Source organism: Hydra vulgaris, chromosome 06, assembly GCF_038396675.1.
Source record: "Hydra vulgaris chromosome 06, alternate assembly HydraT2T_AEP".
NCBI lineage: Eukaryota > Metazoa > Cnidaria > Hydrozoa > Anthoathecata > Hydridae > Hydra > Hydra vulgaris.
Window position 1 is genome coordinate 20355922 of NC_088925.1, and position 72089 is coordinate 20428010.

Consider the following 72089-nt stretch of genomic DNA (forward strand, 5'->3'; position numbering starts at 1 on the left):
TTTGAGCTAAAGACATTTGCATTAGAAAACAAGCTGTTTCCAGGAGAACATACCGCGAAAGCATTCTTGAATCTTTAGACAAGACTATTGATAATTGGGAGCTTCCTCAGACTGTTCCAATTTATGCGTTGCGTGATAATGGCAGTAATATGAAAAGCGCCATGAATCTCTCACAATCATTTTATGATCTTTCTTGTTTTGATCACACTTTACAATTAACCATCAATGATGCCATAAGTGAAATTGATGGAATGTAGACTGTCCTTTCCAAAAGCTGTCGTATTGTGTCACATTATCACCATAGCTGCCAGGCTACACAGAGTTTGCACAGAGAGCAGAAGCGATTAGGAAAGGTAGAACGAGAACTGATAATCAATGTTGCTACTAGGTGGAACTCGGATTACTTTATGCTGAAGAGATTATGCGAAGAAAAAGATGCTATATCTGCAGAGCTAGCAATAAGTGAAAAAATTGATAACTTGACTAATGCAGACTGAAAGCTTGCTGAAGGCTATCACACAATTCTTGCTCCATTTGAACAAGCAAGTAGAGAATCATGTGGCAAGAACTACCCAACGTTGTCTATGAAAATTCCGGCTTTGCATGGCTTAAATCAGCAATTGCAGCGATTCATTAATGATCCTTCACATAAGGGTTGTGGTTTTTATTGCTCGAAAATTAAAGTTAAAACTAGACGTAGATGTTGTCCGAAAGTTTTTTCCATATTTTGTTGACAAAAAGTAAAAATTAAAATGCAAGACCGGAATTATTTTTTTTTATTAATTGAGAGACTGCCTGCCCCAACCAAACCCTCAGTCGATGTAGCAACACTCCCTTGCGGGTCAGGCTAAAAGATAGTAGATGTAGCAGCACTCCGTTGCGGGTCAGGCTATTTGTTAGTCGATGTAGCAGCGCTCCCTTGCAAGTCAGGCTATTTGTCAGTCGATGTAGCAGCACTCCCTTGCGAGTCAGGCTATAAGATAGTCGATGTAGCAACACTCCGCGCATGATTTACAGTAAAAAAAAATAAAAATAAAAACATTTTATTAAAAAAATTAAAAATAAAAACATTTTATTAAAAAAAATAAAAATAAAAACATTGTTTATATTGTTAAAAACATTCAGAATGTTTTAAAAACATTCAGAATGTTTTAAAAACATTCAGAAACATTCTGGTCAATTAAATTTGCGTTTTTGTGGTTTTTTTAAAAAACGATTAATTTGTCATTAATTAAAAGTCAAAAGTAATTAAAAGTGACGTAGGTGTTGGTGTAAGAATCACTTTTTTCCTTCCGTGCTTCCCAAACACAACAAACTATATATATATATATATATATATATATATATATATATATATATATATATATATATATATATATATATATATATATATATATATATATATATATATATGGACAATTCCATTTTTAACTTACGTTACATGCGCAACAACTTTATCAAATATTTGCCTATTTAAACTGTAAATTAAGCTTTTAGCTATTTTGTATGAAAGCTGTTAGTCTAAAGAATAAAAAATTTTGAGTGTGGCCAAAAAAGAGCGAACTTTTTACTGAAAATGCCACTTAACTTACATTACACAGAAAAGCAGTTTGTATTAGAAACTTCTACAAGATGTTAAGAATTCTATGCCAATTTAAAAAATATATAAATTTTATCAGAGGTGACCAGCTAAGGTAAATAAACTTGTTTTTTTGATACTATGAATTTAACTTATGTTACATCACTTACATCACTGAGCAATATTTATAGTGGATTTTTATTCAGAGTTAGAGTTATGTAACAAAAGAGTTGAACTCATTCATTAAAAATGATTAACAAAGGAAATTTTAAAAACTGGTGGCACTCTTCCTGAGTGATTTTTCATAACATTTATGAAAGTTATCTAATGGAAAACAGTTTTTATGCAAGACCAAGGGCAACTTTTAAAAATTATTACTTTAGTATTACAACTTTATTAATACTTATTTGAGTCATTTAAATAAGAAAAATCTTTGGTTTGTCGAAGTTTATGTGTATTGTCTTATTTTCATTAGGTTGAATTTTTTAAATGCTGCAAAGTATTAACATTTAAATCTTGAAAAATATTTTTGACGAAAAAACTGCTATCACAATTTATGAGGGAGAGGGGTTCAGGTATATGTGATCATTTGTGTCAGGAAGGAAGGGGTTAAGAATTGTCAAATATAGGATGACGTGCTTTATGGATGATCCATAATTCCATTTACAAACGATTTGTTTAACTAAAACAGAAATAAAAAAGATTCTAACTGATTTTTTTTATATTAGGAGAATAGCAAATAAATCTTTTTTTTTTAATGTCTAAATACAAAAATTTATTTTATTCTTATTCTATGTGTACTTATATGTCAAATAAAATAAGAATACATAAATAAATAAAAAGGCAATAATATAAATAATTTTAATTAACATTGAAAAAAAAAACTTTTTTTCTAAATTCTCCTAATATAAAAAGTTTCAGTTAGAATCTTGTCTTACCAACGCAAATTACTTAATGACGTAATTCATTTTGCAAACAAAAACTTAACGAAAAAGTTTCAATAAAAACGTGTTTTAACTAAGAATCGTTATTCAAAACTTTAAATGTAAAAACAGAACATTTAATATTTTTTTACATATATTATTAAAAAACTTAAGTTTTTTAACTAAATTTTAGAAAAAACAAAACTTTATCAATAGTATTAAATTTGACCAACAACAATTTGAATATGTTAGCTCCATTTTCACTATTTCTCCATTTTTCTAAATTAATTTCGATTATGCAAATAAATTCATGGTTAAAATTACATTTTACAATTTTACCTTTTTTATCATGCGACAATGGAAAAACAGTAACTTTCGGAGGCATAAAAATAACTTAAATTTATTAATTTTAGTATTAAAGGTATATTTTAAATAAATTTTCATTTGCTAAAAGTTGATGAAAAAGACAATAAAATTTGACTACTTTTTCATTTCCCACCATGGAATTGCTCATATATATATATATATATATATATATATATATATATATATATATATATATATATATATATATATATATATATATATATATATATATATACACAAATAATTTTTAATTTATTCAACAAAATAGAATGCCTAATGTCCTAAAAAGAACAGAGCAATAATAAATTAGTAAAAATTCACTTGACAAATTTTTTTCATTTTACACTGTATATATATCCAACATCTATAAAAACTCATCAGAAATGCTGATTTCATCAACCATCAAAAACTTCTGATGAAGATATATCCATGAAATACAGTTTAAAATGAAAAAATTTGATGTGAATTTTTACTAATTTATTATTGCTCTGTTTTTTTGAAAACATTCCCAGCTAACACAAAACGTTCGAGCACATTCGACAAATATTGAGAACGTTCGAGCATGTTCTGTGAACATTGTAAAATAAATGCAAGGAATAAAATCTTTATAGATCAAAATATAGTTTCAAAGATACTAGGTTGTCTTGAAGAGGACAAAAGAGACAGTTTATTTGACTTGAAAATTGCTCTGAATATAGATGAGCTATTTATTTAGTGGAAATAGTTTCCTGTTTCAACTATATAAAGCGATATTTTATGAATCATATGAGAGCATTAATTATTAATATTTTATTGTAGTTTGTATAAGCTTGTGGTGTCTATTTTAGTGGTTCATGTATAAAACTGTTTTTATATAGAATTGACGGTCTATAACAGTTTAAGTCTTTTATAAATGGTACACTTAAGTCATTCATAAATAAAACTAGTTTGTTTATCACAAAGAGCTTTTGCTTTTTAATTAAAAAAATTTAAATAACAATTTAAAATACTTCATTAAAAATAAAAATTTAAAGAATTTTTATTTTTGATGAAGTATTGTAAATCGTGCTATTCTAAAAAACACATGTGTATATTTTTTATATTTTTAGTGGTACTTTTTCAATGAAACAACACATATTTATTTTATATGTTGTTGATGTTGTTTTGTAAACAGATTTAACTTAAATTGGTGTAAACTGTTGTTATTGCCCTTTAAAGCACTAACTAATAATAATAAATGAACTTTTTCAATGCAAGAAGTATTAGCATGAATTTTTGTTAACTTTAATCAGCTAATTGTGTGCCTTATGGTTAAAATATAATAATTAAACTATGGACTCTCAAATAAACTTGATATGGTGTAATTCAGTTGTAAAACATTGAATTTGTACAAATAAATTTTTACTTTAGTACTTATTCAACAATTGTTAAATAAATAAAGACTACGTTAGTTCAAAAAAGGATTAAATTACAGAAAGGCTACATAAGTTCAAAAAAGGATTACATTACAGAAAAACTAGCACATGTAAGTTTAAACAGAAAGTCTGTTCTATACCTGTATATTTATATGCTTAATTAAAAAACTAAAAAAAAAAAAAAAAAGTTGAGTAAACTTCCGTGTTCGTTATTGCATGTTTGAGGTGAATGTTTAAGCTATCAAAATAATGTTAGCAGTAAACGTTCGCTGTTTGTTATTTGAATGCTCGTATTAAATGTTCAAGAACTGTAAATTGGAGTTCACAAAAGTTGGTTCACATAATGCTTGCAGCGAATGTTATGCAAACCTAAATGAAAGTTGTGGCAATGTTTTTTTAACATTAATTGGTAGCTGGGTTAAGCACTCTCTTTTGTAGAATACATTTAAAATTATTTTAAAGATAAATTAAATCAAGATAAAGTCAACTTAGTTGGATAAACGTATTTACAGAACAACCGTTTGCAACTTAAACAACATGGTGTTACGGTATGGAAAAATTATAGTATGATATGGAAATTTATTGCTTCTATTTTGTTTTAAACTAGCAGTCCAATATAAATTCATAATTTTTAGGACAACTGCTTTTAAAACACGTAAATAATGTGAAATTGTTAACATAACTCAATCACACTTATTTATCTCATTAAAAATATACTTTGCTAAAGTGGTTGTATAGTAATTAAAAAAAGAGAGCTTCTATTCAACATTTACAAATGTTTTTTTCTTCACATTGTATAATATAATCTTTTATTTAAAATTACTTGTGTATATATATATATATATATATATATATATATATATATATATATATATATATATATATATATATATATATATACATATATATATATATATATATATATATATATATATATATATATATATATATATATATATATATATATATATATATACATATATATATATATATATATATATACAAATGAGTGCAAGCGCCAAGAAAAGCTCTCCTAAAACAAACATAGGGGGCCATGTGAGCTGTTCCTTTAAACAGCTTCTTAGAAGAGCTTTTGGTTTTTGCACAAGCTATCTGTTCATTCATTTAAAAAATTGTTTATTAAATACAAAATTTGGTTTTACACTTGTTACAAGCAATGTTTGTAACGCTAATGTTACAAGAATATATACATAATAAGCGTCATTTATTACGCCGTAAAATATTTCTTTAGACGAGTGTTGTCTTTGGATTTTCACACTACCTATCCATTTATTTATTAACAACATTACTTGTCTAAAAAAAATTTGACAAAGAGCTATAAATGTTTTTACTGCTCATAGAAAATGTTTTATATTTTCTTATTGTAATAGAATGTAGCCATTTTAGGAATTATTACAACAATTAAAAATTCCACATTGAAAGCTAATAATATATCAAAGTAAAAAAAATAAAAATTAAATATAATAGTTATTATGCAACAACTTTTTATCAATTAAATAATTTCATACTTTATGAATATAATTTAGAGTGTAATAACTTCATATTTATCAAATAGTCCAATCTAATCAAAAACATTTGCATTCAAATCAGCGCTCTTTTTTTTTTTTTTTTTTTTTTTGCAACAACTGTGCCTTTTAAAAATCATTGCAGTTTATTATGCAGTTCATTTTTTTTTATAAAAGTGACAGTGTTTTTCATTTTAGTTAAAATGGTAATTATACTATTGAGAAAAAAAATTATACTTTTGCAAGAGACTATCTTAAATCTGCTATCTTATACTATCTTATTGCCTGCTGCCACGAAGGAATGCTGCTAAATCGATTAAGGGTTTGGCATGGGGCAGCAATCTTTTCCTTTTTTTTCTATTTTTTTTTTCTACTTTTTCTGAAAAACTCATATGCTATAAAAATAGTGATATAAAATGCTATAAAAACTAGAAACCAAATGCTTATATAAATATGCTACAGTAGACCAAAGATTGTTCATCCAATTCTATTTGTAGATCATTTTTTGAAATAAATAAAATACTTCACCTGAATCTATTTATATTTTAATTAATTCAAACTGTAAAACTGTTTAAAACCATGGTGCATAATTATAACCTCTTTATTTAAATTACATCAAAAGCTATAAAATAAATAGCAGCAAATTCTATTTTCAAATTAGATTTATTGAATCAAATACATTTTAACAAATGGCAACAGAAATAAATAAAGGCAAGATTCAAGCTTACAGTTCATTGTGATTATCAAACAGAACAATTGCTTGCAAGCTGAGACACTCACCATGTTTGATCAATAATTTCATAAATGATCCAATTAATTATTGCACAAAGCATTTAAGTGGTAGAATTCTGATACATACAGCTACCAACTGCAAAAAATTTTACATGTCGCTAGTAACCGCACAGTCTATGTGAGATAATTTGGCAATGACTTGGAATTGAAATGCTTAAGATGGATAGTAAATCATGCAATTAACAAGTCAGGCATTCTCAGATAGGCAAAAAAATGTAGAAAAATCTCTAGCAATAACTAAAGCGCAAAATTACATTCATCTTCAATAGGGCAAAGACCACATGACTTGAAAAATAAATGGCAAAAAATCTTGTGGTCCAATGAAAGAAAATTCAATCTTGATGGTCAAGATGGCTTCAATTATTACTGTTATAACATTAGAAAAAAGAAAGTATTTTTAAAAATAAGAACTATGGGAGGCGGAGGAGTAATGATTTGAGGTGCAATTAATTATTTTGGAAAAAAAGAGATTAAATGCTGAATAATATAGAAATTTGTTGGATGATCATTTAAAAGATATTTCACAAAAATTTGGAAACACCAGTTTTATTTTCCGGCAAGACAATGCACCAATTCATAGAGCAAAGTCAAATACCCCATAGTTCACCAGTAAGAAAATTCAATTATTGGAATAGTCAGCACTCTTTCTTAATTTAAATCCTATCAAAAAAAAAAGAGGTATCTTAGCAACACATATTTATGCAGAAAGAAAACAATATTCAAATGTCAATAAATTGAAAAAGGTAATTGTACATATTTGGAAGGAAATCTCTTTTTCTGATCTCAGAAAACATTCAAAAAGTATGCCAAATTAAACATTTGAGGTTACTCAGAATTGCAGCAATAAAAACAAAGCATTATAATAAATTCAAATTAAGATACACCATATCATCAAATTTTATTGAACAAAATTAAAATATAGTTATAATTTTGCAGAAGTGTTCTTCGCAACTGTCGCCTATACTTTCAAGACTATTTAACAAGTGCTTATCAGAGTCTTTTTTTTTTCAAAAATTCTGGAGAGTGATCTAACTTGCCTAACTACCATCCCATTAGTTTTTGTCCTATCATAAGCAAAGTTTTTGAGTCTTTAATTAACATTTAATCTCTCATTTTGAATCTAATAACTTACTTTCTGATCATCAATATGGATTTCGATCTTTGCGTTCTACTGCTGATTTGTTAACGGTAATAACTGATAAATTTAATCGTGCATTAGATAGATGTGAAGAGGCTAAGGCTCACATTCAACATTACTAAAGTCTTTGATAAAGTTTGGCATGCTGGTCTTCTCCATAAGCACTCTTCTAACTGTATATCAGGTAAGATCTTTAAGATTATTGAATCCTTCCTTACCAATCGTAGTATAAAAGTTGTCCTTGATGGACAGCACTCTTCTTCATTTCCTGTATCTGCAGGGGTTCCTCAAGGTACTATCCTTGACACTAAAATTTTTTTAATTTTCATTAAAGATCTCCCAAAAACCATTTATTCTTATCTTGATAAAAAGCCAACACTCTCTGATTGCTTGGAGGAGGCATTTGGGCTTGAAAAGGATCTCACTGCTGTACAGCATGGGGCTCTTAGTGGATGGTGAACTTAAACTCAGATAAAAAATTTTCAGCTCATAATTACCGCAACAATCTAGATCTTCTTATATTTACAAATAATAATGTACTCTATGAGTCATCTACCATTCATCTGCTAGTATTAACTCTTACTTATGATCTCTCTTTGAAACAATATAACAAATCCATTGCAAAATTGACATCTGCTAAAATTGCATCTCTTTATCATGCTCGCCACTTTCTTATTCTGGATTTTATTCTTTATCTCTATAAATCTCAAATCCGCCCTTGTATGGAATACTGTTGCCATATCTGGGGTAGATCTTCAAATGATGCCCTCTCTCTTTTAGACAAGGTGCAAAAACGCATTGTAAACATAGTTGAACGTGCTCTAGCAGCCAACCTCCAACCATCATCACACCGTTGTAATGTTGCTTCTCTTTCTCCTTTCCATAAATATTATAATGGATGCTGCTCTAAAGAGCTAGTGTCTCTTGTGCCATCTGCTAAAATTTATTCTTGTATTACTCGTCACTCAATTAAGTCTCATCCTTTTACAGTGACTGTTACTAAGTGTTCCAAAAATTCTTATTCATCTAGTTTTTTTCCTCAAACATCAGTTTCATTAAAACTCGCTCCCTTCAACTTGTTTTCCTGATTCATATAATGTGCAATATTTTAGATTGCCTGTTAATCATTATCTTGCTTTATAAATTTCTCATTTAGTAACATTTTATCATTCAGTAACTTGTTGAAAGTGATGTTGTTTAATAAAAAAAAAATCTATCATTTTCCCAAAATTTTTAAATCAATCAACAAAATGAAACCAGACTATATTATAAATGAAATATTAATTAAGATGCCATTGAATAATTTAGTAATGATCATTTATTTATATGCCAAATCTTGATTTTTTAGTGAGGTTAAAAAGGTTAGATATAAAAAACTACTTTTTTACAGTATTTAAAGTTTCATGCCATTTTTGGCACTCACCAGCCATATATATAATCAAGAAAAAAATGTTTTTTCTTGATTTAAATATATGTAAAATATATTTTAAATATATTGGTTTAAATATATCCAAATATTACCATGTTGGGTCTCAAATAAAGCGAAATCATATGAAAATTTAAAAAATTTTATAATTATATTATAAAAAACTTATTGAATAAAAAAATTATTGGCAAAAATGCACTTTTTTATTTTTTAATTAATAAAGTTCATTTTTTATTCTGTTAAATCTAACATATTTATTTTTAAATAATATAGTTATCATTTTAAAAACTTTCATGATTTTGCTTCATTTGAGATCCAACATAATATACTTTTGAAAAACTTTTTTTTTTGATAATATTTGGAACTCCTTATATGTTCAAGGATCTTGGGGGACCCCTAAAAATATTTTTTATTCAAATATTTTTTAAAGCCAGTGTTTTTTTATCATATAGAACATATTTAGGGGATGGCAGCATATATTTTTCAAAAAAGTTGTTTTTTGGGACACTCTAATGTGTATGTGTGTGTATATATATATATATATATATATATATATATATATATATATATATATATATATATATATATATATATATATATGCTGATATACATGTATCATACATAGTGATGCATTATGACATTTGCTATGAATATTATACTCATTTTTTATAAATCAGAAAAAAATATATTAACATACGATCATCATTTATGAGTTTTTCAAGATACTCCTTATCAGCATAAAGTTCACCAAGAAGTTGTTTAACAGTCTTTTTTGATGGAGCTGGTAATTTTACATCTTTGTTACGACTTGCAATTGGAGGCTTTATTTGGATTAAAGGTGTCTGTTTTAGCAGTCCACGTTTTTTTGTACTCTGAAAAAATAATTACTTTTTTATACTAGCTCTACTCATTATTTACACCATCACAAAGTTGATTTGACACACCATTGACAAAGTTTTTGTTTTCCTACTCACTCATTTTATAACATTTTGTATATATTATACTTTGCTTGTTTTTCTTTACTAATTTAGTAAATAATTTTTTTTTTTTTAACTGGCTTCATTTTTAATGTTGTCTTTTTTTCTTAATGTTTTCAAAATTAACATAAAATTCAAAATTAACAAATTTAAGCTCTTTTAGCTATTTATTTACAAATTAAAACTTGTAAATAAATAGCTCTTTTTGTTAATTTTGAAATTCAAACAAATATATACAAATACCTAAGCAAATAAGTACCATTCATGGTATATCTTTTATACTTTTAATAAGTACGATTAATGATATATCTGTTGAAGAAAAGTTGAAAAAAGAACTAAAGTTAAAAAAAAAAATAGGGATTTTATTAAATCTGGTGCTACTAAACCAATCGGAATTAATAATGAAAATGAATCTTAAGTTCATTTTCATTAATAATTCTGAAGAACTATTATTAAAAAAATTAGAATCAAAATCCTTAAGACAATACTTGTAATTGTATGTTTTTATTATTCTGATATTACACCAGTACAAGCCAAATTTGATTTTGGTTAATTAAATACTTAGAAACAAACTAAATGCCAATCTGACAGAAGAATCATTCTTTTGTTGTGACACACAAACACACACACAAAATAACTGAATGTCAATCATATAGAAGAACCATTATTTTGTTGTGATATCAAAAATAACATAATCAAAAACAAAACAGATAAAAAAAACGATGAAATCTTTTTTTATCTGTTTTGGTTTTGATTATATTATTTGTGATATGTAATTTAGTTGTGTTACGCAACACAACTAAATTACATATCACAAATCCTAGAGCAAACAAAATGAGGACATCTCATTCTGTATATTAGAAATGATATTTAATCAACTAAGAATCAGTTAGCTCACTCAGATAGTGAACAGATTTGGTGTGAAACTTATATGAACAATAAAAATCCTTAGTGGCTGCATATAAAGACACCCAAGTTTTCAATATATATATTATCAATTACTATATTAAGTGATAACTTTTATAAATTCAAAAAATACCAAAACCATATCATGATGGGCAATTTCACAAATGGTTTAGATGGACTAGTGATGCAGGTTTTTGTAAAGTTCATAGTAAAATTGCATGAGATTCAGTTTTAGGCTGAAAAGAATTTTTAAACTAAAGTTACTTAAGTTATTTTTAAACTTTCAAAAAAACGAGAGATCTTGTGATTATAAAAGTCATAATTCCAATATTCTATATAAACCTAATGTAGGTTGCACTAGAAAAACTAGAAACAGCATGTTTTCTAATTAAATCAGCTCTTAAAAAGTAACTTTTATTATATAAATTTAAAATTTAAAATTGAAATAGTAAACTTAAAAAAATAATCTCTTTTCAATAAACGCTTCAAAGAAAATTATTTTCCAAAATTGAGATTACATCAAATTGCTTAAACAGAGATAAAAAACAGGTATAGATGGTATCAAACAGAGATAAAAAACAGGTATCGATGACAAATATAAACTTTTACTTTAATTTTAAGAGGAAAATGAATGTATTGAATGTACAATCATCTCTTTGTGAGCGTTTTAGTTTAATCCTTACCATGTCTGTGTACCACATTAAATTTGTTTCTTTGATAAACAAAGTTGCTGCGTTTTGAAGTTAAAAGGTTGAGAAAGGGTTGTAAAAGAAAAAAAAAGTCACTACAGTTAAGAAGTACCCTCCTTGACTGTAGTGACTTGATGTTGGGAACCTGATAATAAAAAAAAAGGCAAAAATAAAAAGAGATTTTAAAAAATAATTAAGGACTTTAGGAAAGACTTATAAATATATAAAAATTAATACACTTCACAATGTTTATTCTTTAAACCTTTAGGAAACAGACTTATAAATATATAAGAGTAAATACATCTCACAATGTTTATTCATAAAATTTAAAAAGTAAACATAAAATACACAAAGTTTTTTATGTTTATAGATTTTATTTGCAAAAAATACGATTCAAATTTATTTCATTAAATATTGTAACAATAACATTATATTACTAAATCAATATAAAAAATTAAAGGGAAAGACTTTAAAACCATATTTAGTTTATATAGCTTTAACATCATATTTAATTAATTTATTTATTTATTGGAAATTATTATGCAATAATTTTTAAACTATTTTTATTCAAACAAACTCCTTGATTAAGTAATGATTTTGTTTGAACAAAATATAAAGCATTAAATTATGAAAATTTAAAATTAAAATATTAAACATTAAATAACAAAACTGAAAACAATGATTTGTTCTTAACTTAATTGAACTTATTTTTGAAAAATTTTTTGATTGGCTGAAATTATAAAAACATAATAATTTACGATTATTATACATATTTTTAAATGTTTTATTTCAAAAAAAAAAAAGAACCACATTTCTTAATAGTATCAAGTGATATGATAAAGTTTAAACCCTGGAAACTAACTGGAGTAACAACAACAACAACAAAAAGTACAAAAGTTTAAAAAATTAAAACTTACAAAGTCATCCTGTTTGGAGAAAAAAGAAAGATCACCTTTTGCTTCTAGTTTTATTTTTGCTGCTTCTAAATATGCATTTAAGAAAAAGAACTTTTATATTTAATGAAATAGTGCAAATTTAATAAGTAGTTTTTTGTTGAACATACAGGGAATTAAAAAAATAACTTACTTCCAATTGAATTTTCAATCGCTTCTTGAGCTTTTTGTATCCCTAAGCGGAACTCATCAAGTTCAGGACATAGTTTATGTCCTCTATGGTAGTATACAAGAGCATACTCAAAGTCTCCTATACAGTACAAAGCTTCTGCTTTTTGACAAAGACCCTAATAAGCAAAAAAAAAATTATAAAATTGAAAACTTTAAATTAATAAAAAATGAAAAAAATCCTAATTTATTTTCTTTTAAATTTATTTATTTATTTTTTTCTTATGGATACTTTATTTTGTTCTTAGAATTTATTTTAGTTTTTACAGGTAAAATTTAAAAAAAAGTTCTTTATTTAAGTTATTGTTATTTTACAATTAATTAAATTAATGTTTTATTTTTTAATAATATTATTTTTAACTAATAAAAAATTTTCTTTATTATTATTATTTTTTTTTTTTTTTCAATTTTATTATTTTATTTGTTTTTCATTTATTATTATTTTTATTATTATTATTAATATTACTATTATTATTGTTGTTGTTGTTGTTGTTGTTGTTGCTGTTATTATTTCATTACTTATAATTTTATGGTTAAAAAAAAATTAACTAAAAAAAAGTAAACTAAAACTCTTGAGCTCAAAAAAAGTTGACAAAAAACATAGTAATAAATTGAATAGTAAAAAAGTACCTTGATTGAATCTTTATTTTCGGAAAGAACTGTTTCTGCATCTTGTAATGCTTTTTGAGGATCTCCAAGCTTTAAATAACACTTAGATCTAGCAACTAGACAAGTTGGGTCATTTTCTTTTATTTCAAGTGCCTACAAATTAATAAAAATGTTTTAATATTTATCAAGTTTATTTTTTATATATAAAATAAAACTTTACTACAACTGAAAGATCTTACCAAACTATAGCTTTCAATAGCTTTTTTAAATTCACCTTGTTTAAATAGAATAGCACCTTCAGCTAAATATGTGCTATACGAACTTCTTGGAGCACTGTTTTCTTCATCGTCTTCATAGGTTTCGCTATTGGTCATTTATATAATAATACTTTTGAATATGACCTCCTTTGCAATGGTACTTGCAATTATTTGACCCTTTTGAATGGAATAATATGACCAGTTTATGCTGTTGCTACGGAACTTGATATAGTCCGTTACAGTCCGAATTGTTACATCGTACTTAGCGACGATATATGCTTGGCCGATTAATCTAAACTTCATTTAAGTCGGCTCGCGTCACGTTCTGGTACATAATGTTTTAATAAAATAATAATTTAAGGTATAGCTTACTTGTACCGATTATAAGCTCATTTTAAAACGAAATTAGGCTTTTCTTTATTAATTTTTCTTTATTAATATTAAAAAAGATCTAGAAACAGCTGTAATTAAAGTAAAAAAACATGGATTTACCAAAAGGAAGGTTGCAAAAATGTACAATATTCCATTAGGAACATTACCTAAAAAATTAAAGCTTGGGGATCAAGTTCTGAAATGCATGGCGGACAGACCAGACTTGATAGTAAAACCGAAAATTTGTTTGTCCAAAAAATTATTGATGTGACTAACTGGAGAGTTCCATTTGATTCGTAGGATATAAAACTTTTAGTCATATCTTATTGTGATAAAGTGAAGATAAATGACGCTTGATTCAAAAATAATATGCCTGGGGTAGAATGGACTCAGTCTTTCACGAAGAGACATTATTTAACAAATAGGTTGCTGACAATGTAAAACATAGTAGAGCTGAAGTAAATGAGGGAAACCTTAAAAAATATTTTGATAATTTGTACCAAGAGTTAAAGGATATACCTCCAGAAAATATCTACAACTATGATGAGATCAATATAACAGACAATCCAGGATCCAAATTCGCTATTGTTTGTCGAGGTCATGGAAACCGTGTTGAAAAAAAAACAAGAATATTTAAAGCAGTCGATCAGTTCAATGTTTTCTGGCAATGCTGTTGGAGAGTTTTTTCCGCCCATGGATGTTTATAAAGCAAAGAATCTTTACCAGGGTTGGACTCAACGTGGACATTAAGCTTGTAACAATAAATTTGATACAACTTTCTACTCTCCAATTCAAAAGAATACTCACGACTGCTTTAACCCTCTAAATACTGCAACATCTAGTGGTTGACAGAGATGAGTTGCATTTGAGGGCATTGTTATAAACTTGGACATCAAGTTTATAACAATACCCTCAAGCTTTGATTTGCGAATTTAGAGCAATGGGGATCTACCCTATGGACAAAATAGAGGTTATAAAACGTCTTCTAGGAAAATATAAAGATCCTGGTGGTAAAGACACCGTAATGATTCTTACTGAATCCATTTTAGATATTTTAAAAATAGAATTAATAATAAAAATTTATGATTAGGCGTAAATCCACCTGTAAAACGCAAACCACGTGGTCCAAAGGTGGAATCAGGTAAAAGAATTTATTTTTAGAAAAGTCAATGCCATTAAGTTCAACAGAGCTTAACAACAACACAGATGGTAACTGATACTGTGCTTTATGTAATGTAAAGTGGGTAGAGTTAAGTAATGATGTATGGATTCAATGCGACAGATGCAGTAAACCATATTACCTCCAGTGTTGTGGCCTCATTTATGATAAAGATTATTTTTATGAGCTCAATATTGAAAATATCAACATTGTATACAGCCTGTGTGAATCATTTGAAAAATTGAAGGATAGTAACAGTTGATGCTCTGTTTTATGCAAAATTGATTTGTAAATATTGTGATACATGTAGATATATTGAAAAAACTAGGTTTTAAACGTAGAATGTTAATTTTTTAACATGAACTGAATTAAAAAAAAGTAGTTTTATATTAAATAAACTTTCTGTTATCTGTTTGATCTTTAACAGTATTTCCCCCCATTTTATTATTGTAACGTAGCCTTAATCTAGGATATGAAAACGATATATAGAGTTCAAAATCACCCCAAATCGGCTGTTCATTTTCACCCCGTTTCAGAAATACGTATATACTCGTGTAAAACCAGAAAAATGAGGTATTTACTTTATAGTGTTGATCAGGTTTACACCTTTTTACAAAAAGCTAAAGAGTATAATGTTCTGTTAAAAAAAATGGTAGTGATTAGACATACAGTTTTCTTCCATGATACAAAAATGTTCAAAAAGCGTTTAAAGTCACCCCCATTCACGGTATCACAAACAAAACCCCGGGACATGTTTTCACCAATTATACTAATTGCACTTCTCATGCAACCAGGGCTTGTATTTATAACACATGATCCAGTGGTCTGTGGGCGAATCTTAATACTTTTCTTCCTAATTTAAACAACAAATTTCTGTATCACCTCGGGCACTCTTTTTTTTTTTTTTAATTGTAATAAATTATTTCTAATTGATTAAAGTTCTTCTTTCTCCATTTTACTTTTACCAGCAGTATTTTTTACTTCTGGTTCCTTCTTATCTATCTTTTTATCTAAAATTAAAATCAAGTTAAACCATCCTTTTATTTTATTCTTTTAAATAATAAAATTAAATATTCATAAAAACTTGAACAGCATTAATTTTTTCGTGTGTTGTCTAGAGCTAGTTGTTGATTTTCTCAGCACTTAAGTAGTATAATTCTGGGTATATCTAAACATTTAAATTCTGAAGTACTAATTGTAGTTTTACGAGCTGAAGTTCGAAATAAAGATTTTGAATTTTAAAAATCTTTACCACTAATAAAAAACTTAAATATTTTCTCATTTGTCTCAACAACAGAAACAGCATCCCTCGATGGCAAAAACAAACCGCTACGATATTTTATTTTAAAAAGAATTTTACATAGAAATGTTCGAATGATCGAATATCAGTTAATAAATAAGCACAAACATTGCAAGAAATTCATCAAATTTCTGACTATATATTTTAATATTGTTTCTTTGTTGCTAGACATTTAAAGTTCAAAAAAAAAGAAACTTCTTTAAATTCAATATTCTGATCATGAAAGTTATTAACAGAACATGACTTTTTGCTCCCATCAATAGAAAAAATAGAGTCATTAATATTTATTATTTAATTATTTGTATACATCGTTGGTAGCAATACATTTTTTGACATTATTTTGGCAACCGATTGAAAAAAACATTTATCTCGTAATATACATGTGCAGCCATAGCGAAGTGGTTAGCGCGCTTGCCTCAGAAACTAGAGATCCCTGGTTCAACGCCACCTCTGGGCAAGTTTTATAACTCGGTAAGGAAAGAGGCGTGAACTTCCTTTGAAATGCTCTTCCGCGGTGCTCTGTGATAAGACTGTAAGGACTTCTTGAGGCACCTAAAGAAAAATAAATAATAATAATATCGATTCTATGAAAACACGTTTAAATTTAAAATAAGTTTTATTTTAACGTGTTTTAATCGTTACATTAATAAAGATTAAAACACTTTTTTTTTTAAACTTATTTTAAATCGTTATTGTAAAAACTGTTTAAAACAACAATTCAAGTTTACTTTGTGAAAAAATAAATAGTTTATCTTACTAAAAAAAAAACTTCATTATATTAGCTAATTGCTGTTTTAGACCGCGATCCGTGCATGCTAATCGCATTGGTCTGTGACCTCCCTCTCAGAACCAAGTAATTTTTTCAGAAATAGTACTTTATAATATGTAATAACATTTTTGAAAAAGTTCCCAAGTTTTTCTTTCGCAATTTTCAAAAAAAAAGTGTTAGAACCCCCTATAAAAATCGATTTACACGACTATCGTTTCGTATCGTTGAAAGTTATCAATAGAAAACAGAACATATTTTTGTATAGAGTCAAAATGTTTGGTAAGTTAGCTTAATATATACTAAAAAAAATTATTAATCTGTCCAGCTGTTAAGGGTGTCAGCGTGTTGACTTTGTTTCAAATAGGTATTTTAATCATAGTATTAAAAATGTAGAACGAGTAAAAAGAATTACTCATGGAACTTTGATTATTCGTATATTAAATAAACTACAGCCTATACCTCGTCATAAAAGAAGTTCCTTTCAAATGAAAAAAATAAAGAGGAATTAATAAACTTTTTGTTTACTCATTGGAGTTAATTGAATACATTTTATTTCTCAAATAAGAGTGTTTGTTTAACCGATGAAGATAAATGTTATCAGTTTATGTTACCAGCAAATAATGTGGTAGTATCTAAAATAATCGTTCTTAAAAGTGACCATGAAGAAGCAGATACTCGATTAATGGCTCACTGTTATCATGCAGCTTCATCTCACCAAAATGTTGTTATTTGAGTCCTGACACTGATGTATTTGTCATTGCTTTACATGCTATCAAACATTTTACTGTTAATGTATTATTTGAAACCGGAAATCAAAACAACAAACGTATAATTAATGTAAGAAAAGTAGCTGATTATTGAGGTAGATCTTTTGTAAATGCTGTAGTTGGCTTTCATTCTTTTACAGGTTAATTAATTAACTTAATTTATCTACCTTTTATGACATCATTTCCCATTCTTTTTTTTTTGTAAGTTTCACTTCTGTTATACAAACATTTAAAACACTGTAAAATTGTATAATGTGTTTGCCTTTTAGGATGCAATACTGCAAGTTCATTTTATGGTAAAGGAAAAGCTTCAGTACTTAAGGTCTTACAAAAAAAAACTGAGTATGAAGTTGTGTTAGCAGTACTCGGTGAAAATCACTTGAAGGCATCAGATTTATTTACTAAAATTGAGAAATTTGTGTGTCACCTTTATGGTAATACATAGTTTCTTCAGTTAACCAGTTGAGATATGAACTCTTCAAGAGTGGCAAATATAGTGAAGAGCAATTGCCACTAACTTCAGATGTATTAGTACAACACATTCTGAGATGTAATTATCAAACTTATATCTGGAAACATGTCACTATACCTCTATTGAATATGCCAAATGTTTGGGAACATGGTTGGACGATGGATGGCGACGAATTGAAGATAAATTGCTGTCAAATGAAATTGCTCCCGATAACATATTAAATTTTGTTAATTATAGATGTGCGACTGGTTGTAATACAAAACGATGCTTATGCCGGAGTGCAGAACTGACGTGTTCTAATTTATGTCAATGCATTGAATATGGCAATAATAATTCGAAATTCGCTAAAGACAGCGATGATACTTACAATGGAATAATTTCAAGTGATTCTGATATAGATAATCAACCATTGTAAACTTTTATGTTTGTAAGATAATAAAAATAAATTTAAAAAAGTTAAATGAACAATGTTTTATCAGTTGTTAAAACGATATTTCAAATTAACTTTTAGACTTACACGATAAAAATCAATTCACTCTTATATACCTATGTAAATGAATGTATAATTGGTTATATATTAAAAATATTTCCTATATTTATTTACAATTTATTATTTATGCAGTTACAGCTGCTAAAAACAGTTTTTAGATCACTATTTTATCTTACACGATAAAAATTGATTCACTCAAACCCCACCTCTGGGCAAGTTTTGCGACGTCGGTTAGGAAGGAGGTGTGAACTTCCAATTAAATGCTTATCCGCGGTGCTCTGTGATAAGACCGTAAGGACTAATTGGGACACCTAAATAAAATTAAAAAGAAAAACTCGAATGTGTTTGGGCCTTATAAATTTTATCAAAACAGTGCTATGAATTATTAGATCTTATCTAGTTCTTATTTAGATATTATTTCCTAGGGTAAAACAGTTCCCCCATTACTTTCCATACTTTTGTATACAGGAAGTTTTAGTTTAATGTTAAAATAACTTTGTTTAAAGAATAAAGATGATCTCTTTTGCGTTCAAATATGAAGAACTTAACTTCGAACCTGTTGCATAGTTATAAAAGTTTCCATTAAACTTCTGTTAAAATGGATATGCTATCTAGCAATGAAATAAAAGTTGAAATTTTAAAATTTTTTATTGAAATCGTTGCCTTGGTTTGAAAAGATTCTAATGATCTATGAGTAGTTTTGAGTAAACCAATGTTAAAAATTGTTATGTTCCTGCCATAAATATTTATTAAAATCCATCGATAATATTTTTTACTCACGATAACATAAGCATTTACTTTAAGTATCACTATTTTCCAATATAAAATGTTTCACCCCTCATAGAAAAATAAGTACCCCTAAAATGTAATTAGAACATCGTCGTAAAAAAATAAAAATATCTTCACTATGACAAGGTTTTACATGCCGTTATAACGGCAATTAGAAACATGTTAAAAGATATAAACATTATTCTACTTTAAAGTGGTAAATCACAGAAAAGTGTTTTGACAAAGAAACTAGGCCAGAAGAAATGTGTAAAAATTTTGGAAGCTGAAAAAAGTATTTTTTATTAAATTTTGAGGAAGTTTTTCCTAACACCATTTTTACCTACAATGTTCTCCCCGCCTCCAGAAAATAATGTGCCATTGCCAATATATTCAGGAGATGTACTCCATATAACAGCATGGTTGTTACAAGAATATAAAATAAGAAGATAAAGGCATTTATTTGGCGTATTAAAAACTAGTATGACTGTGAAGTTTATACTGCTGCATTTGCTTTTATGTGAGCTTTATGAATTGATTATTTTTATTACCATGAAGATAAAATGCGCAAGTGCATTTGCCATCCTGCCTACAAATTCAGGGTCCAGTTGCTTTCCTAAAAAAATCACACAAAAAAAACGCGGAAGAAAACTCAGATATCAACAATTGTCATATAAATTTTATATATTATTTTAAGTATAATGTAAATTTTAAATGTTACATATTTGAAACGTATAAATTTTTCATTGATGCTCTTTTTATTTTCAGTTATTTTTTGTAATTCAGTAACCATGACACCATAACCATGACACGTCTTCCAAGGTTATTCGGAGCTAGTATATGCAAAATTAAAGAATTCATTATTTTTATTCTCTCTATGTTTATAATAACTTCTGATGAACAAAATATTTTTTTGATGTTTTAATAGTTCTTGTCCGAGATCACGACAGAGACTTTTAGTTAAAATGTAAACTTTTATCTATTAATCTCAAGCTAGCAGGCATCTCTAACACCCTTATTTATAAAATAGAAATTTCAAATGAACAACTGCAGCTTTTTATTCAAACATTTAGGGTATAACATTTATTACACCCTAAAAATTAAGGGTATAAAATGTTAAAATAAAAAGTCTTAAATTCCTTTAAAAAACAATATTACTAAAGTGATGTTTTTAATAAACTTAGATGACACAGTAGGAAACCAATACTAAAGCAAAGGTTGATAGTCAAGATGAAACAAAATAAGTTAAAGTTTGCTAACTTAACAGTAGAAATTTGAAAAAAAAAATTAATGTTTAATTTATTTAAATTTGTTTACATTATAAGTGTTGAACATTACAACTCGAAATGTTTTCAACAAAAAATCAGAAAAATGGTTGGCTGTGTCTTAAAAACTGTAAATATTCTTATAATTTAGTCTGTGACAAGTGGAAAAGGTTTGGATTATTTCTACTTTATAAAGGGGACTATGAAGCAAGATCAAAATTTTTATGTTAGAAAATTGGTTGCATATTTCCTAGTGATGGTCTTAGTGATGATCTTAGTGATGGTCTTATACCAATACTTAGTCCTGTTATATAATAAAAGTTTAGATTTGGGCGAGAATAAAAGGTTTTTATAATCTCATTTTAATAAATGAATTGATATAATGGAAAACAGTGCAAACCATAAAAGTGTGGAACCATGAATGTAAAATGCGGTATATATGTTTACAATGTACAATATCTACCAGGTTAAGTCAAAAACTCTATCACAATTTATGTTAATGATTCAATAGGCCTTGCTAAGATGATATAAACAATATAAAGTTATGGACATCTATTTGGCTCACAAAATTTAATTATGAAAAATGCAAGGTTAAGCATATAGAAAAAATCTAAATACTACATTTTTAATGTCTTATATTGATTGCAAGTATGTTTATAAATTATGAAGCTGAAGGTGACTTGGAAATTATGGATAATCTGATCTAAAATGGTACTCACAGATTGACTCTGTTACTAGTAAACCAAATACAATCTTCAGTATTATAAAAAGAACAGTTAAATACCAAAATGTAAACACTGTAAAAAAATTTTATACAACTTTTATATTGAATTTGGAGATCCGTTAAGGTTTCCATAGCTACAGTAAGTCAAAAGTGAGAGGACCCAATATAAAGATAACTAAACTAGCACCTATAATTGTAAAACTATGTTATGAAGCAAGGTTAAATATTATGAAATTAACAACACAAGAAAAACATAGACTACAAAGATACTTTATTTAAAATTATAAAAAATCATTATATCCAATATCAAATAAATGGATCAGAAATTATCAAAAAACAACAAAAAAAAGCCGACAATAACATAAGCTCAAACTAACAAAACTTATTTGCAGAAACATTTAGTTTTTTTTTACCAAAATCAGATCGTAAAGTCTTTGAACAACTTGCTTTCTGATAAAAGAGAAACTAATTTGATGAATAAATTCAATAAAAAACTTGAAAAATCTTAACTTCGCAGAAATTTATTATTAAAACAATAACAAAAAGCTTAATAAATCCATACTTGTCCTGGTGAGAAATGAGCTAGCGACTAGCTAGCTTTATAGCGATTTCGAGCGATTTTTTTTTTATTTTTTCCTAATGTCTTTAACATCTTTAAAAATTCGATTTTTAGTGTTGAGTCTATTATAATTATGAAAATAATTGAACTTTAAACATTGAGATTTTGTAGCAATGTTAGCTACATATTGTAGCTTTGTAGCTAGCTACAAAATATGTACAAATCTATCGCTTGTTGATAGCTACATATCAAAATTTTTTAGACAGCGATTTTATTACGATATGGCGCATGCTACGATAGCCAGTGGGTCTTTAGCTTATTAGGCTAGCTATCCTCGTAGTCAAATTGTTACCTTTATCTTTACGAATATCGATAGCTTATTGCTAACTTAAAAAAGCAAGAAATCCTCGTACCCATATCTCTGTCTTTATTGTTACGATTATAGCTAGCTATTTGCTAGCCGATTTCCCACCGGGTTGCAATCCAAATTTTTAAATATATCTGAAACCTATACTCCTATAAACCTACTCCAATACTACCTATACTCAGGAATTCTGTTTTCAGAATCAGAAATTAGGCATTGTGTAATATTATACGTTGGCGAAATGTTGTATTTTAAATTTATTCAACGATATATTTTATGTTTGCACAACGTTATATATATATATATATATATATATATATATATATATATATATATATATATATATATATATATATATATATATATATATATATGCATATATATACATTAAATAATATATATACAACGCATATATAATTGTATATACGTAAACATATTTACATGTTTCAACCATTTTGATGAATTAACATTGCTGATTATGTTTGTTTTTACTTGTTACATCGCATCTGACTAAAGAGGCATTATTCACGTTTGTTTGTGGCTTGATATGATGTTATATAAAAAATATATCAGCAAAATATATTTCTATATTCAACTGAAGTATTTGGATTAAAAATAATTCTTATAAGTTATACAAAGATGGGCGCCCGCAGGATATTTTGATGTTTCAGATAGGACACTTTCACACGTTGTGCAAACTCCAAACTTAAGTATATTTATACCAATGCCAAATGAGGAGGCCTTGCAAAAATTTGGGATGCCGGAGGCCTGGGAACAAAAAAGCTCTAAAACGTTTGCTCCCCCCTGCCCAGCCGTGAGGGCACTAATATAGTAAAATTTTCAGCTTTACTATCGTAAACTAAATTTAAATTTATCGACAGATTTTAAATTTCGTAGAAAAATATTGTAAATTACAAAAGTTATTACCATGCAAAATTTACACCCCCTTCATTTTGGGGGAAGGAGGGGGTGGAAAATTTGCATGGTCATAACTTTTGTAATTTACAATATTTTTCTACGAAATTTAAAATCTGTCAATAAATTTAAATATAGTTTACAATTGTATAGCTGAAAATTTTACTATATTAGCGCCTTTACGTTCTGACAGGGGGGGGGGGGAAGCAAACGTTATACATATGGGGTATATATGGGATTATACATATTTGATCAACGTTGATCCCTAAACATTGAATCAACGTTAGATTAAGATCGGAAAAACAACCAACTTTTGCAATGTTTTTACATACGTTGGACCAATGTAGATTCGCTAACTAAATTTAATCACGTCGTTATTAAGATTTTTATTAATATAGATGCAATAAAACTAACATTGGGTCAATGTTGTATTTGCATCAAAGAAAATAGCTGACGTTTGCGATGTAAAATACGTTGACCCAACGTAAGTGTGCTAGCTGGGTATATTCTTTGTATAGTTAATTTAAATTTTCTATCAATAAATAGTGATGGAAAATTCAGGATCTGGATATTACAAGATCCATACGTAAGGAATCAATTTGGGGGGTTTGGGATAGCCGAGCCATGGCACTAGATTTAGTATAGTCGGACAGGAGGACGCATTAATTTTCATTGTAGATTTTTGGTTTGTTTTGATCCGTTATAGTCCGGTGTAGCGTTTTTAACGGTAGGCATTATTTGTACGCGCGTACAACACATTTTTTCTTAGTCGTACACGCATATTTAAACATAAGTTGACGATTTCATTTGAAATTCTTGTTTAATTTAACCTAATATTTTTTATACAAATTAAATTAGTTTATAAATCTAATTTAAATAAATATAAAAATAATTTTCTTATGTTTTAAAAAATGCCGGCCCAAACCTAAACCCTCTGTAGATGTATGTACAAATCACTGCGCCTATTCCTATGTAAGTCAGTCGATGCATGTACACGCTATTGCGCCTATGCCTATTTAAGTTTGTCAATGAATGTACACTCCAAAGTGCCTATCCCTATTTAACTCAGTATGCTCCACTACGACTACATCTAAATCAGACGATTTATGTATGCATTGATGCATACATAATGCACTTATTATTTTTTTTTTTTAATTTCAAAGTTGAAAAATAAAAATAAGTAATAAACATAACTATGAATAAACAACAATAATAGTTAAAAAAATATAAAACTATTTAGAAATAAAACATTAAAATAAAAAATCTCTCCGATAAGGATTAGATTAGTCTCAACCCTAACAGTCACGCCTCAATAGAAGAAGATTTAAGCACTCCATAGCACGACATCGTTTTATTAACGACGCGGAAAATAAAGTATATAAACATTTTTCGCGTAAGATTTCTATCGTGTAAACCTTATTTGTACGCGCGTACAAGTAATTTCGATTATTAACAAAAACTTCGATTATTAACAAAAACGGGAAAAATTTCAACTAAAGCAATAATTGAAAAAGCAGTATATTTTTATATAAATAAACAATGCATTAAAACAATGCACTTTTTATAATGATAATAAGAGAAAGCTGCAACTACCTAAGGGAATTGCTGCATGATACCAATCTTAGATTGTGTTGATGAATTGTACTGTTAAGTTTATAATAATTACTAAAGTTTAAAATGTTGTTAGGTAATCTCTCAGAGACAAAAAGCAGTTCAATAAAAATATAAAATCTAGTAAATTCAATAAAGTAAGTTCAATAAAAATATTAAATTTAGTTTCATACTTTTTAAAGGCTATAGCAGATGTTTCAATCGTTTGAAGATTATCCCCCATGACAAACATAAAGCGTATGTTAGTTTGAAATAGCATAATTTTATTAGTCTCAAAGCTGAAAAAAATTCTGATCTTTGTCAGTATTCCATTTGCACAGATATATTTAGATGCAATCTGCTTTAGTTAGTCTTTGTGGTCATTACGCGTTGTGGTTTAAAGAGAACTGTTCTGATTTTTTTTTAGCATTTAGGGATAATCTGTTGGCTCCTAGCCATTAAACCAAGCAGGCCAGGTTGTAGTTGAGATATTGATTTAGTTTTTTAAATATTTTTTTATTTATTAGGACTTGAGTGTTATCAGAGAAATTGTATGTTTTTAAGAATGAAGTCCATGTTTTTAAGAATGTAGTGCATTTTTTTTTTAATACATATTTTTGACCTGAATGTAGTTCAGGTCAAAAATATGTATTAAAAAAAAGAAGAGGACCAAGAATTGTACTAGGGAACACCTATTGACATTGATTAAGTCTTAGAAGTGGTATTGGAAATGGGTAAGAGATACCATAACTATGTAATTTGCATAACATAATTTAGTTATCCACAGTTTCAAATGTAATCTAAAAACTTTACAGTTAAATATGTTTTTTGTCTAAAGCTTTCCAGATATTTTTCAGTTATTTTTAGAAGTTCTTGGTTTATATAGAAAATTTTACAGACTTTGAAAGCTGTATAATCTCTTCAAGGGATTATAAAAAATTTATGTACAAGAGACTCTTGAAGAGTCTCTTGTACATCAATTTTTCCAGATGTTTACTGATATTGGATAGTAGTGATATTAGATGACAGGTATGATGGTTTATGTAAAACTTTTTTTTAAGGGATTGGTATAGGCCAAACAATCTTAAACAAGTCATGGTCCAAATTTCACAAAAATATATTTAACTGTAGAGTTTTTAGATTACATTTGAAACTGTGGATAATTGAATTCTGTTTCTAGATTTAATTGTCTCTAATTATTACTAATTGTCATTAATTATTACTCTTAATTAGGATGGATAAGTTCTTTTGATGCTATGATAAGTATATTTCTAGAAGCACTGTCGAGACTTGTGTTGTTTTTAATCAGTCTATTGTAGATAAGTAATCTTCTACCTTATTTGGTGTAACTGTGGATATATAAACAAGAAATTTGTGTTATGGTTTCTAAGATAGTGACTACGGTATGATTTCTGATGCAAGATTGAGAAATAGTCATTAAGTTATTTTGTTTTTTGTCATTGTCAGATTATTGACAAGTTAGCTTTTTATTGTACTTTGATTATTGGCAGAGACTATTCTACAAATAAAATGAGTGGGGATGGGGTGAATCCTTAAGAAGTATTGACTGGCTCCCTGGTTTCTAAAAAAAACATAAATTCACCCAACCTTAAAATTGCCTCTGATTATTGGATTTTATATTTTTTATGATTTTTAGTCTATTCCAAGTGTTTTTAAGGTTATTAACATTTTTATTTAATAAATAGTGATGTAAAATTTAGGATCTGGATTTTACAAGATCCATATGACTTTTCTGACATTTTGAAAAGAAAAAGGTAAAATAAATTTTCCCTATTAAAAAGCCTACTTAGTAATAATTTGCTATAGTCTGTATTAAAGGTTGCTAATCTATGACTGTAAAAATATCCTCCTCTATTAGAACATGAATCAGTTTTCTTTAGAAAGCAACTTTCCAAAGATATATCAGTTTCTTGCATATTAAATTGTCAAGTTTTTGTTTTCCAAATGTTTTGTTTTAATATTTTATAATATTTTAATTCTCAAAACCAGAGTCCTTTTTGAGACTTTACATCCCTGTTTTTTTCTTCTTCTCAATAAACAGTTTTAACCCATTACTCCATGATAAATTGATTTAAGAATCTTGGATGGAATTAATGATAAAGATATTGGTTTTTAATTAACAGTTTTCTAAATTAACATTGTTTTAATAACACTTAATATTAGGTTCAACATTGAAATTAAAATGTTAAATTCAATATTAGATTATGTAAAATAGATGTGTCAAATTAATCAAAAGTTTCATTGTTTCTAATGTTTTAAAAAAAGCATCCAGTTGTGTACAAAGTGGAAGGGTGTCCTAAATTAGTAGTTTTACTGCGTACATATATACCAGAACTTTTTGTATAAGTAAATTTGTCAACTTGTTTCTCTACGTAGTGGCCTCGTTTGTCAAGGTTTGTGTTTCAGAGTTATAGAGTTGAGAGAGGGTTATAACCACAAGTAGTCTCCTTATCTATAGTGGCCTTATCGGCCTTGGGGAGGTGAATTAACAAAAAATAATAATAATAAACAAAAGATAATGCAATTTGATCAAAAAATTTTTAAGTCATTCAATACAAAACATAGTTAAAAACAGCCTACTGATTTCTTTATTTCTCTGTCCGATTAAATTTGAATGAAACAGACCATTATCATATGTAAAAATACTATAATTGTCATAAATTAATATAAATACTGTTTTAAAATAAAAAATATTAGTCAAAATTAATTAAATTCTGTTAAGATAAAATATAGCTTTTGCGTTTTTATGAATTCCTTCAAAAAAAATTGCCAGCTGTTAGATGCATTTTTATTACCAAGTAATGAGTCATTACGTTGCCAGTTTTTTATGAATGTTACTCTCAGGTGCTTAATACAAGGTGGGGTGGGAATATAAAGTGGGGTGGAAAGATTTGTTCAGATCTAATGACAGGGGGGGGGGGTTATCTTATACCAATACAATTGAACTTTTTACCAGTAAACATTACCTCAAAGCTCTAACTAATGGACCAGGTTTAAGGTCACTTATTAAATTTGTCTGTTAAGCCCATTATTAAATTTGTCTGTTTAAAGATTGACAGGTGTAAAAGATTAAAAATTCTTTAATGGATGCCATGCAAATGCATCTTCAACTTTTTGCAGTTGTTTGCTGAAGTTCAAATTTGATAGAAAATGTGTTTTAATGCTTTGGTCAATGCAAATGGTTTTAAGGATCTCAACAACCAGTTAGAAAAACTTGCAGTTCATGCATCCAAGATCTTTTTTTGTCACTACCAAGCTGATAATAAATAATGAAGAGATTATATCAGTAGTGTTAAGAAAAGAAAACTTTGATGTTGAAGAGAATGAAAACAATAATAAAAATATTTTGATCAAATCAACTTGCTGTCAATTGTATGTCAAGCCTTGGAGGTACTGCAAAGCTACATAATATTTAGTTACAAAAGAGAGTCTATTAAATAAATGTATGAACCAAATAAACTCAATTGTGGAAAAAAAGAATTATCAGAAAAGCTAAAACAAGCTAATATGTGAAACTTTTTTCACTGAATCATTTTCTCACACTTTTTATTGTTATAATGGTGTATACTTAATGTTTATATTTTTAGAATTAAAGAAAAATTGCCTTAAGTTGAACTAATATCTCATCTTACAAAATTCAGATTAATAGGATTTTGTTTAAGTCAAGGAATCATTAGTTTGATTTTCCCTGGCACCATGAAAGTTTGCGTTACCAGAATTTAACTGTACTCATTTTTGGGTGTTTAAATTTATTTATATTAAAGTGTGATGTATTGATTTATAATTATCAAATGTATAAAAAATGCATTTCAATGAGATTTATATACATTTTTTAGCACCATTGAATAGTATGCGTATAATGAAAAAATTAGTCACCAATGCAGTTTCATGTAGATGCAAGAAATCAACCAAGTTTATTGTAATATTTATTGGAGGTTTTTTTTTAATTGCTAACTTTATTTCAATTAAATATCTAATCAGAGATGATTTGAAGAACTATGCAAGTGTCAAAAGTAATGAAATGACTTTAAATAAAATGACTAATGAATATATATTGGAAAATGAAAAAGAAATAATGACCAAAGAATCTTTATTGGAAAATGGAAAAAAAATAACTAAAGAGTCTTTTTTGGAAAACGAAAATAATAAAATTGAAGATTTTCATGAAATCATAATAACAAGACCGATAGAAATTGAAAGTAAAATGTCTAGAGACAAGAATTTTAATAGTGAAAGTTTTATATCAGACAATAGTGAAACAGCACCTCCGTTAAATAATAGTATGGTCTTATTAGTTATTGCTTGTAATCGCCCTTCTGTTGGACGTTGTTTAGATAATATTTTTAAGTATAAACCTGTAAATGTTAATATACCTGTTATTGTTAGCCAAGATTGTGGAGATGAACCAACTTCAAAAGTGATAAGCTCATATGGAAACAAATTAATACATATAAAACAACCAGATCTTGGAGAGATACATAATGTCCCATCAAACATGAAGATGTATCAGGGATACTATAAGATATCTAGACATTACAAGTGGGCATTAAATCAGGTTTTTGAGCATCATGGAGCAGATAGTGCCATAATTGTTGAAGATGACATAGATATAGGTAATAATGATATTTTTTATTTTTTTATACCACATAAATTGTTGTTATTTTCGTTGTTGTTGTTATTGTTGTTGTTGTTATTACTATTGTTGCTGTTGCTGTTGTTGCTACAGAGTTAATTCAGTATTTTTAGGCGCAATGGGTTATTTACTTTACTTTTAAAATGCAATTCTATGCATGTATAGTTTTAAATTTAAAAAAAAAAATAATTTATCTTGTTTTTTATAATTTTATGTAAAATACTGACTTAATTTGAATATTAAAAAAGTGCTCTCAAGTGCTTAACAGATAATGTAGTGGGAATACAAGGTTGGATATTATTAAGCTTTGGATAGGTAGGAAAATTTCCCAAAAATTAATAAGCATCCCCTCCTGTGTATTAGACAATGTAAACACCACACATATACATAAAAATACTCATTTAGTGGCAATAAATATTTAATAGTGATGAAATATAAAATAATAAAGGTTAAGGGAGGGTATATACGAGTGAGCCACAGTTAGGAGTGAATCATTGATCCCATAGCTAGAATGTGCCAAGAAAATGACCCTAAACTTTAACTAAGTAATTACAAGCACATTTGTGTTAAAATTATCAAATTTTTTATCAATTCTTAGGTTTCTATGTTATTGGTGTACTTTTTTTTTTGCCTAGAGGTAAAATATTTTGTACTGGTTGAAAGTTCTCTAAAAAATATGCTGATTAATTCAATATATTTGTTAAAAAGTAGCTATTTAATCATGTATCTAGAAAAAGTGTTTTGTGTGTGTGTGTGTGTGTGTGTGGGCATTGTTGTCATGATAAAAAATTACTAAAACCCAAATATTTATCATTTAACGGCTCACAAAAATGTTTCACAGAAGTGAGTTGTGTTGTGTTATTCACTGTGCCCCGGTACTGGGGCACAGTGTATGAATGAACTCAGCCGTGAATTAATGGTAGTGAATAGGGCAATAGCCAAATAACTTTGAGACTGAGGGAGGAAAGACACTGTATTATACTTTTGTATTATACTTTTGGCATACTTTTATTAATTAGATTAGTATAAAATTAAAAAAATAGACATTTTGAAAATTGAGAAGAAAACATTTTTTTTTTATTGATAACAAAACTTTGAAAAATTAAAAAATTATTCAAATATTATTATTCATAACTTAAAACTAATAAATTCATTTTCATGTAGTTTGTTTGTTAAAAATGCATGTATTTAGTCTTTAAGATCATTAATCATCGTGAATCAACCTATTCACTGTACCCCAATTCACTGTGACCCACCATATCAAATTAAGTTTAAGTCTTATTTTTTTGGGACATGAGTATTGTTAAAAGAAAAGATAAACTACTAAAAGGAAGCATAAATATCAATAATCCGTATGAAAAACTTCAACTTTAGAAATTATTTCAACCATGATCTTCATAACAAACATAAGGACGGTAAAAAATTTTACTTTAGTTAGCTAAAAACAAAAATTACCTATCAAAAACCGGTAGTCAAAAATTATGTAATAACAACTATAAATAAAGGTTACTTGCCTAATTAACACTTAATTAGTCTAAAACAATATTCAACTTTAAGTTTCAGGTATTTTAAGCTAATGGATCACTCTTAACATTTGTTTGGTTCATTCCTGTGTAAGGGTAAGAGTGAACAAGTAGTTACTCACGGCATATTTTTCAAATCAATAAAAATTTAGAAATGTTTTGATATTTATTTTATTACTATTAGAAACTACAAAAGGGCTCAAAATGGCTCTTGGGCTACACAAAGCTATCTTGGGCTCCTTATAATTATAAATTTTTTGAAAATATTGGGTTTTTAAAAAAATCAAGTATATATATATCTTAATCAAATAGTTTTTAATTATTATACTGTTGTTACCTTGAGTGACCAGAATATTATTTTTTATGTAGGAGAACACAGCAAAAAATTAAGTTTAATAAGTTTTGGTGCTCTCCTATGAAGAAAATAGTGGTCAGACTATACTTACCCATGTTAAGGGGTTGTTTCTATGTTTTGTAATCACGGAAGTGGAAGAGTCATTTCTAATGTTTATACCTGAAAATGGGGGGGGGGGGGGGGGGATTAGTAAGTATAATCTGTATGATACATACACATTTATATATATATATATATATATATATATATATATATATATATATATATATATATACATATCATACATATACATGATACAAGTTGAAACGTTGAAAAAACTGACAGACAAAATATTTATCATGCACCATTAGGTGCATGTTAATTGATTTTCACCTTCTTTTTTTTTTTTGTGAAAAAATTTAATGATATTAATTATTATGATCAACCAAAAATGGACTCTTATATACTTGAATAGCATTATACTGTGTTATGTTGTTAAGATTAGTACTTTATTTTATTTTCTTTCTTGCAAATGTTAAATGAAATATTTTCCATTCATCCAAAATAAATGTAAAGAAATTTCTTCACTAATTCTCAATTAAATCCCTCAATTCTCTCAGTTAAAGAGGTTGTTCTATTGCTGAGATTTTGGTACTTAAGAGCAAAAGTAATTCAAAATAACTTTTAAGATTTATTGCTTATAAGTTTTTTGTTATTTAATTCATGACTACAAAATGCTGTATAAAGGTTAAGTTAGGATATGATGCTTTTTTATGATTCTGCATTACAATTGCAGAGTGTGCAGGAGTTTTTGAACAAAATAAAAATGATTGAAGAAAAATTGGAAGAAAAGGTTTCTGTTGTAAATTGGAAACCTTTTCTGATTTCAAAAAAATATCAATGCTGGCAAAGTAAACAATTAATCTAATCAAATACTAAATTTAATTTTGTTTATAAAGAAATAAAGTTGGTGTCTTGACTAGAGTTGCTAACTGTAAGATTTCGATCAATCAGGAACTTTTTTTTTACAGAATTTTAAAAAGTATTTGAAATTACCAAATTATTTTTTGCAAATAATACTTTTAAGATTTTCGCTAGTTTTTAAATAAAGCTTTTATGAAAGTAGCTCTTTTGATTGTTGCTTTGGTGAAAGTAGTGATTTTGATAACTACCTTATGAAGTCTATAACAATAAAACAACTAATTTAGGAACCCCTCCCCCCTTGTACACACCTGTACATACGCATCATTTATTACTAAATCAACCTTCCCCAACGTATAAACTTTTCAAAACATTACAAACAAAAAATATCTTTAGGTTATTCAACATGTCTATGTAACATAACATAATATTGACTTTTTAAACTTGTAAAACTCAATGCTTTTGTTTGAAATCAAGAATTAGGAGAAAAAGAGAACGAGAGATAGTCAAACCATGTATGTACTTGCTGACATATACACACATACCCTTGTACATATTTATACATTTTTAGGTAATCCCCTTTCTACCCATACCTTTGTATAAAATTTAAGGAAGACCCCAATATGAATTATTTGTATCCAATTTGTTTGTAATGTTATCTTTGATCACAACATTGAAATTTTAATATATTTTTCTTTGAAATAATATTGAAAAATAAAAGTTTGTTTTGAAACAAAGACTTTTGAAATAGCCATTTATAAAAGTAAACTTTTGAAGCATCTCATAATAAATATACTTAACTGTGTTCTATTAAATAAATCTGTTTAATTAAGTAAATAATTAAATGATATTTATTGATATTCATAAGTCTCAATTGTGTATAGAAGTTTAATTAGAAATAGAATTTTAAATAGAAAAATAGAAATTAAAATAGAAATAAATTAAAGTTTTTTGTAAGTTTTAAATTATTTTTTTGCTTTGGACTATTGTGAAAGTCTTTCAAAAAGAATTGATTTTTGAAAAATTTTGTATATTGTGTTGTGTAAAATAAATTTTTACAATTTCCAGAAAAGCGACTTGAAATCAAATAGTTAAAGATGAAATTTTTTTGCAATTCCTGGATGCTGATTGCTGGATGACAATTTTTGTCATCCAGCAAAAACCCTACTTTTAGCATTATTTGCAAAAGTTAAATCCTTTATGGACTTAATATTTTGTCCTAACCTTTTAATTGAATTTTTTAAATATGCATATATATATATATATATATATATATATATATATATATATATATATATATATTATATATATATATATATATAATAGTAAAAAAATTAAAAATTAAAACCTACATTTCTACATAAAATTATTAATTTTTTGCAGATGCACCAATAATCCTTTTATATATATATACAGGGTTGGAAACTAAGTTTTTGCCGACTTACGAGAATCACGAAACATACAACAAGAAATTATTAATCATCCTCTCTAAGGAATTCGAAATAGTTACCATCACTCTCAATACATCTTCGCCATCTGTCCGGCAGCTTGGCAATGCCAGTTGCGAAAAATTCAGGGGGCTTTGCATTGATCCAGAGCTGAACATCCTGCATAATTTCGGCAGCATTGTTGAAAATTTTCCCTTTCAAAGCCGATTTCATGGGTGAAAATAAATAAAAGTCTGATGGTGCCAGGTCCGGGGAGTATGGAGGATGTGGTAGAAGTTTTAGACCAATTTCGTGCAACTTACTGGTGGTGACTGCAGCTGAATGGGGGCGGGCATTGTCTTGCTGGAGGAATACACTTCCATCTATTGTCCATCGTCTTCTTTCCCTCCAGAGTGCATCCTTCAGCTTATCTAGGAGGTGACTGTAGTAAATTGCGGTAATTGTTTCACCGCAATTTCGTGGTAGGATGTCAATGAGAATAATTCCTTTACTGTCCCAAAATACGGTAGCTAAATGCTTTTTTGTTGTCAAAGTTTGTCACACCTCAGTAACTGGGTCATCTCCTGCACCCACCCACGATCTGTGAGTTTGAGTGCCAGTGTTCTCCCAGTATATCCATACCTTGTCGACGATTACAAGGCGAGGTAAGAAATTGTTCTTCTCATACATCTCTAACAGCTGACTGCAAATTTCCACTTTTTTAGCTTTGGCAGATTCAGTCAATTCATAAGGAACCCAAATATTCCTCAAATAGCGTTTACCCATTTGCAGTAGATTTTTTCTGACTGCTGTGTGGCTGACGTGGAGGTGCTCGGCAATGAACCTTGTGGTTGCATGACGATTCTCTTGCAGAATTACATCAATCTTCTGGTCCAGTTCAAGGGATGGACGACCAGTGCATTCATCATCTTAACATCGTAAACACCCTCTCGAAATTTTAATACCCAGTTGGCACACGTACGCAGACTCACTACTCCATTGCCCAGTGTCTTGTTGATCTCCTTGTTAATATCGGATGTATCCAGCCCTCGCTTCCAACCGTAATAGATTAATTTCCTGATGTCTTCTTTGTCAAAATTCATTGATGCAATCAAAAAAATGCAAAACAATACCCTTGGCAATAATTCCTATAAAACAAAAATGTTCATTTTTTTATTTTCACAATAAATAAATACCTGAATATTATTTATTTTCATTTATTAAGTGCAATTATAAAGTAAGAATATTCTATGAATACATAGAAACACAAACGATTTACTTCTCTCACGTAAACACATAGAAATAACAAATTATAACTTGGCAAAAACTTAGTTTCCAACCCTGTGTGTGTGTATATATATATATATATATATATATATATATATATATATATATATATATATATATATATATATATATATATATATATATATATATGCATATTCAAAAAATTCAATTAAAAGGTTAGGCTTATAATTTTTTTTCTTTAGAATTTAAAAAATAGAAAAAAAGATAACAATTATAGTTATTTCAAACACAAAATTTATTTTTTAGGATACTTAAAACAAATTAAGAAAAAAATATATATAAAAACAATGAAAGACATATATTAAATTTTTTGGAAGAAATTAATCATATATAAGAAAAAAAAGCTGCTCATAAGTTTAACATGCTTGAGTTTGAAGTTGTTTTTAGGCCGAACCCTAATAAGGAATGTGACCACCTCTATTTTTTATGCATAATGAACATCTTCTTCTTATAGAATTGAAAAGTTTAAGACAATATTCAATTGTCAAACCATTAAACAACTCTTATAAATTTGCTCTTAGATCTTCAGCTGAAGTTTCTGGTTCTTTGGTAAGTTTTTGGTCCAACACAGTCCAAAAAATTTTCAATTGGATTCAGATCAAGTGATCTAGCTGGCCATGAAAGTGTCTTGATATTGTTTTGCTCAAACCATTCTTTTACAGGTTTTGCTTTATGGCATGGAGCATTGTCTTGTTGAAACATCCACTCCGGCTCGTTACAAAAAAAATGTCCTTGGTAGGTATCAAATAGCTTTCAAGGGTGTTGATGTATTTATGTTGGTCCATTCGACCATCGTATGTGATGTTGCCCTAAATACAAATTGCACCATCTCCACCTCATAGCATAGGTACAATACGGCAATTATTATACTTTTCATTGTGATGCCTACAGACAATTACTTTGTTTTTATGATTTAGGAAGGTGTATATAAACTCATCACTAAAAACAATTTTTCTTAATTCATATTTTTAAAATTGCTTTGCAAAATTTAATGGTTTTCTGGTAGCAACATAGCACCACAATTTACGATCTATTAATCTTCTATTAACTGTTTGTCTTGATTGTTGAGTATGTCTTGTTTTGCTGAGTATTTAGGATTTTTTCTGGCAATTCTATAAATAAAATCATCATCAGTGATATTTGTCTTTCTTGGTCACCCACAATGCTTGTCAGCAGTACAACCAGTTTCATTAGCTCTACTTACACATGATAGTAAAACACTTTTAAAATTCGAGGTATTTCAATGTTAGAGTGACCTCCCATATTAAGACCAATAATATGCTGTTTGATTTCTTGACTTATTGTTTTTCTTCCCATGGGAAATTTTCAGACTTTTTGTTATTATTATAAATTGAAATTAAGTAATTAAATGATGAATTAATATAAAACAAGTTTAATTTACTACGATCCAACTTTTACTGCAATAAATTTATAAAAGCTCTCCTTAAAAGCTTTAGGGAGAGCTTTTATAAACTTATCAGCAGGGTTTTTTAAAGCTTAAAATACCGCTTAATGTATGTACTTTAAAAATAAAATGTGCTTAAGCAAATTTTTTTAATTTTCTTATTTTATCTGGTTATGTCTCGTTAGTTAATAGAAAAAGAAAGTTTTAAAGCTTTACTAACTGAAAAAATAATATATATGGAAAAAAAGTAAAGTATATATATATGTGTGTATATATATATATATATTGCCGATAGACATGAAATTTTAGGTTCTATTAAAGTTGTTTTTTCTAAAATTTAAGTATAAAATGCTCTGTTTTTGAAAAAATTTATATTATATTTATATATTTTCTTAAATATTGAGCACTCTACAACGATCAAGAGTTTAATGTTTTTAATACTAAATCATACAACAACAATATATATATATATATATATATATATATATATATATATATATATATATATATATATATATATATATATATATATATATATATATATGTATATATATATATATATATATATATATATATATATATATATATATATATATATATATATATATATATATATATATATATATATATATATATATTGTGTTTCTTATAAAATTATAACTAAAAAAGGATATTATAAAATGCAAGGTATAAACAATAAAGAATTTAAGTAAAAAATCTTTCTGTTTTTTTTACCATAAAGGTGATTATTTCAGATTTTTTTGAATTTTGAAATTTAAAAATGTCTTTATTAATTAAAAAGTCTTTTTTAAGGTGTTCTAAACTAACCGATTAAGAGTATCTTTGTAAAATAAATAGTATAGATAATTGGTGCTAATAAACTACTTGGTTTTTTGTCTTGATAGATGTGGCTGTTTGTTGATGCGTGTAGCTTTCAAATTTTGAAAAATTCAAGTGTAAATTTTAATGAGTTGTATTTTATACTATACTTCTGAAAAAGTTTACAAGAGCTATTTGACACAAGATTTATTTTATTGAAGTAATTTAGTTCTTGATTTTCTGAATAGAAATATCTGTAAATAGGTGTTATTTAAAAATAGTATTTGCATTAAAAGTATAAAAGCAGTAAATTTTGAATAATAGTTTTTGGCATAACAGCATTTATTGTTATGAAAAGTAATGAAACTTATGATGAGTATAACATAATTTCAAATTTAATTAAATTTTTTTTGTAATAAATTTTCAATTTTGATATATAATGTGAGTGAATTATGTTTATTACTGGAACATTTTCCTAAATAATTAAGAAATGTTATATAGATGCCACCTAGTTTGTAGGTTTTTTTTGTTTATTATACTGTTTCCTTCATTATATTATATTATACAATTTAGTTCATTATATTGTTATATTATTAAAAATTATTTTAAATGTTTAGAGAAGTATGAAAACATTTTAGTTATATAGATTATTTTTTAAGTAAATTTTCATTAGAAGAAAGTAAAACTAGTCCCGCCAATTAAAGACCACATACAGGTCTTTTTTGTTACTAAATCAATAAAGTTATCAACAGTAAACTAATTAACATCAAAACATACTTAATTAAATATTTTATTGTCCGTTACAGCAAGTTGTATCATTGTTCTGAGTCATAAATCATAGAAATTTTCTTATAACAAGTGTTTCCTCCTTTTGCATCAATAATGCTCTTTAGACATCTTGGCATTGATGCTATCAGGTATTCACAGGTCACTTGTGTTACTTCTTTTGTCCAGACATTAAGAATTGACTTTTTCTAAAAATGTAGGTAGTAAGCGACCGGGGCTATGGTCGGGGCTAGGTTTGATAACACATAGCCGCGACCAGGGTCAGGTTTATGACCAGGGCTGCATAAATATTGATAGATCCTATAAAAATGTTATTTTTAATTAAAATTTATGATATGAGTTATAATTAAAAACAATACTTTTATAGGATCTATTAATATTAATGCAGCCCCGGTCATAAACCCGGCCGGGTTTATGACCGGGACAACGTACGATAAAAAACTGTATACATATATTTTACTACTGCATTGGTATAAGTAACTACTGGTAACTTTATTGACGACACATTGAATAGCAAAAAAAGCCATAAAAAAACAGCTCTCTACAGTACAGTTTCAATTAGAAATTAGTTGGTGTAATTAAAGTTGGAAAGCTACCCAATAACATAACCAATCGTGCTAGTTTATCAATACCAGTATCCGTTGATCAAAAGCATAAATCCTCCATCAAAAAGAAGACCATTTGTTAATATACCTCCTTCAAGTTTGATATCCACGAGCATTTTCAAGTCTTTCAAGACAAACAAAACCGTTGTAGCAACGGTGAAAAAAGTTATAGCTTTTTGGAATATTCGAAGTGAAAATTTTATCTGTGTTAGGTTAAAAATTGTAACTGCTTCAATGAATTTTATCAAGTTGATATGGTTAAATAATTGTTTTGAGGGTACATTATAATTGGGATAAAATTGTGTTTTGTATATTAAATAAGTTAATTTGAAATAAATGTGTTTTAAAAGCATTGTAAGAGTTTTGTGCTTTTTTTTTAGTTATTTACATGTTTACCTTATAAAAAAAACTAGCAGATTTTTTTTATAATTTTGCATCATAAATGGTGCGTGAAATTGCAAATTTTGTTTTTCGTTAAATATTAATTTCGATCAACCTTTGATACGCCTGTAGTTAGCGTATCAAATATTGCTTCTGTAGCAAATTTATTTCTCTAAACTTTTTTTTTTTTGTAAAATATGCTTTGATTGTATGCATAGTTTAAAGAATGAATTTTCTTTTTTATTTAATTTACTTTTTAAGTTATTATACTTATGTTTAGCACCAGACTTCTTTGAATACTTCTTAGCCACTCGGCCGTTAATGGAGCTTGATCCATCTATATATTGCATATCTGCCTGGAACGATAACGGAAAAGTGGACTCAGTTGATCCTCTCGCCATCGATTTATTATATCGCACTGATTTTTTTCCTGGGTTAGGGTGGTTGATAACTAAAAAGATTTGGGAAGAAATGAAGCCAAAATGGCCTTTAGGTTTTTGGGATGATTGGTTGCGTGCACCTTCTCAAAGAAAGGATCGCGTATGTATTCGTCCAGAAATATCACGTACAAAAACATTTGGTAGAATTGGTGTGAGTCAAGGTCAGTTTTTTGATCAGTATTTACAGTATATTAAGTTAAATGAAAATCCATTCCCCTTTCGCGATTATGATCTCAGTTATTTGTTGAAAGGAAACTACGATAACGAATTTTTACGAAAGGTTCAAAACTCTCCGCAAAAAAGTATTCATGAAATCTTATCTATAATTGATAGGCAAGAATACGCACGTGTATCGTATAATAGCATCGATGAGTTTATTTTTATAGCAAAACAATTGGGTATAATGTCTGACCTAAAAGCTGGTGTTCCAAGAATGGCTTATAAAGGCATTGTTAGTGTTTTTAAAAATAATAAACGTATTTTTGTGAGTCCTTCGTTTGACTGGAACGGTTACAAAGAAGAGTGAGATTCACGGTAGCGAAGTGTTTTATATATATAAATATATATATATATATATATATATATATATATATATATATATATATATATATATATATATACATACATATATATATATATATAATATATATATATATATATATATATATATATATATATATATATTATATATATATATATATATATATTATATATATATATATATATATTTATATATATATATATATATATATATATATATATATATATATTATATATATATATATATATATTTATATATATATATATATATATATATATATATATATGCATATAAGTAACTTTTTTATACTTTTGAAATACAAACCTCGTTTCTGTGAATTTTATTTTATATGTAATAGTTGGCCAAATAATCATCTGTGTTTTACTAAAGTAGCGCTAGGAAAGGGTAAATAATCTGCTATACTACAGTAACTTTACTACAGACTATTCCAACAAGTACACTATTTTGTTAAACAAGTTTTATAGTTCTATTGTTCATCGTCAGAACATAAATATTGCGCTCTCATTGTCTTTTAAAAGTGTATGCTGGGATCAAATCTTTTATGGTGGAAGTATAAATTTATGCGAATAGAAGTTTAGAATATTGAAATATATATCTCAACGTTAAAATAATCTTGTTCTATTCCTCACTTTTTGAAAAGTTCAAGTTATTGATTCTATTATGTTCCTCAAAAAAATGTTTTTCTACTGCATTGAAACCTAAGTTATAAATAATAAAGTCGCGGAAATAACTTAAGTAACAAAAAAAAATGTATGTACCGTCTCCAGAATTTATATTTTTTAAATCGTTTTATCTTATGGCCTATAGAGGTATAATGCAACGTGATAATTATAACCTTGCAATAAACTTGTATATTGCAAGTAAAATGTTATAAGTATTTTTGATATGTTTTTACATACAAACAGCTAGTTTAGTTAAATATGTCGTCTGTAAATTATTTTTATAATTAAAGTTATAAGTCAACCAATTCAAGACTTTCATTTCAAAATAAATAATTTTCTAAAATTATTTTTAAGATAGAAAAGTTTTAATAACCCTCCATAATAACATTGTTCTTAAAAATAGATCACTCAAAGAATTTTTATATTTGACATCAAATTTACAATGACGGCAAAAATCTAAATATTTGTTTTTTGGACTAAATAATCTATCATTTAATTTCTTAAATTTCAAGATTTTTTTGATGTTTTATCGAGATACAAAAAAATTTATAGGTAGTCTTCAAAAATCGACCAATCAATTTAATTGGTACTTTAATTAGGTACTAATAATTTTATGATCGAATAGAGACAAAGCTTGCTTGGAAAATTGTGTTCTGAAGTTTAAGCAAAAGCGAATAAATGTAGACTGTAAAATAAATATTAGAATAAATAAATGTAGACTGTTAGACTGTAAAATGTCATTGAAAAGTTATTAAGATTTAGAATTGGCAAAGTTTCTTGAAATCCCTCAGAAAAATAACTCAATCCATTTCATATTTTCAATCTATCACTTAAATCAGGTATAGTTTCGAATAATTTAAAACTTAGAGTCGCTTCAGTTTTTAAGGCTAAAGATAAGTCAGACCCTTAAATTACAAGTCTATTTCTATCTTATCGTGTTTTTTAAAATTGTTTAAACGTATAATGTACAATAGACTGATCATTTAATTAAAAACTATATGTTGTACAGTAAACAATTTGATTTCAAAAAAACATTCAACTGATCACGCAATAGTAGCGTAAGTTAACCATTTATCTGCCTTTAATGAAGACTGTTTTACATTAAAAGTTTTCCTTAATCTGTCTAAAGCTTTTGACATCGTAAATTATTCTAACCCAATTTAAAAAGTGGATATTACTGAATAAAAGATACAAATTACATTGGTTTAAAAATTACTTGTCGAACAAAAAATACGCAATGTGATAATATAGAAATAACCAAAAATACTAAAACTTGTGAAGTTCCATAGGATTCTATATTAATGTAAAGGTCCTTTCTTTTCTTACTATACATAAATATCTTCAACATCAAACTTTTTATTTATTACAGTTTTATTTTATTTGCATATGACTCCAATCTTTTTTATTCTCATAAAAAATATTGAAACACTTTTTAAAGAAGTCAATAAAAAACTAAATATAGTAAATGAATGGTTTATAGGCAACAAACGTTGATGAATGGTTAATGTGAATAACAAAATGAAAAGTTTATATGCAACAAATCTTTAAATGATCAAAAAGCAAATTTCCACAAACAAGCAAAACAAAAGAAATGCCTCTTATTCTACCCAGCCTTCGAATTATAAAGCTAACAATAAAAGCAAACTTCCGTTAATTTTTAGGAGTAAATTTTGATGAAAATTTATCATGGAAAACAACATATAGAAAAAAAATCTCAAAAAATTTTGCATGATCTACAGAGTAAAGTCGTTTTTAATTTTAGGTCCTTAAAAAAAATTATTCTTTTTTTTTATACTGAAAAAAACACATACTAGAAATATTTGGACACATAACATAAAAAAACACATACTGAAACTTTTTAGTCCCTGTGTAAATAAGATTTATTTATTTATTTTTTTCTAATTTTTATTTTAGGTGCCCCAAGAAGTCCTAACGGTCTTGTCACAGAGCACCGCGGAAGTGCATTTAAACAGGAAGTTCACGCCTCCTTCCTTACCATGACGCGAAAATTTGTCCAGAGCTCGTTTCGAACCTGGATCTCCTGCTTATAAAGCAAATGCTCTAATCACTGCGCCACGGCCGCACTATATACATATCAAAAAATTCACGACCCAGAGGAAACCCACTGTTGTAGGGTGGTAGCCCTCCCATCAAAAAACTTGAAGTTGGTGTATTGATGAGAGTTGATAGTACGTAATAAAAGAAAAAATAATGTTATTATAACTATTATGTTAACTTAGCAAATCATGATAATATTGACAAAAAAAAATCTGATGAAGAGTAAAAGATATTTTTGACTCAATAAATGCAGGCAAGGATAAAATAAAATTAGGAAATTAGACTCAAAACATGACCTCAAAAATACCACCAGTTATCATTGAGTTAAAATACCACCAGTTATTATTGAGACAATGCGTCAGACAAAATAAGTGCATTAAAAGCTGCATACATTAACAGAAGCTGCATACATTAACAGAAACAAGACAAACGGTATCTATTTTAACTCAGAAATGACAGAATCCGAAAGAGATCTCATTAAACAGTTACGTAGTGAAGTTAAATTGTTAAATGCTACCCTAAATTAAAACGATGAATACTACTACACTATAACAAATTTCAAAATTGTTAAACTCGTAAAAAATCCAAAACAAAAGCAATCACCAATTTATTTATATCAACCTGCAGTATTGGGTGTCCCGTCAACATGTAATCCTGTATCTAATTATGTTAAATCAAATTATTGTTATGCAAATCAATACCCAAATATAACCTATGTTGTAGATATACAAATGTGACTTCATTAAACAGTAAATTTAATTTGCTCATATTAGAAATAGCAGCGTAAAATCCTGACATATTTATTGTAACTGCAATTTGGTTTAACTTATCAAGTACCATGAATGTAAACGGATATAATGTTTTTCACAATAATCGGTCTAAAGCTAACTCATCTAAATGTCATGGTGGAGGTGTAGCTATCTATATTAAAAATGAATACATTGCTTATACTCCTTATGACCTAGCATCTGAAGAAATGACAGTTGAACAAGTCTGGTGCGTCATTAAAACGGAAAATGAGAATATCTTAATTGGTAGCATAGATCGTCCACCACATGCTACAGTATTTACAAATCAAAAAATCAATAAAAAAGTAAATAAGGCAAAAGAGTTGATTGCAACAAATATTTAGGTTTACTCTAAGCCGGAGACTTCAATTTCTCAAATATAAAATGGAATGATGAGAACATCCAAATAGTGTTAAAGAATGATGACAAGCACAAATATTTTTGGACAATTTAACTTTTTGACTCAAAACGTCACAAAACCAACACTTAATTTAGGCACACTGTAATAAAACAATACCTCAGATTTTATTTTAACCAATGCACCAGAGCGTATCTTGATCATACGCTATAATCCCCCGTTGAGCAATTTAAATAATGCACATCAGATATTGTATTAGAATCTTAAAAAAACCAACTACATCAAAAACTTCCTATGGGAAATCAAAGTTTAACTACAAAGCAAAAAATTATCAAGAAATGAACAATTCATTTCATATTATAAAATGGTCACATCTTTTTTCTAACAAAAAAGGTTGATGAATGTTACAAGATCTTTTTAAATAATTATCACAAATTATCTAACAGTTATATACCTAAAAAGTCAATATACACATAGCTTTAAAACCATGGATTGACAAAAAAAAAATGAAGACTTAAATCAGACATAAAACAACCTAATGGAACAAATTAATATCAAATGAATCCAAGAAATGTAGCATATGTACAACTAAACATATTAAAAATGTATAATATTGCAGATAAGCAATAATGTTTTTAGTTAGCTTAGCATTTAGTTAGTTTAGCATTTTTGATAAAATACAGAAAGAGGGAGAATAAAAAGAAAACATTGCAAAGAGAATAAACAGCTACAAAACCAAGCAGCTACAATTCCAAAGCCTATATTTACAATTTTATGATATACAAGTTTCTTAATTACAAATTAAGCTAAAACTTTTTGTACTTTTACTTTTTTTTATGACAATCCTGAAATCCCGGCAAATTTTGGAGACTAATCCCGGGATTTCTGGACGAATAACTTGTACTGAATCCCGGGATTGCCATCCCTAATCATATGGTATCCTTCCTGATTTAATATGGAAAACTAATCTTGCCTTAGTCTTTCTGCATATGGCTTGTTTTGTTACGTATTGGTTTGTGTTTTGCGATTTATCTTGCTCTCAATTCGTAAAACTTTCGACCGTATAGAAACGTGCAGCAATCATATGAACAAGCGCCCAAATCAACCCATAAAGCTAAACAGTAAAAACTAGTTTAATTTTTTAAGAAATGGTTCTCTTTTTTGCGGCGTGAGAGAATGTAATTTTTTGGTTAAAAGTTTCCACTTTTCAAGTAACTGTTTTGAGGAATATTGAACTTTGACTTGTATATATTTTAATTATTTCTTTATTCTAGAGACCATAAATGTTTTATAAAATTTATTTATTTGACAAAAATGTCGCTTGATTGGCCAAATGAGCATTTGTTTTTGACACCAAATTCAACGAATAAATAAAATAGAGCAGCCATTATTGATTTTTTAAAATTATTTTTATCTGTGAGCTCATATAAGCCTAATTCATTTATTTAAACGTTTTTTTTGTTTTTTTTAACTTATTTGCCTTCAATAAATAAATATTATAGAATAACTTTATAACAAATATAATCGGCAGGACTTTCAGAAGTTAATACGACTTTATTATTATAGAAAAATCAAGTTAACTAATGAATGTGCAATAAAAATATAAATTTACTGGATAAAATATATAAAACAAAAGAACTAAAAACAAGAAAAAATAATTTCTGTTAAAAAGATAACTTCTTTTAATTTCCGTTTTAAAGAAGTTAAAATTCGATTTTGATACTTTACAACTGTTGATGTAATTAACCTCTCTGCCCAGTGGGCACGGGGCGTAAAAAAGACGTCCTTTGGATGTTCAATTAGCGTCCGTCCGTCCCGTTTAAATTCTAAACATCATTTGAACGTCTTTTTCGCTTCCAATAATTTTTTCGTCCAAAGAAGATCCAGAATCTTTTATTAAATCAAAATTAAATTAGTTAAATCACGCAATCACCAAGACTTATTTATTTTTTTAATTAAAAATTTTTAATACAAATGTAAAAGGAACTTTCAAATGTAAAAGGAGTTTTTTATGGCATCTTGAATTAATAAATGAAAAACGACTAATAGACAGGTTCTTGCTAATTTATATATATATATGTGTGTGTGTGTGAGTGTGTGTGTGTGTGTGTGTGTGTGTGTGTGTGTGTGTGTGTGTGTATGTGTGTGTGTGTGTATATATATATTCCTACACAATTACACAATTCTTACAATATTGCTCCTTTATGTTGAGCACTCTCTAATATCTTTAGTTATTTTAAATAATTACAGTTATGGAAAATCATTATTTCAACTATTCATTAAAGAACGTACCATTACCATGTAAAAAACAATACTTAAAATGCCTAACGGAGAAGGTCGAGTCACTAATAAAGCGAATGAGATGGAAAGCTTTAATGTACGAAAATAATCCTAATCAAGAGCCTGCCTATAATTTCGATCTCAAGTCGAAATAATCTCCACCGCAACATCCCGATTTAGTAAGTTTTGAAAACGATTTAATTAAGCTAATTAAAAATATTTCATTCTCTACAATTCAAAATAATTTTCAAAAGCAATTGCAAACTGACATAGTAAAAATAAAATCTTCAAGTAATGTTTTGTCTTTGCTGATAAATCAAGAAGCCTGTATGAGCTAGATAAACCTTCGTATCATAAACTTTACACTGAAAATATTACTATCACACAATATAACATCATTAACACAGACACTAAAATCATAGCAAAAGACTTGGGCACAGATGATAGGCTAGAGCGTCTAGCCATGAATACAGCATTCATTACCTTTAAAGATCATAAGGATAATTTCCCCAACAATACACAGTGCCTATTAATAAATCCAGCTAAACTCAAACTCGGAAAAGTGAGTAAAATTTTATTAGATGATATCAATAGTAAAGTTAAGAATGCTACCCATGTACACTAATGGCACAGCACAAATGACGTTATAAAATGGTTCAAATCCATACCCGAAAAAAATTAATGTACTTTCATTCTGTACGATAATGACGAGTTTTACCCTTCAATTTCGAAACAACTTCTTCAAGGTTCTGTAAACCATGCAAAACAGTTCACCAAAATTCCTGATAAATCACTCGAAATTATTTACCACACCAGGAAATCTTCACTTTTTTCAGAAAATAATATGTGGATTAAAAAGTCGGCGGACCCTAATTAAATCGATGTCACCATGGGTAGTTTTGACGGAGCCGAATTATGCGAACTAGTTGGCCTCTATATCTTATACACTATTGCCAAAGAATATGGACTTAATACTACCGGTCTATATATGGATGATGGTCTTTGCTGCTTCTATAATATCAGTGGTCCTCAATCGGAAAAAATAAAAAAAAAATAAAGAAAAATCTAATAAAAATTTTTAAAGACAATTTTAATCTTAACATCACTATCAGACTAAACTTAAAAACCGTCAATTTTCTAGATATCACATTTAACCTTTCTGAGAACTCTTTTAAACCTTATAGAAAACCAGGAGATAATCCTTTGTACATTAACATTAATTCCAATCATCCACCAAGCATTATTAAATCGATACCAAAAATGATCTCTAATCGCATCAGTAATATATCTTCAAGCAAAGAAGCTTTTGATAGAGCTGCACCATTTTATAATAACGCTCTCAATTCTTGTGGATTCAAAGAAAAGATCAATTTCATTCCAAATATCCAAAAGTATAATACAAAATCTCGAAAAAGAAACATTATTTGGTTTAACCCACCTTATTCGCTCAACGTCAGAACAAACGTAGCTAAAACTTTTTTGAGTACAATTGATAAATGTTTCCCTAAAGGCCACAAATTTCACAAACTTTTTAATCAAAACAACTTAAAGGCTAGTTATAGCTGTCTTCCAAACATCAAGAGTGTTATTACTTTTCATAATAAAAATATATTATTTAGTTCTTATGAAAATGCCAATCAATAATGCAGTTGTCGACAAACCACCTAATGCCCACTCAACAGAAAATGCCTTACAAAAAATCTTATTTATATTTGCAACATAAAAACTCACCAAGAAGAAGAAGGATATTATTACATTGGGCTTACTGAGAAAATCTTCAAAGACAGGTGGTATAAACATAAAAACTCTTTTGTTTATAAAAGTAAGGCCAACTCCACTGAACTTTCAAAATTTGCGTGGGAATGCAAAAATAAAGCTATAGAACCTATATTAAAATGGAATATTCTCGATCAAGTGAAGCCATTCAAACCTGGTGGTAAATTTTGCAATTTATGCCTGACAGAAAAATACCACATTATTACATCACCATTAAATTTGCTTAACAAACGAACCAAGCTTGCATCAAAATGCCGTCATGAAAATAAATTTCTAATAAAGAACTTTAATATTATCAAGGCGAACACTCCATAGCATTTTTTGTATATAATTTTTGTCATTACTTTTTGTTGTTGTTGCATCTGATGATTGCTATTGCATGAAACTTTTAGGTATGTAATTGAAATATATATTAATAATTATTTAGTTTTATATATATATATATATATATATATATATATATATATATATATATATATATATATATATATATATATATATATATATATATATATATATATATATATATACATATATATATCTATATATATCTATGTATATATATATATATATATATATATATATATATATATATATATATATATATATATATATATATATATATATATATATATATATGTTATGCGATAGCGGTGTAGTGGTAAAGCGCTCGCTTCATAAGCGAGAGGTTCCGAGTTTGATCCCCACCACGTCCCTGGTAGTACCGAGCTCAACTTGTTTCTCTGCGCAGCGGCCTTGTTCGTCAGGGTTCGTGTTTCGGAGTTATAGAATTGAGAGAGGGTTATAACCACTATTAAGTAGCCTCCTCGTCTGTAGTGACCTTCTCGGCCTTGAGGAGGTGAATAACAAATATATATATATATATATATATATATATATATATATATATATATATATATATATATATATATATATATATATATATGTATATATATATATATATATATATATACAAATGAATAAAATAATAAAACAATATATATATATATATATTTTTTAACATCTTCGCTTCCAACAAGACTGCATGTAACCACTATTAGAGTTTGAAGTTACCGGAAGAGAAAAGATGAAGATTGTGGAGCAAGATAACGATTGACAGACGGCTTAAAAGATTGCAAATTATACGAATCAGGAAATTATACGAGTAAAGAGCTGTAGATTCTTCTTTACCATTCTGGTATAACATATTACAATAATAAATATATAAACCAACAAATGATTGTTTCGCCCAATATCAGGGCTCATCAGTATGTCTAGGAACATATTTCATTCCAGACATGACAATCGGAAAAAGAAAAATTAATAACAGAAAAGAGAAAGACACAAATACAAATAGATTTATATACATAGTCAAATAAAAGATAATATATATTTTAATATTTATTATATTATAAGATAATAGTTATTCTAACACACACCAACTAGTTTATAATAAAAAGTTCTTTTCCATTGTCACCTCTCTTTCTACAACAGCTAACAAATATGCATTGAAACACCTTGGAAGACCAAGACATCAATGGTGTCCTTAGCAGGACGGCTTATATGTAACCCCATACTTCTGGATTATATATATGATTTGTGGCCATTGTTCAGGCAAACATTAAAAAAAAACTGTAATATAAAAATGAAATAAAAAACTATAATATAAAAAACTATAATATTTCTATATTATAGTTTTTTATTTTATTTTTATATTACAGTTTTTTTTTTTAATGTTTGCTTGAGCAATGGCCACAAATCATATATATAATCCAAAACAAAAGTATGGGGTTACATATAAGCCGTCCTGCTAAGGACACCATTGAGTGTTGGTCTTCCAAGGTGTTTCAATGCATATTTGTTAACTGTTGTAGAAAGAGAGGTGACAATGGAAAAGAATTTTTTATTATAAAGTAGTTGGTGTGTGTTAGAATAAGCAGCATAAACACTAATCACTGAAGTCGCCAATTTTTTATAGAAAATCTGTTAATAACATTATCAATACAAGGAACAATTTCTTGATGGATTTACATTAATGCAAAACCGTTAAGTCGATCTTCTGAAAATGTTGTTCTTGTATAGCCTTTTAACAGACGCATAACAGAAAAACTCCTCTCAAATTAAGTATCCTTAAGTTATATTATTATTTTCAAATCCAGGAAATAATATTGATTTAAGAATTAGGGATATTATAAGGGATGCAAACATGATGCTTTGTAGCAGCTATTTTGAAAATTATATATATATATATATATATATATATATATATATATATATATATATATATATCATTTATGATGGTAACAAATTTATTTTTTAAGAGCTATAATAAGGTGCAAACCGCCTAAAACACTAAAACATCAATAGTTTTTGATTGCAGTAACAGAGTAACAGGTAAAGTAAAATCAAAGACATATGTTGTGAAAAATAAAGTAAAGATAAATTGAAAAGTGCTAATGGAATATTAAAAAGTAGAAAATTTATTTAGTGTGTCTCTGTTAACAGAACTCTCAGGGAAAGCCATAATACATAAAGCATGGAAAATTGATGAATAATGTTCAAGAAAAGTGTTTAAACCACCTATACGTTCAATCCATCTAGTTTTACAAACATTCTTTAATTTTTCTAACACGTTTGAGGTTCAAGCTCTAAACTACTAGCATCTAAAAACTTTGTCTATTTTTTGAATAATTAAAAAATATAAACTGAATAATTAAAAAAAATTATTTCTTAGAAACTAACTAGTTTAAAGTTCGTGAGGTTACAAGTATTCTAAATAAATCACTACATTACATGTCATTACCAAATATAAATATTAGAAGCATGAGCAAAAACTTTGAAAATCTAAAATTAATGTAATATAACTTTTAAATTCAGTATAATTCAAAATAATATAACTTTTAAATTCAGTATAATCTGTCTTACAGAAACCTGGTATCAGAGTGAAGATATAAGTAACTCTAATTTGCATTTAACAGATTATAAGTCTGTTCACCAACCAAGAAAAAACGGTATCGGCGGAGGCGTATGCATATTTATTCACAACGACGTATAAAAATATAGATAGCCAAAGTGTGAATAACTCGAATTGTGAATCATTAACTATAGAGGTAGTAAACTGAAAAGAAAAAAATTCGTTTATAACAGCTTTATATCGACCACCCAATGGCAATTACAATCAATTTGAAAACGACTTAATGCGAATATTAATTCAAACCTCAAAACAAAATCTATACTTACTCGGAGACTTTAATTTAAACTTGATAAATTTAAACACTGATAGTCACGTGAAAAGTTTTATCAATACTCTTTCTCGATTTAGTGTTTACCCCATGATTGACAAGCCGACGCGTGTAACTCGAAAAATATCATCTATCATAGATAATATTATCACCAATAATTATAGTAACTCGACAATCAACAGTGGTATAATAAAAACGGATATCAGTGACCATTTTCCTGTTTTTTTAACAACAAATACTAAAAGCTGTATAAATAAAAAACCTTTAACAGTATACATAAGGCATATAAACAAAGACTCGATTGCGATCTTTAGACAACTTTTGCATGAAATCAATTAGGAATTATTGAATGATTGCAATGACACACGTAGCGCATTCAATTTCTTTGTCCGCGTCTTTACAAGACAATATGATAAAGCTTTTCCGAAAAATTCAGAAAATTATAAAATCCAAAAGTGTGCATAGCCCGTGGATGACTAAAGGCCTTTTAAAATCATAAAAAAAAAAAAAAAAAAGCTATACGAAAAATTTTTTAAAAAACAAAAACTCTGAAAACGAAACTAAATATAAAAAATACAAAAATTATTTCAAAAAAATAAAAAAGCAATCTAAAAATAACTTCTATTATGGTCTTCTCCAGGAATCATTAGGAAACGTTAAAAAAAACTTGGACTATAATAAAAGAAATAACAGGGAAAACAAAAATTACATCAAGCAACCTCCCTAATCGACTGAAAACTGATAAAGGTGAAATTTAAAAAAAAAAATTACTGAGAGACTGAATAATTTTTTTCATAAATGTTTGGGGAAATTTAGCCGAAGAAATCTCTCCAAGTAGTAAAACATTCCAGTCTTTTTTGAAAAAATCAGATTTTATTAGGGACAATTCGGAACTTTCTAATGGAGAACTTCGTTCAGTTTTTGACTCGCTTCAGACAAATAAAAGTCCAGGTCTTGATGAAATTAATGCAAATGTTTTGAAAAGAATCTACGATATTATTTAATTGCCTCTTTTCATTATTTTTAAACTTTCATTAAAAAACGGGGACTTTCCTGATCAATTAAAACTTGCTAAAATAATTCCAATTTATAAAAACGGCGACGATTCTTTAGAATCAAACTACAGACCCATCTCAATTCTTTTCTGTTTTTCAAAGGTTCTTGAACGTATTATGTATAATAGAATATATAACTTCATTGATAAAAACAATATTTTATATGCTAAACAGTTTGGGTTTTGGAGAAATCATTGCACTGAGCATACAGTGATGTATTAGGCTAGCAATATTTTGAAAGGATTTGATGACAATAGTTATACGCTTGGAGTTTTTGTTGCTGTATCGAAGGGATTCGACACTGTCAATCACAAAATCCTCCTCTTTAAATTAAAAAATATGGAACTCAAAATTTTAATTTAAAATGGCTACAGTCTTATCTACAAAATCGTAAACAATGTGTGACGTATGATTTAACTTGTACGCAGTTAGAAGTTATTAGTTATGGTGTCCCTCAGGGCTCAATACTTGGTCTTCTGCTGTTTCTCTTATATATTAATGACATCCACTTATCCTCTAAATTCCTTAATTTTATTCTTTTTGCTGATGATACTAATTTTTTTGGAGGGTTTAATGTAAAATTTGTTTTTATTACTGAAAACACAGAGCTCATAAATCTCAATGACTGGTTTAAAGTCAATAAATTGTCCGTAAACATTGATAAAACTAAATACATTCTGTTCACAAAACCTTCAAAAACTGATAACATACCTCTGAAACTTCCTGATATATTTATAAGTAACATTAAAGCAAAAAGAGTTCATTTAATGAAAATCCTAGGTATAATATTTGCTGATCATTTAAATTGGAAAAATCATATCCAATTAGTGGAAAACAACATTTCAAAAGCTCTTGGGATCCTTTTCAAAACGAAGCACCTTTTGAATATAACGTGCTTAAAAAGCTTGTATTTTTGATTTATTCATAGCCACATTAGTTATTGCAATATAGCGTGGGCAAGTAAAAAAACTTATAGTAAACAAAAGCAAGCGAGCCGGTTAATTTTGAATGCGGGTAGATATGCATGCGCCGAGCCTTTACTTAAAAAAATTAATGTTTTAAACATTTATGAACTAAACATCTATCAAAGGCTGATATTTATGTTAAAAAATTCATAACAACATGCTTCTAACATATTTTCAGCCTCATTTCACCTTAATTAATCATAAATACTCTACAAAACATTCCATTGGCAATTTTCTTATCCCTACAACATCTCTTGAAAAATCAGACTTCTTTCAGAATTACATGACGAGGACCGCTTTTGTGGAACTATATCCTGAATAAAGACATGATAAACATAACTTCAATTGAACTATATTATAAAGAACAGTTAAACGATATTTATTAAATTTAAATAATAAAAACATTCTTTTGTATTTTTAAAAACACTTTTGATTGATTTGTTAACACGTATATATGCATCTTATAATTTATGTATATTTTATGAACTGTAATAAGTTATAATATGTATAAAACTTGTAATATGTACAAAATTTGTAATATGTATAAAACTTATATAACGTATATTTTAGGAACTTAATACTTAAAACTTTATTGAAATTTTCACGAATATAGGAGCAGGGTGTAAAGACGCATTGTCTTCTACTTGCTCCAGTCAGAATATAAAGATTTAATTTTTAAATTTTACAAAAAACATTGTAAAATGATTGTTTATTGACGAAATATATATATATATATATATATATATATATATATATATATATATATATATATATATATATATATATATATATATATATATATACAAATCTTGTAGACTAAAGTCACTTATAAAAACTTAATTCTCTTCGTTATTCTTCAACAAACTTTAAGTCCGCGTCATTTGATTACTTATTCACGAAAAAAGAGTTAAATTAACTTTCGCTCCAAACTTTTGAATGAGGAACAGAATTTGATTGTCAGACGAACTTATAACGTAATTAAAGATAATATTTTAAATCCCTTAAATAATTGGGTAGATTGCTAAAAATTTATATGGCCATAGTTTTTGAGCACTAAGAGATTATTGTATGACATTAGAGACATGTTAATGAGCTTAAATTTAGTATTAAATGATAAAAAAAATGTATATATAAATGTTATAAACTCATCGCACTCACATTAATGTTAAAAAACTCCGATTATCGCAATACTTTCGAAAAGTTTTACATAAACATGAATATATAAATGTTAAGAGTTTGCGTTTAAAGTTAAATTTTGAACAAAAATAAAAAAGCTTGCTACTGGCCTGATTTTAAATATGTAATTGGAATCTGGTTGTTTAAATATTGTGATTTGCACTTTTGTTAACTTTTTTACTTTGAATTTTTGAAAATTTAAAGTAAAAAAAGTAACAAAAAGAGCTTGATGTTATTTCATCTGTATGATAAAATAGCATCAAGACGGGGGGTGAAGGGATTTGTGCAGCCGTGGCGCAGTGGTTAGAGCGCTTGCTTTATAAGCAAGAGATCCAGGTTCGAAACGAGCCTTGGACATGTTTTCGCGTCACGGTAAGGAAGGAGGCGTGAACTTCCTGGTTAAATGCACTTCCGCGGTGCTCTTTGACAAGACCGTTAGGACTTCTTGGGGCACCTAAATAACAGTATAAAAAAAATATCATCCTCTCCCTCCCCCCCCCCCCCCTCCCAAGCTGTTATACATGCATTTGAGTTAGCGCATTTGTGCATTTAGCATTTCAGTTGGCAAGTTTTGAAGTATAGTTAGCAAATGTATAGTAATCAAAAATCGAGGACTTTTTTTTTGTGTGCGTGTCTCCAGTTGGCAAAAAACACAAACGACTCCCCCCCCCCCCCCCTTAAATGAGAGAACTCTTCGGGGCGGTGCTAACAACAACCACACTGATTAAGAGAAGCAAAAAGCAGCAGCATAGCTACTAATATGCCCGGCTCCTTTACGGTAAATTTTTATCATATCCACTAACTTATTTCCTCCCGACAAAAAAATTAATACTAAAACAAATAAATCAAAAAAAATACCTTTTCAAAGCTTTTTTGTAAAATTTCTTTCTTTTTAAAAAGTTTTAAACCCCAATTTTAAAGAATAACAGAATAGAAAAAAAGTAAGGGTACAACCCCCTTGCCCAGAAAATAAATTTAACATGCATGTTCATTGGGACTACACAAATGCTGTCAAGATAAAGTAAAATCTAAGTAAAGTCTGAAAGATAAAGTAAAATTAAAAAAAAAAAAGAGATTCAAAAAGCGGAGTTCTCCAGTTGGCTCTGAAAACAATTTTAAGATGTACTTTTATTAAATTTACACAAAATGCTGGAAGTTTCAGAGCTCTAGCTAGTCTGCAAGGTAGTGAAAAATCAATCGCAAGATTCCGGGACAACTGATAGCCGACAAACATCTTTTGAAGTCAAGATAACGTTTGAAAAAAAATTACAAGTTTATTCTAAAGCACTACTTTAATTGAATAAGATTTTATTATTCTAATTATCCTTGTGCGGGTTGGACACGAACGCAACCAAAAGGAGGTTATTAGGGTGCCCACAACCTATATTAGAAGAACAGTTTTCTTTGCCATCTTATTTTAAATAGATTATATATCATAAAACGCAATAAAAGATTATATCTGATAAACACTCCTTTAATCATATAAATTACAGCGGTGGCCAAAAATTAAAGACCACTCATTTTTTTTTCAAAATTTATTTTTAACCTTAGTATAATTTTATTTTGGAAAAAGGTATCAAAAAAAGAAAAACATTTTTAGAAAGAATTTTTATTGTATTTTATATTTATTATAAAAGAATTTATAACTTTTTTACAAAATAATGTTAAAAAATTAAAAAACTGAATAGTAAAGAATATAAATGGGAAAAAAAATAGGACAAAATTTTAAGACCAGTTTCAAAAATATTTCAAAAAGCAATAAAAAAATAATTTAGAAACGTGTTGTTCCTCCATTTGTTTTCAAGCACTCTTGTACTCGTTCTGGCATTGAATTCATTAAAGTTTTAATTACTTCATCAGGCACATTTTTCAAATGATGAGAGGTAGAAGATTTCAAATCTTCCAAGTTGTTTTTTACCGAGCTTGTGATCAAGCCACGACCATAAATCACTTTGATTTTAGCACTTGAATTTTATTAGAATTGAACCAATCGCTAACAACATGCGCTTTATGACACAGCGCATTATCTTGCTGGAAAATAAATTCATCTTGCAACTGCCATAAATCAATGCTAGGAATAAGCGAGATTTCCAAAATTTCGAAGTACCTTTCTTTGTTGAGTCTACCATCGAATAAATGAAAAACGTCTTCTCCACAGGCACTCATGCAGGCCCAAATGCCTATTGAACCACTGCCTTGTTTTGTTCGTTTCAAAATGCATGATTCATCGAACCGTTCGCTTGGAAGTCTACGCAACATTACGCAACCTTTTCTGTAGTCTACCTCAACGTTCATTTCATCACTAAAGACCACACAGCTCCACTGATCTGTTGACCAATTTTTATGTAGTTTGCACCACTCTTTCCTGGCAAATTTTTGTTTTTTATTAAAGCGTGGTTTTTTTGCAGCAGCACGCCATAAATAATTTAAATTGTGGAGGACCCTTCGCACAGTTCTAGGGCTTGCTTTCAGACCATTTGACAGTGTCCATTTCGTAGACAAGTCTGTAGATGATGCTTGTCTGTTTTCTTTCATTAATCTCACTTACGAGCGAACATCACGGTCATTTGAAATTTTATTGCGTCCAGTCCTATGACGATCATTAATTGACCGGGTCTCTTTGTATCGTTGAATTATGTTTATAATGCAAGAGTGAGACCTTCCGAGCTTTTCTGCTACTTGTCTGATGCTATAGCCTTCTTCTTTTAATACAAGAGCCGCGTATCTGTCTTTTTCTTCGATCTTTGCACGCATTTTTGCAATATTTTTATATCCTTATTGCAATTCAAAAAATAAATGTTTATTTAATATCGAAACTCAGGTTTCGACATTTTAATTTATAGCCACTTAATGGGCAATTAAGACAGTTAAAAAAAAAATGGATTATTATTTTTAATAAATGCAAATTAAAGATTTGATAGTGGTCGTTAAATTTTGTCCGACTTATTTAAAAAAGATTTATAAGTACTCATTAGCTTTTTAATAAGTTAAAAGCTATTTAATAAGAATTAGATTTAAAAAATTATACCACTTTAATCCGTATGTTTTAATTAACAAGATATTAAAAAAAAATTTAATATGTCAATTAGAATCTTTTTAATATTAATATAAAGATTAAGAAACCAACTAAAAAATCAGTGGTCTTTAATTTTTGGCCACCGCTGTATATCAGATAGTTTAAATGACTTATAATTTTTTGAAAACTGTTTTAACAGTCGATGTCCTTGCGGCTGCCAAAAATGTTATATTGCGTCATATTACCATAACAAAATACTTGATTAAAAAGGCAAATACAAAGAAAAAAACCTGGAGAAAAAGCGTGCTCTAACGAACGGTGACTTAGTCAAGGTTAACACATGCATGGATTACCCATAGCTTAGAAATTATGCTCCCTTCCTTCTTCCTACAAAGTTTCATTATGGTCACTAACCTATTTCTGCTAAATAAAAAAATAAACGAATAAAAAATCAATGATTATTTAGCAGCTCCTATTAGTACTCATGCGGCAGGGAGCCCGTCTCTACACTACAGGTATACTCGCATGTTGAGTATATTTGCCCCTAATAATAATAGAACTACCCTTTATGATATACGTGAAAAAAAATCCTTTCCCGATGCCCCACCACAAACACTGCCCACATACATCAGAGTATTACCAGATGTATTACCCAGAAGTGCCCTCAAACAGGCAGTGGATTTGAATACGCTACCTACCTCAAAATTTATGTTAAATCAACATGAAATGACTGTTCTTTGAGAAAGTAAGTGATATAACTTACGTTTTACTTACATAGTAAAGTATAAAATTTCAAAGAAAAAATTACATTTATTTGTAAATGAAAATAAAATTTTTTGTCAAATTACTTTTATGCAAACTGTTTTTGCTAATTAGTTACTTTTACTCGTAAAAGTAATTTGTTGTTATGATGTAGCTTTATTTTACTTAGTAAAGTAAATGTTATGTTTTTTAAATATTATATTTTTGTAAGTTTACTTCATGAATAACTTTTTTTACATTTAAAAAATAAAATTTCTTTTCGATGTAAATTTTTTACATAAATATAACCAAAATTACTATTCAAAGTAATTTACACGACTTTCCATTAAAAGTAAGTTACATTTACAAGTAAAAGTAAAAATGCAAATAACTTTTACTTGTAAAAGTAAATTACTTTTTCAAGTAACATTTACTCATTTAAAAAACTTTTTAAATTTAAATAAAAAAATTAAATTTAAATTAAAAAAAAATAATTAAGTTTTACATGATATATAATTTATGTAAGAAAAAAAACGAATTACTTTTAAATATAAGTAAATTATATATTTTTATATGAGTTATGTAAAGTAATTTACGCTTAAAAGTAATTCGCGTTTTTACATCAAAATAAGTAAAAGTATCATCCCTAGGCAAAACATTTTTTTATAGTTTCTTCCATATTTAAAACAAATCTTCTTACAGAATCTTATCAAATTGCAGCACGCTTTCTACAAATATTTTGAATTCTCAATAATGTAAAAGACTTTTAGGTTGTTCATAAAATGAACTTACCCAATCATCACCAAGCAAATTTTCTTTAAAACATAAGCAGTCTCTTTTAGATTTATTAAGGAAATTTTTTTATAAATAATTTAAGGTCTACTTTTTTAAAGGCACAGCCAAAATCACTGAAAGTTGCAATGTATTTTGCAATTGACATTTCCTCGTCTAGTAACAACGAATTCTTATGACCAACCACACTACTTTTGCGTAAACCACTAACACGACACCTTAAAGTTTTGTGTGGTATGTTTAGTACCCTTGCCACATGAGTTCTTAAAATTTTCTTAAAGTTACTTTAAATATATCTAGCTTGAAAAAAAACTAGGCATTTATTTATTTATTTAATTTCGTCATTAAAAAAATAAGCTTTTACAATGTTTTTACAACATAAAAATATAACATTAAAGTTTCGACGGGAGCCGGCAGAAGACATGGTCTTATCATCCAGCCCCGTTAATATAACTTAAAAATTCAGCCGATAAAAATGAAAAAGGAAAATAGAAATTAAAAAGAAAACTGATTTAACAATCAATTTACTATTGGCAGAAAAAAAAGAAGTAAAAAAAAAAAAAAATTTTTAATTATTTTTTATAATTATTATTATTTTTTTTAATTCTCTATTTTATTCTACTTTTATTTTTATTATACACGCACGCACACACACACACACACACACATACACGCACACATACATACAAATATATGTCCGTTCATATATACATACAAAACCAAATAAAAATGTTGAGTTAAAGTTAAAGTTTTTATATTACTCGTTAAAACCAAGTTCCATTACCGCGGGCCTCGGCAAGATATCGAAAAATCAGCTTGTTTTAATAACGTTTTTGGTATAAAAAAATTATTTATTGAGTATTTAGTTTCGTAGTTGTGGTTTAAAGAAAAAAAGTAAGTTTGGAAAATGCTTGGTAGCATACCATTTTTTAACTTAAACATAAAAATAAGTATATTAAGAATATTTATTTCATAGACATTAGGCACTCCAATTTCTCTTAGAAGTGGTCTGGCACTAGCTTATTTATTTGCATTTAAAATCAAGCGACTTGCTCGTTTTGTATTTTGTAGATTGTATTTAACTTTGAAGGATAAGTACTTGCCCATATAACGTTGCAGTAGCTGATGTAGCTATGAATAAATGCAAAATAAATATTTTTTAAACAATTTGTGTTCAGGAGATGTTTTGCTTTATACATAATACCAATAATTTTAGATATTTTATTTTCTATTACTTTGATATGATTACTCCAGCTAATATGTTCATTAAGAATTACGCCTAAAAACTTGATTGAGTATTCTCGTTTAAGTTTTGTTTTACAATTAGTAAATCAGGTAGCTTTAAAGGGAGGGTTTCAGATTTTAATAATTTTGTAAAAAGAATATATTTACTTTTTTCGACATTTAAAGAAAGTTTGTTAGCCTTAAACCATTCGTTCAGGTTCTCAAGTTCTTGATTAACAGTGTTAAATAATAGGCTAATGTTTGTGTGGCTAAAGAATACTTGCGTATCATCAGCAAAAAGGACAAAGTTAAGTATGCTAGAAAGATAAGTAGACATCGTTAATGTAAAAGAGGAATAACAATGAACCAAGAATTGACCTATGTGGGACCCCACAAGTAATGTTTTCAAGTCGTGTTACAGTGTTGTCATATGATAAAGCTTGTTTCCGATTATTAAGGTAAGAGCGAAATCATTTTAAATTGCTATTTCTTATTCCATAATTATACAGTTTATAATGAAGAACATCATGGTCAACTGTGTCAAACGCTTTTGAAAGATCGAGAAAAACCCCAAGAGTGTATTTATTGCTGTCAAACCCATTTAAAATTTCGTTGACAAGTTTGGCTACAGCGTGTTCTGTTGAATGGTGTTTTTGAAAACTATATTGGTTATTATTTAGCAGGTGGTGGTTTACCAGGTGGTTGTAAAGTCTATTGTGCATTATGCGCTCTAATATTTTTGAAATGCATAGTAAAATAGAAATAGGCCTGTAGTTAGAAGCTATAGAATCATCTCCGCTTTTAAATGTAGGAACAACTTTTGCTAGCTTTAGCTGATCATGGAATACCCCATTTTTTAAAGACAGATTACAGATATGCAGAAGGGGATATTCAATAATATCGTAGACATTTTTTACAACGTTCACGCTAATGTCATCTAGACCTGGACTTTTTTTGTTGTAAGGTATTAAATGCATTTTTAAGCTCATCCGGTATTACATCAAGCTCGTTCATAACTGATGTTTTTTTTTTCTAAATACGATTTATGACATTTTTTTCTAGGAGTTATCTTATTAGCTAGTTTTTCCCCACTTTTAATGAAATAATTATTAAATTTCTCTTCAATATCTATTGCCTTATTGGCTACTGTATCATTCTCATCTGTTTTTAAGTATTGGGGGAACACTTTGGTGGCATCTTTTTTTTTCCCTGTTACCTCTTTAATTACGCCCCATGTTTTTTTGGTGTTACTGCAAAAATTTTCTAATAAATTACAATAATAGTTTTTTTTGAATGCTTTTTTAATTTTTCAAATAGATTTTTGTATTGTTTATATATTTTTTCGTTTTTATAAATCTGTTTTTTCAAAAACTTTTCATAAAGTTTTTTTTTTTTTTTGAAGATTTAATAAGACCTTTTGTCATCCTAGGACTTTAAAGGTTTTTGAGTTTGGTTAACTGTTCAAGCTTCGGAAACGCTTTTTCGTAAAAAATTGTAAAGTGGATTTTGAAATATCGTAAGCTGTGTTAGTATTTTTGCAATTAACAACCTGATCCCATTTTCCATTGATAAGTTATTTCGGAACTTTGTTATATTTTTTTGATTTATCTGTCTTTATGTTACAATCATTGTTTTGTTTTCTTTTTGTTGTTGAAATTGTTAAGTAGAAAAAATATTGGAAAATGGTCACTTATGTCAGATTTTATTATTCAGCTTTGAATGTTAAATTTTGTAGTGCTAGTTGTAAATATGTTATCGATGAGGGTAGCGGTTTGGAGAGTTACTCGAGTCGGCTTATTTATTAAGGGTACTACGCCGTGCTGTAAGAGATTACTTAAAAAGCATTTGACATTGCTATTAGTTTTTATTTTTAAAAGATCCAAATTAGTATCTCCATTATATATAAGTGCTTATTTTTAGCCAGTTTTAGGTACTGAATTATATGCTTTTAAAAGATTTTATATTGCCATCTGGTGGTCTATATAAGCCAGTTATATACGCATTTGCTTTACTTCGGTTTGTTAATTCAACCGTGAAAAGTTCACAGTTTGCGTTCAGTATGCTGAGGCCTTCTACTTTCTTAAAATGTATTGTATTATGTATGTAGAAACATATTCTTCCGACAGTACCTCTACTACAAGTTTAATGGAGAGCTTTGTATCCTTGTAATTGAAAATTTGGGTTTATGGTATTTTCGTCTTTAAACCATGTTTCTAATAGACATATTACCGTAAATTCGTGACTTATGTCTTCTAGCATATCTTTAAAGTTTTCAAAGTTTTTACTCATGCTCCGTATATTTAATGTCTTATAATTCTTCGATCCTATAGTAATTAGACTTAAATGAGTTGTTTTCAAAAACAATTTTGTCCGGGTCGTTGTTATTGTTCAGAAGAAGAGTGTTTTCTTTATCAAAAATTTCAAAATATTTTGTTTCCGTCATTGCCATAATTAAAAATTTAACTGTTTAAAAACATACACATACATATACATACACACACACACACACACACACACACACACACACACACACACACACACACACACACACACACACACACACACACACACATACACATATATATATATATATATATATATATATATATATATATACACATACACACATACATACACACATATACATATATATATATATATATATATATATACGCGTGAGATATAAATATAAGAAATAAAGTTATTTTTTTTGGATATTATTTAATTTAATAATTTTGTCGTACCTTAAACCAGCATTTTCACCATTATTGCGTCTTTCTTTTACTTCAGCCAGGAGTCTTTTCCTAATATTGAAAGTCTCATGGGAAAAATCCTCGTTTAAGTAAATCTGTGTACCTTTTAGTCTATATGATTCTTTTAAAATTTTTGTTTTATCATTGTATCTTAACAACTTCATTATAACTGTTCTGGAGCATCCTTCTGTTCTGACTTCGGTTCGATGAGCTCGTTCAATTTCTATTTCATTTAGTCCCAACTTATTTTCTAAAAATAATTTAACTTTCTCCTCAGTTTCATTCCATGTTTCTTTCACACTTTCTGGTAATCCGTCTATTCTTTAATTACTTCTTCTCGATCTATCTTCAAACTTTCTTAGCTTTTCATTTATATTTTGCGTTGTAATACTTTCCTTTTCTAGACGCTCCTTGTTTTGCTTGTGGAAAGTTGCAATTTTTTTGTCAAAAACTTCATCACGAAAGTTTAAGCTCAATTTTACGTCTTCGATATCTTTTAGTATTAGGGGCATTCCACGTCAAGTGGAACCACCCATCTGACATTACTGACTCGGATTTGATGAAAATTGGCTCACATGTTGGGCATATGGACAGAAGAAAAACATGTAAATCTTTTTGACTTAGGTCAATTATTTTCTGAGATATGACCTTTCAAAGTTTTGACCTTTTCACTTGACCTTGGTTATTTAAAACGTCATAACTTTTATGCTATTATACTTAGGAAGTTGATTTTGGTGGCAAACAGAAGCTCTTGCATAGACAAATAACTTTGTGTCTATACAAAAAAGTGATAAGTTCAATAAAAAAAAAGTTATTGGTCATTTGGTCATTTGACCTTTGACCCTGGTCGATGGCAAAGGTCAAAAGTCATAATTTTTTTTTTTACAGATTGCTTTTTTTATTGTGGATGTCCCATGAAAAAATCTTTTTGGGATTCCCATAAACAGCTTTGGGAATAATATTAAAGTATAAGTAGGTTCTAAAAATTTGATATTTAAATACCTTAAAATTATACAGTATTTTAAGGTAATTTATTGAGTGTAGGCCCTAGGTTATATAATAGCTACCATATACCAATATACTATGATTTGGTGATACTTGGCCCATATATATATATATATATATATATATATATATATATATATATATATATATATATATATATATATATATATATATATATATATATATATATATATATATATATAAGCTATAATAGTTAACGATGATGCAAGTTAAGTGCTTTGGTTGCTCCTTCAGACTCTTTAGAAGTAATGAAGTATGACCAACCAGTTGTAGTTTTGGGTTCGACTGCTAGCAAAAGATCATTCAAATCAATGGTAAAAATATTTGGAGGATCTCTGAAGGAGAAAAGTTGACTTGAACCATGAGGGTGAAGAAAGTTAATGGTTACTTCTCTTTTTTCTGGATTGCTTTCCAACACACAACCTATCCACCAATGTTCATCATACTCTACAACCATGTAACCAGTAATTGAACTGAAGTTGAGCTGGCTAACATTCTGTGACGTAATTTTTTCAATTCTAGACACAGAACTGGAACTATAATCTTGTACTTGAAGTTCATTCGTGGATAATAGTTTTAAGCAATGAAGTTTTTGGATAACAGGAATCGTTTTAGCATTCGGAAATCTTTCCTTTAATATTGTGGATTCAATTTGCCAATCATTTGCAGTGAGGTATTCAAAGGAAATGCCATGGATATTTCTTTAGCAAAAGTATATAATTGATAAGTGGTCATTATTTGGTCATGGTATGGACGTTGACAGCTTGCTTTTGCCGCTTTACGTTTAACAGTTCCTCCAACTCCATCACAAGGGCCCTTACCATGACTTGTGGCAAAGAAATGCCATTTGGCTGGAATACCAAAATCCTCTTTGTGATAACACAGATTTATGAAATTCTTGCAGTTTTTGTATTGTGCTGCACAGCCATCACTAAAATATGCTATTTTTAATACCTCAAATTTCACTTTTGAAAAATTAATTAGTTTACGCTGAAAAAGATAAACTGCAATTGTGTCATGAGTATTACATTCCAAAAGCAGCACATAACTTCCATGACATAAATTTCCTTCATATTTATAATAAAAAACAAAAGGATGTAAAGTTGCTTGATTATTTGTCCAATGATATCCCTGTGCTACATCTTGTATAATAAATGCATAATTTTCTGAAAAATCACCGATAACCAGAAATTCTCCATCTGATAAATTGTTTTTCTTCCAGTCTAAATATTTTGCCTGCTCTTGAGCAATAAAATCATGCCTAGTAAGTGTTTTCAAACTCCCTAAAAATCTTTCAATAAATTCATCAGTAGACTGTATAAAGGTTTGAAGCTGGGACCTATTTGTTGTAGTCCACTGTTTATACTCAATTTCTTCAACTCCTTTAATTTCAAAGCATTGCAACAGCCGTTCCTTTAGCATAGCAACTCCAGGGCAATTTTTACACTCGCCTAGCGGACATGCTGGCAATAAGGATTGCATTGGATTTTTGCCAAAGCATGTTTGTAGTTCTTAATAGGGGTTTCTAGTTTATCTTCTAGTTGTAAATCATCCATATGTGATCCGACTATCATGAGTTTTACATTTTGATGAATGGTACATACACACACAGTGAGTACCACTTGCTCCTGCAAAGACACATTCTTTTGGACGTAGCTCTGCAAACTTCGAAAACCCAATTCTGATATTTGGATACTTTTCTGAAAATAATTGATAAAGTTCCTTCATTTTACTTAAAACTAATCTTTTCTGAATATGTTTTCTTTCCCCATTTTCTATAACAGATAGAAAATCTTTTTTTCCAGGCATTACACGGCTAACAGTGTCAGAGTAATAAAACTCTTTTACCATATCTTTCACATGTACAGGTAGTGATTTCCCTTTTTTTGGGTTAGGGGTTGATAAAACACCTTTGGTTATTAAAACTTCTTTTGCTTGAGATACAAGTCGATGCGAACAATTAAGTTCTCTCATCACTTTTCGATTACTCCATTGAGCAACAAATATTGTCAAAATCATGATCTTTTCACTCTTACTTTGTGTTGATTTATACTTATCCTGAAGCACTTTAACAATGTCATCAGCACATGTGTTGGAAACTTTTTTTTTAGTTGCTTCGTATTCATCATCCTCTAAAGAATTAATAGCATCTGAATTAGTAGATAAAAGGTCTAACTTCTTTTTTACAAGTTTTTTAAGCTTTTTCTTTTTCTCCGGAATCTAACTTTTAACAGTTTGTAACTTGTGTTTATCCAAGGGTGGCTCACCCAATAACGACAAGGATTTATTATAAATAGAAATTTCTACTTCCTGGCACTGATAATTTTCATCTCCCTTGTCACTACAAATATCTTGAGATCTGGAACTGCCTTGAGAATCTGACTCTGTTTTACAATTTGTAGAATTTTTATCATCACATAATCCTATTTCGGAAGGTAAGCCAGTGATCTTCTTTCGGCAAGTATCACATAATTTTGCTCCAGCCATAAGTTTTGAGGGATACATAGCTACTTGCCGACTAGTAGCTACCCTCAAAGTTTTATATTGTTTTTTCTTATGGTGTTGGAAAGGATCATAACAATAGTGTTGTCTCTTCTTTAACTCTTTTACTTGTGCTTGAAATGCCATTTTTAATCTAAATTTAATTTGAAAGTTGCTAAAAACTAATTCCTAAGTTGTCTTTTGATGACTAATTCAATGGAAATGAATTGATTATTTTAATATAAATATATATAGCTTTAAGCCTCATATAATTTAATACTGACTTAGTATGTATTTATAGTACTAGTAATTAAATTACAACCTAGGAAATAAAAGAAAAAAAAGGAAATAGTTAGTAATATATATTTACAATAGGCTATTTACAGAAAATGACCTCAAAATATCGCATTTGTAAGGCCGATAAATATTAAATTTTTAGAACCTACTTATACTTTAATATTATTCCCAAAGCTGTTTATGGGAATCCCAAAAAGATTTTTTCATAGGGCATCCACAATAAAAAAAGAAATCTGTAAAAAAAAAATTATTGCTTTTGACCTTTGCCATCGACCAGGGTCAAAGGTCAAATGACCAATAACTTTTTTTTTATTGAACTTATCACTTTTTTGTATAGACACAAAGTTATTTGTCTATGCAAGAGCTTCTGTTTGCCACCAAAATCAACTTCCTAAGTATAATAGCATAAAAGTTATGACGTTTTAAATAACCAAGGTCAAGTGAAAAGGTCAAAACTTTGAAAGGTCATATCTCAGAAAATAATTGACCTAAGTCAAAAAGATTTACATGTTTTTCTTCTGTCCATATGCCCAACATGTGAGCCAATTTTCATCAAAATCCGAGTCGGTGATGTTGAATTTGACCAAAAAGTGGTTCCACTTGACGTGGAAAGCCCCATTATCTTTATTTTGTTTGCATTTTCTTTAGAGTTTTCTTCTACTTTGTCAAGTCTCTCGTTAATTATTTTTGTATTTGCGCTTAAGATATCTATAAATATTTGTTGTTGTTGTTTAAGCATCGTTTTCATTTCTTTTCTCTATTCTAAAAACATTTCCTTCAGCATTTTCTTAACTTCTACAAGCGTAATTGAAATTTTAGATTTATCTTTTATTTTAATAATTTATAACAACTTAAGTAGGAATTGGTTGATAGATATTTGAAGAGCTGTTAAAAAGTCTTGATATGTTTTGATATGTTAAAAAGCCTTGATATGTTAAAAAGCATTGATACTAAACGTTTTATTTGACTTTTAAAATGAATATTTTAAAGAGTGTGCGATTACGCCACGTCAGGCTTGTAGCAACCGGGGCAGCATTTGTCCCCCCCCCCCCCCCACAGTGTGCCCAGGACATGAAAAAATTCATTTTTCTGACCTTTTATTTTTTCACTTTAAATTGTAAATTTATGTTGTGTAAGACATATGTAGGTCATGGCAAAAAAAAAATTATAAATTCATCAAACCATTTTGTTTTTATAGCTGTTTGAAGTTGAAGAAAAAGTTGACTCAAAATATTTGAAGAAAACTGTACCAATACTGTTTTTTAACAATAACTTTGAAACGCTATATATCAAAATTGACTCCATAAATTTAAAAAAAAATTCTATCCTGGTCTGTAAATAATATTTAATTTGTGAATTACTTCAATAAAAATTGAAATTGAAGTTTAAAAATTTGTTTTGTGCAGTTTTGTTTATACCTAAAAAAATTCTAAAATATATGAAAACATATTAATTTTTTTTAAAAACAAAGTCACAGGAAAAAAAAGGCCGCAGGAGGCCGCAAACAAACTCAAATGTTTCATTCAATGAAGACTTTCTATTTTTATGTGTAAAAATTACACAGTCCGGTTATCCCCGGAAATTGAGTAATTTAAGTTTGAATTTTATTTGTTCGTACAAGTTTGATATTTGAGGTTGCGTAATTTATGAAAATAAACTTTCACGGACGATTCAGGAATACCTGTTGATTACATGTGATAAAATGTTATTGATAAAAAAAGGAGAATTAGAAGAAATTTTACTAACCTTGAACATCCAATTAACTTCATTGGAAAAATCAAAGCTAATTTTAAAAACAATCAAAGTGAGACATAATCTAACTTTAGAAGATGAAAAAGATAACATCAAGAAAATTCTAAAGCAATTTGAAAGACATGTAAAAAAATATTCAAAGTTGAAACAAAATAAACTTGTGGCCGAATTGGAAATTTGGAGAAACGAAGTTGGGATAAAACTGCCTGGAAATCTACCTGTTGCAGCCTCATCATCATCCAGGGGTGATGTAGAAGAAGATGGAGCTCCACAAGCTAAAAGAGGACGGAAATCAAAAAGACTAAGGTAAAAGTTTAACTGTTGACATTTATTTGAATTTCTTAAGCATCATGTTATTTGGGACACCCAGTAGCTATTTTTTTACTTTTCATAAAACGTTATCATTTAATCCAGTGATCAACCTGAAAAACGTACATACAACAAAATTCTGGATGATTTTGTGGACATTGTGGAAAAATATGCGAGTGAACAAGGTGTAGATAAATCAGAATACTTAAAAGAAGTTGTCCAAAGATGTGAAAAAAGATGGGGGAAGATGGAAGGAGTAAAACTTTCAACAATATCGGTACAGGAAGCAATTGCTTTAATTTACAACTTGGATCTATCCATAAATAAATATCAGGTAAAGTATGCAATCAAATACTGTTGTAGTTAATTGTTTTTATAATTGTACGTTTAAATTTTGTATATTTCCCTAGGAACTGAGACTTGAGCTTCTCCCAAAACTAATGTTGCCAACAAGGAATTATGTAGATACCTTTAAACGTACTTTGCTACCAAAAGAATTAAGCAGTGAAGACAAGCAAACTTCATCCCCTGTGAACAATGTTATCAAAGACACTGTTGAGTCTCTACTAGATATATCCGAGTTTTGTGCTGAAAATCATTCTATACATGTAGAGGGTAAATTTGGACTTGATGGGTCTGGAAATCACAATTATCGTCATCAGTTTTCCGATCCTCAAGATGCAGACTTAAAGGGAACAAATTATATTTTTTCCTTTTGGTGTCCTCTTGAAATTAAAGATTCAAAAAACCAAGTAATCTGGACTAATCCAACCCCTAACTCTATTACTTTTGCCAGGCCTGTTATTCTAGTGAAAGCAAAAGAAACTAGGGAGAGTGTTAAGGAGTATTTTAAAGCAACTCTGAGTCAACTGCCTAAAAATGAAACTCAGCCTATTCTTTCAAAAAATGGGTTACAAATATTTGTAAAAACAGAGATTAGTATGGTTGATGGCAAAATGGTAGACTTATTGGTGGGTGATTCTGGAGCTTTTTGTCACTACTGCAAATGTTCCAGAAGTGATGCCAATGACCTGGTATGTATACTACATGGGTTCACCATAGATAAAAATTACAATGATGTGCTCAGTACCTGGAGAAGACTAGAAAATGGCAAAATCTTGTACAAAGATACAGAAAGACATGGGCAATGCCATGAACCTATAGTTGAATCAGATGTAAAATTTTTTGCCATTCTGCATCAAAAGCTTCGTGCACTCGACCACTGTCTGAAAATTTTGTATCACATTGTGGGTAAACAAACCCATACATGGTCTGAGCAGGACATAAAGGTAAAAACTGCTCTGAAAACAGCAAGAAAAAAAGTTATTCAAAACATACGTGAAAAAACAGGAATGCTTCTTGATTCTTCTACTTCTAGTGGTGGTAACACTAACAATGGACCATTAGCAGATCGTTTTTTTAGTCCAAAAGAAAGAAAGTCAATCTGTTCCATAATTCTTAAAACAGAAGACCAAGATAGCTTCTCGACTTTGTTATCTAAGTTCAATATACTACTTAGCATTAATCAGTATGTTGATGTTAGCAAAAAAGTTGATCCTGATAAAGTTAAAGAAGTTGGTTATGGATTGATGATATTCCATAAACAGACATTTCCATGGGCTATGCTCAGCCCCAGCGTACATCAAATGTGTGCACATGCCTGGGAACTGTTTATGCTTACAGGTGGATCACCCATTGCTAAGTACTCCGAGCAGTCAAGCGAAAGTTGGAACAAATACATTAAGGCTTATAAATCAGGAACAAGTTGTAAAGCCAGACAGATGTCTTTGCAAATTAATACACATGACATTTACTGCAGACTGATGATAAGAACACATCCAATTATTGCCAGTAAAAAAAGACTTTTGCAATGTGGATTATGTGGAAAATTCGGACATACCACAAGAGGGTGTAAAGTAGACGTGAACAACATATTTACTGAAGAAAAAATGATAATTCAAGAATGTTTTCTGTGACCATATAAAATCAATAAGATTAATATCTGTGTATATTTGTGTTTAATATTAAATTATTATAAACTCAAATTCATTTTATTATGAGTTTCTTGAAATTATTAATAGTCAAACATATTTCATTATGAATTGGATATGATATCCTTTTCCAAGCAACCTAGCTAGCTATGAGCTTACTGGTCACGGGGATCGAGAGGCTATTTGTTATATAGGGCGGGGGGCGGTGGAAGACAAATTTTTTTTAAAAAAATTTTATTTTTTAATTTATATTTTATAGTTTATTTGAAAATTTTAAAAAAAGTAAGAGCATGACTCTTGGCGCCCCTCCCCCTCCCCCACTGTTGCCCCATTTACTGGGTCAGAGTGCCCACACGTAAAAACTAACCTCAGAATCAGATTCTTCAGCCCAAAAAAGTATTATACTAAAGTTTTCACAAGATTTCATTAACAAATAACGGATTTATGAATTTTTTCCAAAAAACCACATTCTGGGCACACTGTGCTCCCCTCCTCCCAACAATTTTTCAAATAAATAACTTTTATAAAATTGATTGAAAAATTGCCTAAAAAGCAAGGTCCTTAAAACTAAATTGGGGCCCCTTAATCCAATACTGCCCCCCCCCCTCCTCCTATAATAATTTTTGTTCCTACGGGCCTGCCACGTTACGGTAATAAAGAAATAGTAAAATACAGAAAATATCTGTTAAAAAAGTTTCTCCAACAGGTGAAGCAGCTCAATTTTTTAGTTTTTTATCGACTTATAAAAACTCTCTTTAAAAACAGTTGGCTTTGAGAAAGAAGTTAATTCTAAAAACCTCTATAAGAAAATCAGAATAACAACATTAAAATTGCGTTTTTTAAGTGCGTTTCTTAGAACCTTAAACATATTCAAATATCTTTGTAAATGAAATTAGAATAAGCATTTATTTAAATTAAAATATACAAATATTTTTTTAAGTAAGGAAAACAAAAATAAAATATTTTGT

The 72089-nt window shown here is 28.3% G+C and overlaps 3 protein-coding genes across 3 annotated transcripts in view; 2 read left to right on the plus strand and 1 right to left on the minus strand.

The window, feature by feature from the left end:
• LOC100212543 (putative uncharacterized protein DDB_G0282133) overlaps positions 1 to 13970 on the minus strand; it is a 39198-nt gene extending 25228 nt beyond the window's left edge. The window contains exons 1-5 of the mRNA XM_065799509.1: positions 13686 to 13970; positions 13468 to 13599; positions 12803 to 12956; positions 12634 to 12698; positions 9842 to 10016 (exon numbers count right to left, since the gene is read on the minus strand). Coding sequence (XP_065655581.1) covers positions 9842 to 10016; positions 12634 to 12698; positions 12803 to 12956; positions 13468 to 13599; positions 13686 to 13820 — 661 coding nt within the window. The 5' untranslated portion in view covers positions 13821 to 13970. The remainder of the gene's footprint in view (positions 1 to 9841; positions 10017 to 12633; positions 12699 to 12802; positions 12957 to 13467; positions 13600 to 13685) is intronic.
• A 14318-nt stretch (positions 13971 to 28288) lies between these two features.
• LOC100210187 (alpha-1,3-mannosyl-glycoprotein 2-beta-N-acetylglucosaminyltransferase) lies at positions 28289 to 40382 on the plus strand. The gene is made up of 2 exons (XM_065799510.1): positions 28289 to 29848; positions 39658 to 40382. The coding sequence occupies exons 1-2, from the start codon at positions 29038 to 29040 to the stop codon at positions 40341 to 40343; spliced, it is 1497 nt and encodes a 498-aa protein (XP_065655582.1). The 5' UTR covers positions 28289 to 29037; the 3' UTR covers positions 40344 to 40382.
• Positions 40383 to 68613: 28231 nt separating this feature from the next.
• LOC136081715 (uncharacterized) lies at positions 68614 to 71154 on the plus strand. The gene is made up of 3 exons (XM_065799511.1): positions 68614 to 69127; positions 69236 to 69464; positions 69541 to 71154. Exons 1-3 carry the CDS (start codon positions 68772 to 68774, stop codon positions 71104 to 71106), a joined length of 2151 nt encoding a protein of 716 aa, XP_065655583.1. The 5' UTR covers positions 68614 to 68771; the 3' UTR covers positions 71107 to 71154.
• The last annotated feature ends 935 nt before the right edge of the window (positions 71155 to 72089 follow it).

Excerpts from the sequence above, each read along its gene's own strand:
- LOC100210187 (XM_065799510.1), top strand. The coding sequence starts at position 29,038 with ATGCATTTCAATGAGATTTATATACATTTTTTAGCACCATTGAATAGT. Across the intron at positions 29,849-39,657 it reads TGAAGATGACATAGATATAG|CACCAGACTTCTTTGAATAC; the intron begins GTAATAATGATA and ends ACTTATGTTTAG.
- LOC136081715 (XM_065799511.1), top strand. The coding sequence starts at position 68,772 with ATGTTATTGATAAAAAAAGGAGAATTAGAAGAAATTTTACTAACCTTG. Across the intron at positions 69,128-69,235 it reads CGGAAATCAAAAAGACTAAG|TGATCAACCTGAAAAACGTA; the intron begins GTAAAAGTTTAA and ends CATTTAATCCAG. Across the intron at positions 69,465-69,540 it reads TATCCATAAATAAATATCAG|GAACTGAGACTTGAGCTTCT; the intron begins GTAAAGTATGCA and ends ATATTTCCCTAG.